The sequence below is a fragment of the Mastigoproctus giganteus genome, chromosome 13, assembly GCF_048544385.1.
Source record: "Mastigoproctus giganteus isolate SK-2022 chromosome 13, ASM4854438v1, whole genome shotgun sequence".
NCBI lineage: Eukaryota > Metazoa > Arthropoda > Arachnida > Uropygi > Thelyphonidae > Mastigoproctus > Mastigoproctus giganteus.
This window is the reverse complement of record NC_143587.1, coordinates 56,000,084-56,072,172: the sequence shown is the minus strand read 5'-3', so window position 1 is coordinate 56,072,172 and position 72,089 is coordinate 56,000,084. Positions and strand designations below refer to the sequence as shown.

Below are 72,089 nucleotides of genomic sequence, written 5' to 3'. Positions count from 1 at the left end.
AGGTAAACGACGCACACGTACCTGGCCGTCCGCATGGTGCAACAGGAAACGTGATTAATCGGACCAGACGACCTTCTTCCAATCACTCAAGGTCCAGTTTCGATGCTCGCGTGGCCATTGTAGGCGCTGTCGCCGGTGAACCGTGGGTAGCATGGACACTTGGAGCGGCTTGCGGCTACACAGCCCCATTTTCAGCAGGGTTCGATGTACTGTGTGTTGTGACAAATTACTCCCGTCACCAGCATTCCAATTACCGGCGAGTTGCGCCACAGTCGCCCTTCTGTTGCCACGTACCATCCGGGAGAGCGTTCGCTCACCTTGACCATCGATGAGCCGTGGTCGTCCAACTCCTCGCCGGCGGTTCGTGGGTTTTCCCTCCTCGGACCACTTTCGGTAGGTACTAACCACGGCTGACCGTGAGCATCCAACCAGCCGTGCCGTTTCGGATATGCTCTGACCCAGTCGTCTCTCCATTACAATTTGGCCTCTGTCAAACTCGCTTAAATCCACTGCCTTTCCCTGAAGAACAAGAGTAACACTGATTAACGGAGCTCAGTATCAGGTGTTTTTTATACCGTGTCCGGACCCCACGCACACGCCGTAGTTCACCTGCAGTTGCTTCGATTTGCATAACGACTCGCTGGTCATAATGTTTTAGCTCATCGGTGTATGTATTACCAAAACAGAGTAAAGAGCAATTTCTTATACACACACAGGGTTTAAGTGTAAAATCAATATTGTGATTATTCAATACCTGAAGGAAACGGAACAGAGGACTTCCAAGTGAGCGTTGAGTACGAGGGACCAGCAGTGAGAAATTTGTTTTATAACGAGAATTCAGGCGGAGTCTAGTAAAAGGTATTTGTTCAAGAAGAGGTAAAGAATCGATTATAGGATTTATGATATTGTAGACAAAAAGAGACCCATCACTCCATGTCCTCTGGAGTGATGAGGAATGATTCTGATGCGACAACAAAGAGTCCATAGTTTTGACGGTGAAAGGCAACGCGATTTCGAAAGCATAAGAATTTAATTTGAATTCTGTCAAGTCTGTGAGAAAAATATTCCTGTTGTCAGGACCAAATAATATCACAGTAATCAAAAATGGGAAGTATAAGCTGCTTGTAGAGCAGAATTATAACTTTGTCGCTCCTGAATATCGAGGAAGAGCGCTTAATTAATCCAAGACGCTTGGAAGTCTGAGATATTACATGATCAACGTGGGAAGAAGAATGAAGGTCAGATCGAAATAGGACACCTAAGTCCTTGAATGTATCAGTACTTACAATAAGAGAGTTTCCAATATAATAATCAGTAAAGACGGAGGGTCTAACTACACGATTCGAGCGAAAGCGACATAATTTACATTTTAATGGGTTTAGAAACAAGTTATTTTTATTGAGCCAGAGTGAGAGGGAATTAAGATAGGACTGGAATTCATTGTTGTCCGTTGAAGAACAAATTATTTCGCATTTCCAAATTTAGGACAAATCATTTTAATGAATTTTTCAACAGAATAGCTGCATTGTTAATTGAAAATAAAATCGATATTTTTATTAATAAAACTAGTATTAATAATGAATATCACAAACTGTAGTTTTAGCCCATTCATGTTTTGTATTAATTCTTTATATTTTAACTTTACTGAAGTTTATTTGTATTACTTTTAAATTTATATGTTATTATTATATTTCAAACTGGTTTTCAGTTGAGTAGACTGAAAAAAAAAAAAAAAAAAAAAAAAAAAAAAAAAAAAATATATATAATGTGAGGTAAAAGTTAGGCAAAAGTGATAAAAATAAATAAATATGACTATGTAGCTATCATTAGAGGCAGCAAATGCACATCCTCCACATGATGCCTAATTATATCTGATAATTAAAATAAATATGATATTTAAAATAAAAACATCAGCCAGTAGTACGGCAATAATGCAGAGCGAAACGAAACGCAAAATAATATAAAATAAACAAACAGGGAAGGGAAAGTAGCGGTAGTAGGACAAAAGGTAGTCGATAATCCCCTGTATAATTTAGTCAATTAAGTCATTAAACCCAATTAATAAAACATGATGTAAATTTAAAATAATGCCAATTATACATAATTTAGCGGAACCCCCTCGAAGGTACCATTTCCAAAAGACGTGAAATATCACCAAAAAAGGGTTAAAGAAACTACCAAAAAACTAAAATATCAAAATAATAGACTGACCATCATGCCCCATATCGACAGAGGACCACGAGGCCAATAATGGTCATGGAATCGCTGCATTTCAATCGTCATACAAATCATCGCAAAGGCGGAAATATCGAAGAACCAAACCACACCTCCATTCTCCGATAGATCAACCAATGCAAAGGATTTGCATGGCGGTGGTCCTTATGCAGCGAAAAAATAATCTATAGAACAGACAGCACTCTAGATCAGAGCCACACCACTGACATAATGCAAGCTTAACCAGCTTATATAATAGAAAGGAAAGAAATAGATGGCGGCACAGGCGCTGCTTATTTAGCATAACAACCCACTACTACCATTAATTTATATTATGTGAGGTAAAAGTTAGGCAAAAGTGATAAAAATAAATAAATATGACTATGTAGCTATCATTAGAGGCAGCAAATGCACATCCTCCACATGATGCCTAATTATATCTGATAATTAAAATAAATATGATATTTAAAATAAAAACATCAGCCAGTAGTACGGCAATAATGCAGAGCGAAACGAAACGTAAAATAATATAAAATAAACAAACAGGGAAGGGAAAGTAGCGGTAGTAGGACAAAAGGTAGTCGATAATCCCCTGTATAATTTAGTCAATTAAGTCATTAAACCCAATTAATAAAACATGATGTAAATTTAAAATAATGCCAATTATACATAATTTAGCGGAACCCCCTCGAAGGTACCATTTCCAAAAGACGTGAAATATCACCAAAAAAGGGGTTAAAGAAACTACCAAAAAACTAAAATATATTTTAAATATCATATTTATTTTAATTATCAGATATATATATATATATATATATATATATATATATAACTTTGTAAAGTTTGATATCATCTGCATAGAGTTACCATTCAACATTAACGGACTGAAAGAAGGTTGACAGATCATTAATGTAAACAATAAAGAAGAGCGGATCCAAGGGTGAGCCTTGAGGAACACCTTGCGAAACAGTAAACGGAGTTGATGAGGTACCATCGATTATTACGGATAGTTTACGATTTGTAAGCAGTGAATCAAGCAAATCCAGTAAAGGGGATCGTAGATCATACGATGAAAGCTTGAAGAGCAGAAGATCGATGTGGGCAGAGCGTGTGGGTGTAAGCTAGATAGATTCTTAGAAGGTATGGATGGGTGAAGTGTGATGTGTGTGCATGTTGTTTTTTTTTTTTTTTCATGAAACTATGAACCAAGCTATTGTATGTGAATTTGTCAGGTCGCCATTCAGGAGAAGCCAATCATTTAGGACTAAGTTCTAAGGCCCAAGAATAGACCCCCCCCCTTGGGGAAACCTCGAGTAATATGTGTGGATACGGATTGGTGTTTAGTTTGCATGAAGACAGAGAAATTACTAAAGTAGTCCTTTATGAGAAGGTATAATAACTGAAGGTAATTTGCAACTTCAAGACAACGAAGGACACTCCTCCACTGTAGTGTGTCGAAAGCACCTTTGAAGTCTATGAATAAAATTAAGAGTATATTTAAATATAGGTTCATCTACGAGCCTTTTCATTTGAAACAGTGCCTCTTCGCAGCCACTGTCTGGGGTAAAGCCGTATTGAATGGATGAAATTAGATTGGCCTCCGCAAGCAATGAGTTAATTCTGAGACTGATTAAACGTTCAAGTGGTGTTCCTAAATGTGAAAGCAAGGCAATTGACCTGCAAGATTTTGGGTTGTGTTGAGACTTTCCTGGTTTTAGTAATATTTTTAGCAAAAACTGACTTCCAGATAACAGGAGGAAAGGTACTAAATTCTAAGCATTTATTAAACAGGAAAAGCATGTGATTTGGTCGTAACTCATAGAAGCATTTAAGAAAAGTTCATTCCAGTAAAAGTCAGGAGTTGGTTGGTCTTAGAACTCTAGGGTTTCTTTTGAAATACGTCCGAAGGAATTTGACACCTATACTGCTCTACGCTTCGGTACTCTAGTCAGGAGCCTCCTCTACTCAACTGAAGACATTTCTTGGGGTCGAATATTGACTCCTGAGATGGCTAAACAGGAAAAGATGGGCTACCCTTTTACCATCTCTAGGAGCATGCTCTATGCAAACCTTGGCATGAAACCCTGGGAAACCATCATCGAAGAGAGGAACCTGCACACCTTGGCACAACTTCTATGCTGCCAAATGGATTCGCCTGATATCTCGGAAGTGAAGGCAAACCCACGAACCTCAGAACGAACCCGGTGCAGTAAACACCTTGTTCTCAATCTTCCCTGCAAAACGTGCAATACCTTAGATCAGTGTTCCCGGCGAATACGTTCAGAATGTATAATTCCCTGGGAGTTGGTCCAGATTTTAATTCTTATGTTGAGAAAGGCAACATTGAAATGGGGATGAAATATGATTCATTTAAATTTCTGATTTTAACTATGCAGAAGGGAGTTAAGAGTGTATCGTCCTGCGGGTAGAGTGTGTCTGATATTTTATTGACATTATTGTTCCAGTTTAAAGAGTCTTCATTATTTGTTATAACTGCATTAAGGATATATCCTGGATTTATTTTTTTTCTGCAAATCTTCCTTTTTGTCAAAATTTTCCTTCCTTGTTGATCTGGAAATGACTTTCTGAACTGTCTTTTGAATGAGAAGTGCTAATTACTCAGGACTATTGTAAGAAATAGCATTAATACCATTTGAAGGAAAATCCTGGATTATAAAATAAAATAAATAAATAAACTTTCTGTTTATACTCTGGGACGACTCTGGGTCACAGAATAAAAAAATTATTATTATATTAAGGTCACTCGTAATTTATTACATAAACCTGTATTTGTGTCTGTAATTTGCGTGTGTTATCGGGTCGATTTGCCTGTTTTTCTGGACGTAAAAACCCCAGTTTCTGGGAAAAGAAAACCTTGCTATCTACGCCTGAGACCGACTAACTCAGCCACGGAGTGAAAAAAGCCCATTAAAGTTCCTCGCGTCATCGACAGGATTCGAACCCGGGCCTTTTTCACTCGGTGTGGGGAGGACGGTGATGATACCACTGTGCTACGCGCGCAGACACGGTCACAGGTTAGAGAGAATACAAGAAACAGCCTCGTATTTAGTAGTCACTGGTTTGAACTCCGGTATACTCAGAGCACGTATACCTAAGTACTTCTCGTCTGACCACCGGGCTTCGGTAGCCTTTTTTTCAAAATTATTCCAACAAATGTTACGAAACGAATACCTCACAAGGTCCCTTGGTAGTTGCATCGAAACTTTAGCTGTTTCTAATCGGAGTCTGCGCGCGTAGCACAGTGGTATCGTCACCGTCCTCCGCACACCGGGTGGAAAATGCCCGGGTTCGAATCCTGTTGATGATGCAAGGAACTTTTGTTGGTTTTTTCACTCGGTGGCTGAGTTAGTCGGTCTGAGGCATAGACGGGCAAATCGACCAGAGAACACACGCAATTTACGGACACAATACACGTGGGTATATAATAGTTTGGTGACCCTGATATAATAGTTTGGTTTTGTTTCTAATCGTTAAAACAAGACCCTATGGTCAGATATAGTTAGGTTAGTGTTTACCTCCCAACTATGAATAAATTAGAGTAGGTTGTTAGTTGCCAGTGTAATGTCTATATTTGATTGACCTAAGGAGTTGGAAAAGATATAAAACTGGCCTGAAAGATTAATGACATTCAGTTGTTGAGCAAAAATGAGATTTAGTAGGTGTCTTCTTCTGTCTCTGAATTTGCTTTACCATAGAGAAGATTCAGAATTTGCATTCATTAGAATTAATAGAGGCTCTGTATTAATAGCGTGGAGTGCCGATTCTAAGTACTGAAGATGGGGAACAATTTCTGTAGATGGCGTGCAATACAGGGAAGTAATGTAAAATGAAAGAGTTCGTCTAGTAACATTAATGCACGTTGCAAATTGCGGAGAAAGACTGGAAACTCTGACTATGTCAAGGTTTTTATTGACGATAATTATTGGAGACAGGATTATCATGATTGGGTTGGATTATTCTTGAGGTGATGGTGTAATCCATGACTATACCACGGGAATGAAATGTCTCCTGTAAGCAAATTTGATCAAAAGGGGATACATCTACTAAATGACGAACCTTGTCAGTCATGTAAATGAGATGAAGGTCGAGTGACAAAACGCCAGCCATAACTTGCAGAGCAGCTGACGAAACGGTCCTGTATACACAAATAATGATAAGAAACATCGCCCTTTGAACGGATGCAAGTTTGGCTGAATTTTAGACTTTTTTGCCATATGGAACTACGCACCAGTCTCCTGCTTGGCTATAGGGACGAACATGGCATTGTAGTACGTAAGTAGGGTTTTACAGTTTAGTCCCCACTCAGTTTTAAAATTCCTGATAATTACAATCGTAATTTTTTTTTTTTTTTTTTTTTTAAATTTGTGAACGATTAACATATTCTAAAAAAAATTTTATCTTGTTATCAACAACCGACACCCAAATATTTAATATTTCATGCCAATGGAATCTGCAAATTAATCTTTGATGACAATGGAATCTGTAAATTGTTAATCTCGATTGATTTTAGGTGGTCTGTGGTGGTACAATTTTCAGAGGAAAATGGGACCACCGCCCGAGAAATACGGATTTTATTAGAGATAGACAATTGCTGTCGATCGGAAAGGACAAGATCAGCATGCCGTTTCAAATCATATTGTGAATTTTCCGAAATAACTATGGTAGGGGCATCTGCATAAGCTTTAATGTAAAGTCTTCTCAAAAGTACAAAGTAACTAACTGTTTAACACAATGTGCCATATTGAATTTGAATTTTCTGTTTATACTCTGGCACGACAACCAGGTCAGTAAGTTTTACAATAAATCGTCAATACAAATATTTATCGTATTTAGTAGTCACGGACTTGAACCCCGATCCACTCATGTGCTATGCACACTCGCTCCTGACCATCCGGCTAGTGTCCTCAGGATAGATCCTTGGGGACGCCCTCGCGTTACTTCTTTTGATGAGGCGCCTCCGTAACCAGGTGGGAAGGAGCAGCAGTGCGAAGCACACGCTTCTTGATTAGACCGGAGTTCGAGCCCGTCACCACCAAATACGGAGGATGCGGAAAAGTCAGGGAATGACCACCTCATATCCTGGAGCAATATGGCCTTAGTTGCTAATGCTCCTAAAAACCAAATAACAGACAAACAACAAACTTCTTTTGAAGTAGGCTGATGTTTTGAAATCAGCTGCACTCTTCTGTTGTTGAAGTAGTTTCTGAGTTTAATGTTTAAAAAGCTGTTCAAAGTAGTTTGCTTCCCTTAGTCGAGCAAAATCAGAAGCAGTGTCATCGAGGGATGTAACCGGTTAAGACTGTCGCCCACAGAGTCTTTTCGATTTCGGTGTCGTTGCAGATAATGGTATTATAAACTTTTGGAGAGTGTATTTTGTTACAGTATATATATAACGAACCCCATAGTTCTGTATAACGAACTCCACAGTTCCAAATTTCCTACAGAAAGAACAAATGACATCTATTGCTTTTGCATATCTTTTGTGATTCTGTAATTTTTTAAAGTTTAAATTTACATCAGGATATGGCCAATGCTTATGCCGTTGAAAATGTTTACGAGCTCTGTATACCTGGGTACGTAGATTTGTAAGCTCCCATGTCCACAGAGTACACACTTTGATCTTATTGCATTTTTCCTAGTCGAAATATTGCAAGCTCTAAGAAGAGAATTTTGCACATACAAAACCCAATCTACCGCAAGTAAAGTAATTCAACGGAGGTAGGTTTTCTTGCGAAAACACTTTCTGGATTAAAGAGCAAAATGTTTTGCCATTTAACATTCTTAGTAGATTATTTATTGAGATCACTGGAATTAGATGTGGATGTCGAAGAGCATATACGAGAGGGTTCAAAAAAAGATTTGTATTCACCCAGAAGTAGTTGTGATAGAAAGGTGAAATAAATTTTTCTTGTTTTGTACCTTAAAATCACTACAGCAACCACAAAATTTTGGTTTCGATCTGAAAATTCATTTTTTTTTCTTTGCGGCGCTGAATGAAGTGAAGTGTCACAATGGATAAAACAGAATACAGATCAGTGAATCGGTTCCTCTTTCTGCAAGGGAAACGCCCAAAATAATCCACGAAGAAATGGTCCTTGTTTATGGAGAAGACTGTCCAGGTTACCGTGTTTTTGCATATTGGTATAATTCAAATGTAAAGAACCTCAGTGCATGATGAAGAAATTCCAAAATGCCCAGCAACTGTTGTAACATAAGAGTGTTGCAAAAATTGAGGCATTAAAGGCATAAAGGCAAAGAACTAAATTAGTGTTTGGATTGGATTGGTAGTTCTAATTTGGATTGGACAAACCAGTCCAATCCAAATTAGCAAAGAACTGCAGAGCTTCAATCCAAATTAGTGTTGGGTCTGTAGAGAATATCATCCCTCAACAGTTTCATATGAGTAAAGTGTCTGCTAGATGGGTTCCCAGATTTCTGACCCTTACCAGAAGAAGGAAAGGGCACAATGTGAAATGTTGTCGATATGTCAGGTAAAGCAAGAGAAGTTTTTTTTTTTTTTTTTCCCACAGCTACTCACCATGGATGAAACTTGGATCCGTCACAATTATTCAACTTTAAAAGTATAAAATTAAACAAATGACAAAATAAATGACAAATGGAAGCGTGCAGAATCACTCCCTCCCACTAAAAAAAAAAGGCAAAGGTGCAACCAAGTGCTGGTAAGGTTTTTCTGTCAGTTTTTGGGATCAGCATGATGTAATACTAACATAAAAATTTGTATTACCTTCAGAAGGGTTGTTATTCCAACCTCCTCATAAAGCAACGTGTTGCTATAAAAGAGAAAAAGACGGGGAAAGCTGTCAAAAGATGTGCGCCTACTCCACATAATGCCCTTTTGCATTCCTTGCATGCTGCAGTGAGGTGTGCTCACGAATATGGGTTTGAAATATGGCCACAACCTGCTTATTCCCCCAACCTTGCACCCTCGGATTTCTTCCTCTTTCCGGCCCTGAAGTCCTTTCTTCGTGGGAAACACTTTGCTGCTGATGATGAGGTGATTTCTTCTGCCGAGTCTTAGTTTGAAGGACATTCAGAGGACTTCTACAAAACTGGCCTGCGGAAGTGTATTGAGAGGTGGAAAAATGTGTCATTTTACGTTGTGGTCATTGTGTTGAAAAAGTTAATACGTGGTGTTTGTTTCAACCTTCTATCACAACTACTTCTGGGTTAACAAAAATCACTTTTGACCCGTCCTCGTAGACAAGACCGTAAACGCTATTGCTAGATGATTATGGTAGTCCAGTTAGTGTAAATATTTCAATCCGTAATTTTATTTTATTCTATTTATTTAGTTATTTTATTTATTTTTTTTTTTTTTTGCAACAGTTCTTGGTGGATAAGGTAATATCAGTTCCCCCATTAAATTGCTGAAGACTGAAAGTGTATGGTAAGTCCTGTTTGTTATGAATAGTTAGATCGTGCGTAAAAATAAATTCTTGACAAAATCTACCACGTTGGTCAAGCGTGCCACAATGCCAAATATATGATTTCAAGTTCACATCTAAATAGTAATAATTTGTACGGAATCTAGTTAGTATCAAAAGTCCGACGCATAGTCCATATTGAAATGGTTATGCTCCCCCCCCCCCCGTTATCAGTTGTGTATTGTGGCGCATCTGTTTTGGTGGATAGCATATTGGATCTTCCTTCCCCCGCTCCTCATTGGTCAATAATATGTTACCACCCTGAATGGGCTCTCTGTCTGTTGGTACTTCTCTGGTTAGTCCACTGTTGAGACACAGCTGAACGGAAACACTGGACGAAGTCGGCCGTGTAGGAGATACTCCCCACCTGCGTTAATCTGGCTCCAAATCATCACCCCATTTGAACAAGGTTAGGCATTTTCGGCCGTTTTTGGCTTGAAACACTAGTTAATTGTGAATGCTATAGAATTCAGTAGTATTCGTTAGACATTGCATTGCCCTTAATAGAGTTGACTTGGAGCATTATAGCCTCAGATGTTAATACGCCATAAAATCCTGAAACAACCAACCAATCCTTAATAGAGACATTGCGCTACGTGGTGATGGTAGCAGCAAACCCCGCGTATTTTTTTTTTTTTTTTTTTATTAATAACAAGATACACAACAGGTAACCATTAACAGTGTATCTGAGAGCAGAACAATGAACAGAGTCGATAACAATAATAAGAAATCAAGGAAAATAAACATTGAAATTTTGTACATATATTAAAATCATATGTACAAAAGAGGTATGCATTATGTTAAGGTACCAGTAAATCAAATAATAAATAAATTAATTAGAGAATAGAAAAATAATAAGACAAATAATAAAATACAATAATTAGATGAGAGCTAGTCATTTTGTAGTTCAAGAGAAGAGGCAACTTGTGGATGGAGCTCATCAGTGATTGGGAATTATCAAAAAAGTCAGTGAGCGTCACTTGCTGATTCTGTTCAGTGGACTGAACTTCATAAAGTCAATGGTAGCAAAGTCAAGGCGAAACGGCATAAGATTACAGACTTGTCTACAAGGAGCATTGAAGTTGAGTTTACTAAGGACATCAGATGCTTCATAAGTTCCAGTGATTAATTTGGCTAGAAGGGTGTCTGCGAGAGTAGCATAGTGGTATCGTCACCGTCCTCCCCACACCGGGTGGAAAAGGCCCGGGTTCCAATCCCGTCTATGACGCGAGGAACTTTAGAGGGCTTTTTTCACTCCGTGGCTGAGTTGGTCGGTCTCAGGCGTAGATAGAAAGGTTTGTTCCCCAGAAACTTGGGGTTTTTTTCGTCCAGCAAATCGACCAGAGAACACGAGGAAATTTGCCGAGAACCCTAATATCTTTTTTTTTTTTTTTTTTGGCTAGAAGGGTAATGTCAGCAATAATTCTTCTAGTGCCGAGGCCTTAGATGAAAGTAATCACACACCTATTCATAGTACACTGAGTGATAAAATAGAGGGTTACGGAAGTAAGGTAACGGACAAAATTTTTTTTGACTGCTTCCTTTGTTAATTAAAGTCTTTGTGTGAGAATTCCAGATGGGTGAGCTGAATTCAAGGATTAGCAGAATAATAGTTTTATAAAGGATAACAGCATATATGTAGTTTTTGAACTTGTAGGTGTTCCGTTTGATAAATCCCAGTGTTTTGAATGCTTTGCTAGTGATTTCAAGGACACGAGCATTTAAGGACAATTTAGCGCTGCTGGAGAAAAGAATCCTCAAGTCGTTAACTTGGTCACACCTTTCGATGATCACAGAGATAATAGTGTACTCCGTATTTATTAGTTGTGGAGATTTGCAGGATGAGAAAGAGATTATTTTGCACTTCGAGGGGTTGGTAGACAAGCCATTCAGAGATAGCCACAGAGAGAATTTATTGCGGGTGCATTGAAGCTGTTGAGAATCAACAATCTCCTTTACTGCCGAGTAGATCTTAAGATCACTGCATAGAGAGTAGCTTGAACATTGAAGGTGCAGATGAAAGAAGGAAGATCATTTATGAAAACAATGAAAAGTAGAGGACCTGGGGAGGGAGCCTTGAGGTACCTCACTTAGTGGTATAAAATGGTCCGAGTTCAGTTGATTGATGATAACGCTCAAGGAACGATGCTTAATATAGCTCCGTAGCCATGAGAGCAAAGGGTCACGTATACCATACAGCTTAAGTTTTTCCAGAAGTTGTTCGTGCGGGACTTTGAATTCGAAGAGATGTTTGTGTACTGCTGTGTCGAGGAGTTTAGCCAGGCTGTTTTTTGCAAGGATATGGGTCAGTAATTAGTTACATCATTTTTATCACCTTTTTTGAAAATTGGAACTATATTGACCTGTTTAAAGTGCTTAGGATACTTCCCCAGCCTGAGAGACAGGTTGAACATCCGATGTATGGGGGGTTTTAAGGTAGTGACAGTCATTTTCCAAAATAAGCCAGAAATGTCATCTGGACCTCTAGTATAGTCGTTTTTCATGCTTTTTAATGCTGAATTTAAATCTTCATCTGTGATAGAAGTTGATGAGGATATCATCTTCAACAGGTGTGAAGTCAGGAAATGAGGCAGGTCTCAATGTATCATTGGTTTGAATTCTGGAAAAATGTTTGGAAAACTCTTGAGAAATACTGAATTCGTCCGATAAGAGAATTCTATATGCGTTATGGAGTTGTAACGTTCTACTGGTTATGTTCTTGTGCTTCACGAAATTCCAGAATGGTTTTATATCTCTGTGAGTAAGGAGACTGTCGTGAACTGACACTGTATACATATTGTAAGATTTTAATGTGAGCGTTTTCACTTCTTTGCGGAGTTGGCTGAATATTTCATAGTATCAACTGTCACCTGATTGCTTATATTTGTTCCTATAGAATTCTTTGGATTTAATTTTATGTATTAATTCGCTGTTATACCAGTGCGGGTAGGTAGAGCGTGCCGTCAGATGGGATTGAGGAACACTGTCGGATTTAACTGAGTGGACACAGTTGATCAGGTTATTTGTGAGCACATCGATGTCATCAACTGCATCAAAGAGCTGCTTGTCCATATTGCTGAGAGCTAGGTTGAGTAGAGGCCTGTCAGCCATTCTGAAATTGCTGAAATTGAATTGTGAAGAACGGAGGCTGCATTTGAAGTTATGAGAAGTCACAGTGATGTCAAAAGTAATTGGCGAATGATCCGAGTGGAATATAGGATTGTCTTTGCGAACCTCTATATGAGTAGAGGAGAATATTAGGTCAAGGTAGGCATTTTCTCTGGTTGGAAAATTGCAAACTTGTTCAAGACTATAACTGTGAAGTTTATCAAAGAGAGCCCTCGTCTGCAGTGATGGAGAAGAAGGTTCTAAATTGGCTAGTTGACAGTTAAAATCACCCAAAACCATTGCTTTGTCAGCAGATTGAATTAGTGGGAAGATAGCTTCCAGCGAGTTTTCTAAGTACTAAAGGTCACTAATAGTTAAGGGAGGTGGAAAATAAAGTAATACTAATAAAACTTTTATATTGCCAAGATGGAGAAGGCAGTATAGTGATTCAATATTTGAGAAATTTGATGCAATTTCACAGAGTATGTGGTCAGAATGTATAATGTCTGCTCCGCCCCCACGAGATCCTCTGTCTTTTTTATGGATTTTACTGGGTGTCTCAAATATATTGCTACAAACGTTTAGGGGAGGTAGGTAACATCTAAAGGAACTTTAGATGTTACCTACCTCCCCTAAGTTACCTAAGTGAATCGCTTAGGAACCCATAACCGGAAACGTCACGGAAAAGTAGTAGCAGAGGCACAAGAAGCAGAAATAACACAAAACAGTAATTAGTGGCAAACATTTATTTGACATAATATTAACAATGGAGTACGAGATGGATGCATTTCATGATGTTACAACAGATGCTCGAAGGTTCCACCATGAGACGCGATGCATGCGTGACCGACGCAGCATGGATTGGCAGTCACGGTCGAACACACCTGGAGTTTCTTTGACAGTAGCAGCAGCGCAGACGAGTCTCGCCACGAGATCCATTTCCGTCTCCACAGGCGATTCATACACGATAGATTTGAGGGCCCCCACAGAAAGAAATCAAGGCTCGATAAATCAGGTGAGCTTGGGGGCCACGCAACGGGTCCACCACGGCCAATCCATCGAAACCCAAAACGCCTGTTCAAATATTCACGAACACACCTTCGATAATGGGCAGGCGCCCCTTCATGTTGAAACCAAATGTTGCGTCTCACATTTGGTATGGGCCCACTAAGCAGTCACCGACCATACCTGCCCACACATTTATTGCGAATCGATGTTGTGCCGCTGGGGGCGCACACCGTGTGGGCTCTCTGCTAATCCACACACTAGGTGCATGTCTGCCAGCTCACAGTTCGTATATCGATGCATGCCCTTCGTGCGGCGACTACTGCTTGAATTTGTAAACTAGAAATTTTTCCTCTCGCGAACTGATGAACCGCGCCGTGTACCGACTTACGGTGACGTTTCCGGTTATGGGTTCCTATGCGATTCACATTCCTTTAGATGTTACCTACCTCTCCTAAACGTTTGTACCAATATTTTTGAGACACCCTGTATATTGCCCATTTATTATCTCCTGGTCAACAGTTTCTACAGAGATCCGGGTTTCAGTGAGAAAGTAAATGTCATAAATATGTGAGCCTTAGATTTCTCTAAAGGGGTATAAAGTCACGGTTAGGGGTGTTTCTATACCGAGTTATCTCAGTGTAATTGAATCTGATAATAATACTTTTCCACACATCACAACTACGCAAACATAGCATTACCGCATTTCTGGCCATTTATAGAGTTCACTAACTTTACAAAGTACCATGAAGAAGTTCACGTGCGTCCTAAATATGACACAACATATGTCCCATTCTGTTCCACAAAAGATTTGATAGAAGTGCACATTTTTCATTATATCTTAGATTTTATAAATGATATTTAACTTTTGGATACTACTGTAGTACTTTTGCACTTTGCATATGGTGTGAAAAGGAGAATATATAAGCAGGGTTACTACAGTTCCATGCTTGAACAAGTAGTATTTCGAAAATTTGTACACAGGCTGGTGATTTAATTGGAAGAATGGCAGCGCCATCATACAACCACTCAAGTTTCGTGGAACTATCCGTAGATGGTAGAAGAGGGTTGTCCAAAAATACGCTGACACAGTTGCAAGTGGCCTTAAATTAGATGCTGTAAGTGCGAACCGTTTTGTGAGCTGCATAATGGAAAATAAAGGTCGACTGAGCAATATTGTCATTCATTATTGTGTTCGACGTGCTATGAATACTGCAGATACTGCGAAAAAAATGTCAGAGATGTACGAAAACAAATTGTTTGAAGAAAACGTTCACGTAGCACAGGCGCGTTGAAGAAGGCTGAGGATCTGTAGCCACCGTGACTACTCTCAAATACCTATCAAGAAATGACTTCCGAGAATGCTACAAGTGAGTTTATCGTTAACGCAAGTATGTACACTTCGAAGGAGACATGGACATGTGTGGACATGTGTATATGTAAGGGCGGCACCTAGAACGTTTGTTCAACTCCGCCTCGTATCTCTGTGAAGAACAGTATCACTACAATTGGGCCAGATGTGTGTGACGTAGGTTTGTGTGTATTATGTGTGTGTTTTGTTGTTTTGTTCTGGCCGCTTGGCTACCCAGAAGCATCAGTCACTTGGACAAATGATTCTGGGTACACGTCCACACCACGGGAAGGTAGGCCAGTCCCAATAAAACACGTACCGTTCCTAAAGAGACTCTAACCCACCTGGTGTTGTCAGCAGGTGGGCCAGGAACCTCTGGGGGCCCATTTCAAGGAGAATATTTCGAAAAGGAGAGAGCACCAGCGGCTTTCAGCAACAAAGATTATTACCCCAAATATTCTTGGGCAATAGATATTTGCATCGCCATTCTGCATATAATGATCAACATGTGTACATGGTTTCTGTGCATCAACTGAATATCAAGTTCACCAGCGATTTACACTTTTTAAGTACCAACCTGTTTACTTGCTCAGGCCTCCTTAGCTGGCATCCTAGCGATGACGGCCAAGGAGGCCTGAGAACTTTACCGCCTTCATTAATAATTGAATATCCTCATTCTGAGCATGACGAGACTTAGTTTTCATTCATCAATACAGATGAGTGCTGATCGCATTCCCTATCAGGCTTTACTCATTAATTGATAATTGTTTTGTTTTGCTACTCAAACTTGCATGCTAGTTTATCAATGAATTATTAACGAATTTTCTATAGATTTATTTACATGCACTTCATATAAGTGAAACTCCTGTGAAATATTCCAGATTTTTCATTTTACTAAGGAAATAAACATTATGAAAGTAGCTGATTATTTTTTATTTTATTTATTTATTATTATTATTTTTTTTTTTTTTGAAGATCACGGTATTGTTTATTGAAGGTGTTTATAGGTGGCGCGTGTGTTGAATAGTTTACTGCTCATTCCCCTGCGAAGTCAACTACAGGCGCTAACAGATACAAGAGGAATGCGGGCCAGCTAAACAAATACGTGTTTCTAAGAATTGGCTACGCAGCCTTGTAATCAGGGAAGCTGTCAAAATAATCAGAAATGTGATGGGGACAACAGGGGGTGGACGCACGACTCTATCTCCCGGCGCCCGTCCTTGGGCAATAGATATTTGGATCGCCAAACACGCAAACAAAACTCACGAATTCTTTCAAACAAGGAGAAACCGAACGATGTTCTTCGATTATGCAGGTCAACAGTTTATCACAGCTTCCCGCACTATACAATAAAAGATTTATCGTACGTTTGTCAATACGGATCTTCCCTTTTTTGGCACAGGAGGTGCGCAGGAGCTGACTGCGTCCTAACTTTTGCAGAATATGGCCCAACTTTCACATAATCCCGTGGATTGCTTGCTTGAATTTTAGAGATGGCATGTTTGAGAGAGAGAAAGAGAAAGAGAGACTGAGACTACATTGCATGTATTTATAAAGGTTGGTTTGTCTGTTTTATATGCGTGCGTCTTCTCTTCGGAAGATAAATATTCAGTCCAATTCAGTGTACTACGAAGTAATATTCTATATCTCGATATTACCATTTTGAGGTCTAGTCGCTGTGTTCTGCCATATTTTCTGACAGGATACATAGAATGCATAGCGGCATCTACATTACTGAAAATTAATTTTGTTCGAAAACGCTACTGTAGCAGAACCCACAGGTGAATCATTTTGCAGTCGGTTTACCTCACTAGGCTAAGAATTTCACTATCATGTTATAAAGATACCACAATATTGGTTTTGGCAATTTTATAGTAAAATACGAGTCCTCGGTGTTTGCGTAGTTCCTACCTCTGAAAAGGTTACTGATTAACTGAGGCTGTATCATGATTATGATCAGTGAATATACACTCATTTAAGACAAATGATGTATTATATTCATGCTATTGTACAATATGTTCTCTTGACTTAATAGGACAAGATCTAGAAAGCTTTCACTTTGATTGCATTCAGAGAAACCAGAGATAAAATGTTTACGTACGCGGACCCCATATGCATGTTAATTACTTCATTTACGTTCCACTGCTGTTTATTTGGTGCTCTTTTTTATCATGTTATGGTGCTGTCCTATCGTTTATACAGCAACTAAGTCTATGAGGCGTCACTATATTATGTCAATAATCGAGTATATTCTTCTGTCAATTTGCTGGACGAAAAACCATGCGATCTGGCCTGGGACCAACTAAGCCACGTTGTGAAAAAAACTCATAAAAATTCCTCGCGTCATTGACGGGATTCGAACCCCGTTGTTTTCCTCCTGGTGTGGGAGGACGGTGACTATAACCACTGTGCTACCGCGAGGGCGCTCTATGCTCATCAAGGTGAACTACAATTAATATAATTTCATCTTTATTTTCAGGATGTGAATGGGGTATATGGAACTCACCATTTTCCTCATCTCGTTCTGTCTTTGTACAGCCGTGAGTTGATTCAGTACAGACAAGCCGAACATCAAAGCACGGCAGAATAGAATAAACGGTGCGTATGGATTCTTTTTCAGTTTATTTACTAGGGTTGTTAAACTAAAAGAAGTTCAACGCGTTGTTAGCAATTTTCTTATATTCTCTGTATCTTGTGAACTCCTGTGTGGACACTGTTAACACCTTATGTGGTCATCCGGGAGTACAAAAACAGAAAATTTATTTATTTCAGATAAAAGAAACGGACGCGCGTATGCTAAAATCAACCAATTTGGCACTGTACTTAATAACAAGATGCTCAAAACAATTCAGCATTCTGTGATACAATTTTTGGCTGCTTCAGTACAAGAACAAAAAAAAGCATGATGATGTGTGGTGAAAGCTGCTATTCAAAAAACTGCTGAGCTTGTTATGCTATCTTGCATTATTTTGAACTGGTAAGTTGTCCAGTTTGCAACGGAGCCATCCTTAAATCGATCCTAGATCTCTGCAGAAAAAGTTTAACCTTTACGGAAATAACATTGGCATCAGGCTCTTACAGGGGATATTCATGTGTATTCTGGATATTCATGTGTTGTTGCGGCGGATCCCAGGGTTCTCCCCATTAGCCGCCATTGTACATCTTATGTATCAGGCTCTTACAGCAAGAAAAGAAAAAAAAAAAAACTTTTTTTTTTTTTTTTTTTTTTTTTTTGACACTTTAAGGAGCCAGATGTCATGCCAACATTAACCTGGGCTCGCTGAACTTCGAACCATCTGCGCTTCAACATCAAACACAGGCGATATCTGACAGAGGGAATCAATCATCCTGCTTTATGATAACGCATCTCCACACATTACCAATCCGATTTAGGTCTTGTTTCAAAAGATGCGCTAGGAAGCATTGAAACACTCGGTGTACAGTTTAGCATTTGTTATTATGTGACGTTCATGTTTTTGGTATGTTGAAGAAAGCTTTAAAGGGACGTCATTTCAATTGGGATGTTTAAGTCAAACAGCTGTTGAAGAATGACTAATCCGTATGTATGTTCATTACTTCATTTACATACCATTGCTTTTCCGTTAACAGCCGAAAGAATTTTTTGAAGAAGAAATATATAGATTAGTGAAGAAATGGGACGTATGCTCAAGGCGACATTTTTTTTTTTTAATTTTTAAAAATATATTTTTTTTAAAAAGCCTTAAAAGCTATTTTAAGAACCATCGACATATATAGGCTATATGCAATATACTTAACAATACTTTTGTTAAGTATATTGCGTATATTCCCTATAAAAAGTAGGACACTCTTCTCTATGTAGTGCACAGCCCAAATGAGATGTATGTAAAACAGGAACAGGTTGAAAAGTCCATAATACTATAGATATCATAAACAAGCAGCGTGTGTTGCGTCAAAGCATTTAATGATTTTCAAAGAGGCTTAAGGGTCAAATACCATATCAGCAATTTGTCTTTGGTTGCGACTTGCGATCACTTTTGAAGCTCTCAGAGTCAGCTGTTGTCGATGTAAAGGAAAGATGGTAGAACAAGGGATGTTGTTAGGCGTGTGCCAACGTGCACACTTAACTCCTAGCAGATCCTAGCAGATAGGCCGGGGGGGGGGGAACCTGACGGAGAGGAATCGTCGATGTCTGAAGAAAGTAATAAGAGCAAACCATAGCAGCGTCTTTGGAAAGCATTGCGTTGGAATTCCAGATGTCTACAGAATAGTCCGCAAACGCGTCCATTGTCATTTTAGAGCTGCATGGCTTGTTTTCATGGCAGAGTTGCTTAACAGCTCTACATCACAAAACAAATATAAGACACCGTTTGCAGTGGAGCCTAGCTCATCCTTCTTATACCATGCATCGTTTAAAACAGATATTAGGGAGCAACAATCCGGGTCATCAGACCAGACATTCGACTGTGAATGTGGAGAGTGCCTGAGTAACTTTAATTTCTTCAGAGATCATGATTGATTCCTCTGTTCTTTTTACCTATCCGACAAATTTACATTTGCACTTTGGATGTACATCTTGGATGATTTATCTAAAGTGAAAAAGTATAAATTGCATTTCATCTGAATTTCATCCCTAGTGAACATCAAAAGCGAACAGCAAACGAAGTAGACCGGATTCCTGTTTTTAATGAATCAGGTGGATGATTCTTCTGCAGTGAAAATAGAGTGAGCCGTGTAAACATGTTTTCTGGGCATTTAGTGAACAGTAAACAGTCCTGAAGCACATTTTGTTTTCAAACTGTGGCTGCAGCTGTCATATATCTGTATAATAATCTATAATAACGGCATTTAATTGGATGAGCATATGCATGTATTTTTGGAAGCCCACAAAAATTGAGTGCCTGGAACAATAAATATCAGGATCTTCCACAGTAAATTCTGTTAACAGTTTTGTTGATCCACGGCCTCATCCACCAACGACAGTGTCGACTTTTTTTCTTTTTTTTTCTTCTTCTCCCCATTTAATAATTTAGTACTGTACATTGTTTTGCAAGGTCTACACGTATTAAATTGATTCAACACTCACTATTTCAGTGGCCAACATTTTGGAAACTGATGAAATGAAACTGCATTTTTAAAAATATTGAATCGTGTAATTGTATCAGCTTTAAACTCTGTTTCACTGTGGATGAATCATCCGGGATGTAAATCCAAAGTGGAAAAATGTAAATTTGCCTTAACATCGCCTTCTTCCATCTTTTCACTAAATCGGCTACAGGTGACTGCGAGGTTCAAACGTTTTGTTGTCGCAACCAATGGCAAATTTCTGGCATCGTATCCGACGCTTAGGCCTCTTGATATCATTGCCCACAGTGTATTTCAATAAGTAATTTAAAATACACTGTGGACAACGATTTTAATTATTTGGTTAGATCCTCCTACATATTTTTTTATATTGAATAATTATCACTGGCAACATATGCTAGTGCTGTGTTGTTTGTTCTTATAAACACTTAAGATTTTTAATATTCATGACCTCTGCGACTTTCAATTCTTAAATGGTTATGAGAACAAACAACACAGTACTAGCATGGACAGTTCATGAGGTTTAGTCAATGGAATACAAGAATTTTGCCAGCAGGGATAAAAAGGTAAGCCGACCGGGCTAGCCGGGTGGGTAAAGCGCCTGCCTGGCAACCCAAAGGTCGCGGGTTCGAATCCCGCCTCGGGCTTGGATCAAAGTACTGCAAAAAACCTTGGGAGGTGCACTATGGCCACAGAAGCCGATGCGCCAATAACTACCAAAAAAAAAAAAAAAAGTAATTAGTCATCTGTACAATGCATTGGTAAAAATCACATCTGCATTATTGCATGCAGATCGGGAAGCTTCATTTTAGGAAGAATGTAGATCTATTGGAACAGGTGCAGAGAAGAGCAACGAAATTGATGAGGGGAATAAAAGGATATGCTTACCAAGAAAGGCCAGTTTTCAAATAAATTGCAATGTTTAGAAACTAGGCACCTACAAGGAGATCTTATTGATGTGTTTAAGGCTCTGAATGGATTGAATAGAATAAACTTAATTGAGATAGAGTTAGGGTGAAACTTGGGCCATATTGCGCCTATATAATGTCTGTAAATTGCATGTGTTCTGTGACCAATTTGATAGACAAAAAAAAAAAAAAAAAAAAAAAAAACGGTAGAAAAATCCATGCTACTCTCTCTCCTGAGTTGTGAAAAATCAGCCACGTTGTGAAAAAGGCCCATAAAAATTCCATGTTTCACTGACGGGATTCGATTATACCAACTATGCGACCCACAAGGGCTTGATAGCATTCTTACTATATTTCAGACAACACACGTGAAGAGCATAAAATTCAAATTGAAGAAGGATGGTTGTAGGATTGATGTGCTGAAATTTGCTTTCAGCTAGTGGGTGCTGATTGTTTGAACAAACTTCCATCTGGTTTTGTGGAAGTGGATAGTCTGAATAAAATTAAGGAAAGACTAGGCAAATTAATACAGGGATTCGACAGGTGATATGGGAAGAAGGTGTTCGGATTTTTTTTTTTTTTTTTTTTTTGCCGATACTGTATAAGCTTATTTCCTTGCATTATTCACTTGCACAAATACTGCAGATACTAATACAAAAAAAAAACTACGCCTGTCCCTGATCTCTCTGATAGTCCAGTTCAAAAACGTTACTAGTTGCTGATGAATGAATTTATGCAGTGTATTTTAACAAGCACTGCTTATTCCGGATCTCTCCAATTTGCGTTGCAGGAGACTTTGGCACTTAGTCCACAACTTACCACATCAGTAAATATAGCACCTGTGCTTTTCATTCTTCAAAACAGAGAACTGATCTTAAATTGCGCGTAATTTACAGACATACGCAATACACTGACGCCTTAGAGCCTTAGTTGCTTTGACGAAAATCAAACATGGCATACATTTGAAAATCTATGAAAAACGAAGTGGAAAAATCTAAATGGTTATCTATGAACTTATGCTTTGAAATCTATACTACTTATTATAAAAAAATAATAAAATTCTGTTTATACTCGGGGACGACCACACCGTCAAGAGTAGTTCACAAGGTCGAAAGAATAGAAGAAACAGCACCGTATTTAGCAGTCATGGGCTTGACCCCGGTAAATCAAACAATTCCATTGTCTTCATATAGCCGATAATTCAGCAATGATGAATATTGAATAGATAAATCGAAAATGGCCAAATTCACGCTTATAATTAACATAGTACAAAAGTATAAGTTACCCATGAAAAAGTGCAATAGAATTGAATTCTGTCAAAATAATTGACAGAATTCAAGAAATTTGGCATGGAAATACAGTACGCCCATGAGCCAAAACATTATGGCCACCTACCTAATAGCGTGTTGGGCTGCCTTTCGCAATAGTCCATCTCCACCTTTGTTCTCTGTGATGGTGTAGAAACTCTAGGCCACTTCGCCACCCAGCCAACACCTGGGCAGCTACCGCCTGGTGCCCGTCCTGAAGCACGATGAAACCGGCATGGGTCTACTATCCTATATGTGCACAAAATCCCGCACCCACCGAAGGTAGTGCAATACCGGTGGGTGCCAGCAATCCCGCTCCCAGGTTGCCTAGAACTGGGAGCCAATAAAAAAAACTAGTGGCATAGTTGCCCATAGTAGTACCACTACTTATTTTTAGGTAAGCATGGCACTCAGTGCTTAAATTATGCCAATTTAACATTTCTCACTACTTAATTAAGTCAACGGTACACGACATTACACATCTCAAGATCCATACACTTTTAAATCTCTGGCCTTTACAGTGAACTGTATCAATCACAATGAAAACTACGCGGAGATGGAGGAAAACCTCTGTTGCCGTTTGACCCTAAACACACTTTACACTATATTTAATTAAGTTTACTCATAATGGTGCCGAGGCCAAACTCCGGCAAACACAACGGCAACCATCATAGCATCTTACGTTTTGTCTTCCCAAACTGAAGGATTCTTTACAAGTCCTAACCTCAGCGCTATGTACTTACACAAATCATAGCTGTAGTTTAATCGTAATTACACTGGTGTGCAAAATTTAAGGACCAGTCAGGTTTTCACCTGTAGTTTCTCATAGGAGTGGCCTGGATATGTAAAAAGCATACCAAAGGAACCTTGTGAGGTACAACGATGATGAAGGAAACAACACCGACACAACAACGAAAACAAAACGGTACAGAGGGACTTTATTCAAAAATGGCAACATAGCACTGGCTGCCATGATACAGTTACATCACTGCCAAAGAAGAGGTGGTCCTCAGTAGGAGATATAGCACCCCTAATGTCGATGCAGGCTTTGCATAGCCTGTCCATACTTAGAACAACGTTGTTGATAAGTTCTTGCGGTAACATCGTCCATTCCTCTGTCAGCGCCATCTTCAGCTGGTAAACATTTCTGGTGGGTGTGGACGTGCCGCTAGGCGTCTCCCCAGAGCTTCCCATATGTGTTCGATGGGATTTAGATCGCTGGAACGGGCAGGCCAATCCATACGAACAATGTCCCCACTTTCCAAAAGCATATCACAGCTGCAGTGCGATGGGGTGTGGCGTTATCATCCATAAACATGAACTCGGGGCCAATGGCACCTCGGAACAGACGCACATGGAGAAGGATTACCTCAGTACAGTAGCGTGCACCGGTTACAATATCGTCCTCCAGTATCTGGAGTTGTGTACATCCATCCAAGATAACGCCTCCCCAGACGAAAACACCTCGACCGACATATCTATTCCTTTCAATGATGTTTGCGGGGTGATACCGTGTGCCAACCTCTCGCCAGATTAGCTGACGTCCAGAATCGCTGCTGAGAGTGAATGTACTCTCATCAATAAAGAGTACCTTAAGTAAAGATTTTGTGGTTGTAACCTTTAGAAATAGTGTTGGTCCTTAAGTTTTGCACACCAATGTAGTACGTGCTTGCTTCAGTCTCCAAAGCGCATCAGATGTGTCCAACTGATAATATCCAAGACAGAAACAGCAGAAAGTTCATTTGTCTCCAGTTTTGCCCAAAACAGCAATGTTTATAGCATAGAGAGCCGTCGAACGCGTTTCGCCTGAAGTCCGCGTCCAAGAAGTCACTCACCTAGTTACAGCAGATCTAGAAATCACACCTGTTGTTTTATACTGTGGTTCTAGGTTAGGCGACATATCAAAATATGGCAACTATGTCCCAAAGCCAATTTGCATCTATTACTTTAGATTTTCAAGATCTATTAAGTGAATTGCCTAGTAGTTTGAGCTCTCGGCTCGATTCTCTTCTTGAAGGCCAAGAGGAGAAAATCTGTAATGCCTTAAAATTAGTTTTATTTTCCAGAAGTATGTTAGCCTCCATGAGATCTGGAACTGTGGTTTGTAGGTCCACTTTGGCCTGTGAGTATAATAGGCAATGGAAAAGTACATGATCCCACGTCTTCAATCATCCGCAAGTGCAGTAAGGATCAGGTTCCAGCCCTCTTTCAAAGAGCATAGAACGGAGGGAACCATGACCTGTAAGTAAATAAGATGTGGTCATAGAGGGTGTAAACTACCGGAAAACTTGAATATTTGTTACAAAATCAGCTTTAGGAACAAATTTCCTAGTAACCAATCTGTGCTCACTTTCATCCCAACGGATTTGCCACACCTTAATTAATACATGTTAATTCCAAATTCTGGTCTTTTCTATCTTTAAGTTGTTTGCTGGATCTGAGGAAATCCTCAATGAAGGAAGGCCCTTTGATAGGTGATAGTGGAGTCCCCAATGTGTGACCCACAGATCCAGGGGAAGGATGCCTGCCAGATCTGAGTAGTAGCCGGATTACTCATTGTGCAACAAGCTCGTGTGATTGTTAGCATGATGGATCTGTATATTGAAGCTAGCTTTTTCTGGATACTGATTATTGTTGTGCAGGTATACCAGATCCCAGCTGCATAAGCCACCACTGGAATGAAGACAGCTCTGTATAAGAGGGCAAGAGAACGGTTGTTCAGCTCCCAGTCCTTCCTGATAGCACGAGCGATCAGACCTGTATAATTTCTGACTTTGTTCTGTAGGTAGTTGAGATGAGGTCGGAAGGACAGTTTCAGGTCTAGAATGACTCCAAGTATCTTTAACTCGGTAACTAGCTTTATGGTACAAGTGGCGACTTTAATCTGTGGTGGTCTGGTTGGCGGTAGGTGGTCTTTGAGCAGGGTGGACTGAGTTTTGTTTGCAGGTATTCACAGTTGGTGGTGTTTGGCCCAGTCTTCTACATAGATCTTCCAGGGGCCTCAAAGGATGCACTGTGGAGCCCCCTGCAATGGTGAAGACGAGATCGTCAGCAAAGGCATGAGCGGAAACGGGGCCCTGGTCCATGTCAAGGAGCTCCTCTAATCTTCCATAAGGATCCCAGGGTGAAGCCCTGAGGGCAACCTCTATAGAGGGAGCGAATGACTTTGCAATATGGAGCAGAGACAATGATTTTCCTATTGGAAAGATAACCTTGAAGGGATTTATAAAGTTGAGTGGGATCTGTGCTTAACATAGATGGTTTAAGATATTTGGCCACCAGAGCATGTCGAAAGCCCCTGCGAAATCAACATCAATGACTAGGAAGTATTTTTTGGGAGCAGATTGCTGCAGCTATGAGGTGTTGTAGGACGTCCACAGTTGAATGGCCAGTTCGGAAGCCATATTGTCGGCTGGATAGGTCACATGAATATCTTGTTGAGCACGGGTCGTAAGGCAATTGGCGTGTAGGATACAGGGAGTTCTTAAGGTTTGGTTAAATTCTTTAATATTTGTCCTGTTTTTTCTAATTTCCAGTCAATTGGGAATTTGCCAGCCCACAGTGGTTGAATAGATTTACAATGGTTGAATAGATTGAGGAGGGGCTGTGCTTTAAGCTGGGAAGCCTGTTTTATTATTTTAGGATCAAGGAGATCGGATCCTGTCTTTGGTCAGTTGAGAGCTGATGTAATTCTTTTGTGGTAAAAGGTTCTTCAGTACTATTGGTGTGGTATGTCATTTTCTTGAATCATCTGTGTTGCTCTGTTTGAGGATCTTCTGCTGGTAGGAAAAGTGTGTCTAGGATATTATTTATTGACTGATGCCATGAGGTGGACATAACTCCTTCTGGGGTTACGGTAGAAGCAATCACCTCACCCCTGCATAGCTTGGTAGTATTGATACGATACACCATCCCTCAGGCTTCAGAATTGCCAGCTGTCGAAACTAGGTGCTCCCATAAAGTTTTCTTTCGTTGTCTGATGTGTTAGTATATGCATTTCTTGCTCGTCGATAGTCTTGTAAGGCTTCGACGTCTGCGCGGGTAGCACAGTGGCATCGTCACCGTTTTCCCCACACCGAGTGGAAAAGGCTTGTTATGTTTGTTTGTTATTTGGTTTTTAGGAGCATTAGCAACTAAGGCCATATTGCTCCGGGATATGTGGTGGTCATTCCCTGACCTTTCCGCATCCTCCGTATTTGGTGGTGACGGGCTCGAACCCCGGTCTAATCAAGAAGCATGTGCTACGCACTGCTGCTCCTTCTCACCTGGCTACGGAGGCGCCCCCACACCGAGTGGAAAAGGCCCGGGTTCGAATCCCGTCGATGACGCGAGGAATTTAATGGACTTTTTTCACTCCGTGGTTCAAGTTAGTCTCAGGCGTAGATAGCAAGGTTTCCTCACAGAAACTGGGGTTTTTCGTCCAGCAAACAGACAAATCGCCCATAGAACACACGCAATTAACAGACATAAGACACAGCACGGCAGATGAATTTAATTATTCGGGTGGCCTAAATATAATTGTAAGGCTTCGACGTCTGCGCGGTAGCACAGTAGTACCGGGTCCAAATTCCGTCGATGACACGAGGAACTTTAGTGGGCTTTTTTCATTGCGTGGACGAAAAAAGGACGCCTGTTTTGCTGGACGGAAAAAAAACCCAGTTTCTGGGTTTTTTTCGTCCAGAAAAACAAGTACATCGACCAGAGAACACACGCAATTTACAGACACGAATACGGGTTAATATAATCATTTACGGGTAACCCTAATATAATAATAATTTTGTAAGGCTTCGACCTCATGTATAGACTAGGTGGAGTGGGCACATTGGAATACCTTCCTCTTTGCATGAACTATGCATCGCTGACGTTGAACTTCTGTGCACCACCCCAGGGTCACGTGAATTTGTGATTATCTGGGTTAGTTTTCTCTGTGTGTCTGGAAATCTGTTATTTCCGGATCCTGGAGCGATGCTTGGAGGGAAGTGAGGTGGCGAGTTGGTTCCAGTTTTCCCCTTTGATGGCATAACGATTGGTGTCCCATCTGGTGATAGGTATGGTATCAGTGGAACGGGAAATGTTGAAGGTCGGAGGTGGTCCATGCGTTAACTCGCCATCCGGAGATTTTGCGTGAGATGGACCACGTTGCGATGGTAATACGTATCTATGGTTAACTCTCACAGGGTATTACGGAAGGTAGGAAGGTTATGGAGCTGATTCAATGCATTGAAAGGTGAATTTGAGAGCCCGAATGATCTTCTGTCCTGCTAAACTATGCTGGTGAACGAGAATTTACGTCAGCTCCCAAAATGATCGTTTTTTTTATTTTTTTTAAAGCTTTTTCTTTATTTGATCACTTACTCATCTATGTGTTTTTCAATGACAGATTAGAGGGAAGTTATTGCTGAATGTCACGGTTTTAATGAAATCAAATTGCAAGCAGTACTCCACCTTTATTCAGAATCAGTTTCACTTAAGAAAAAAAAAAAAAAAAAAAAAAGTTCAACTTCCAGCATCATAGATTATTACTCTACCAGGAATGAACAACAGTGGGATGAATTGTGAACCCTGCTATGAATTGGAAGTAATATGAAAGTGTTATAAGAAAAAGAAAATTGTTTGCTTTCTATATGTCCTTTTATTTATTCATAAGAATGATATGAGATCTAATATACCCGCTATCTATTCTCTGTATCTATCCCTCAACAAATGAAATCCTGGAATTATGAAATCATCTTGCCTACACTTTGTGTAATTCATGATAATAATTTCATCCATACCATGTTTTGCAGAATGTATTTATTTACATTTTTTAAATTTGTAATTATCAAGAAATTGCAGTTATGCAACTTCCTGATCGTTACTACTAATAATAGGGACCGTGTATGATCTATTCTAATATGAATTTATGTCGTACGGATGGTAAACATTCGTATAATATAAATTCTTCACTAATTGCATATTTTTGTTTGATTTAAATAAATTATTTCCGCTTATATTCTGTACGACCGCGGCCAATTTCTTTGTAAATCAATTTATTGCAGCCCATATACCAATGTAACAGTTGACAATGGGCCATGCACTTTTATTTTAATTATTTATTTATATATTTTAAATGACCAACCTCCCTTAAGAATAAAATTATCCTTAATTATAAGATTTTTCTTTTCGGTTACTTGACACTACTTCCTCTTTCATATGACATTTCTTAGGCTACGTCTTATGGTTCTCAGTTAAAATTCAAAAACCGTGTTTTTGAATTTTGACTGTTACTTAAATCAATGCTGGATTTAGATAATCTAGATCCGGACGCACATATTTCAAGAGGCCCTTTTGTAAAGGTTGCCATATACACAAGCTTGCAAAGTATTTTTATTATAAATGGGATATGAAATAACAGGGGGAAGAAATAAATAGATGTAAACGCAGTAAATGAAAAGAGCTTTACTTCTTACAATAATTGCGTTGGCCAGGCCCCCACGACCTTTGGGGCCTAGAAAAACTGCGCTACTACTCCTCAGTAATCCAGCTTGCTTTAAAATTAACATTTCAATGAAGTTGCACGTGATTGAAGTCACAAGGTGCCTGTATCTTGTCTGTAAACTGCATGTATTTTTAAGGTTGGTTTGCAGAAGGAAAGAAAAAAAAGAACGAAATCTTTCCATCTCTCCAGAGATCGGCTGATGCAGCCTTGAGTGTTGGTAATTCGTCACATAGCAAAGAAACTTTTAAAACATAAGTATGTAGTGCCTAAGCATGTTCACACAAGTATGTCTCACCACATTATACCAAATGATCCATATATATTGTGATGCTATCAGTCCGATGGTTATAAAAGATATTTAAAAATATTTATACCAGTTTTGGCCAGTGGTGAATATTTCTAAAATATTCACCACTGGCCAATAACCTCACCTGACAATATCCATTACTAGCTGCTATAAAAAGTTTGCTTAGCAGGCAGACATGCACTAGATTCTGAGTAAAACTTTATTCGAGGGAAAGTTTAAAAAAAAAAATTAAAAAAAAAAAAAAATATATATATATATATATATTATACAGAATAGTACAAAAATACGCTTCAATTTTATCCCGTTTAAAGTATATGTACACTTAAGTTACAAACATTTGCTACCAAGGTCTCCACATAGGCTCACCCTGCCCTGGAGATTTAGGCGATGCTTCGTCGGCCTGTTCTTCCCTTCTTCGATCAGGTTCAACAACCATCTCACTGTCCAGCTGTCTTTCAAGACTACCTTCGCTATCGTCGCTGTGATACACACTCTGCTCACAAGACACTGTGCTGCACTCCGACACCGGGGAGGCGGTTCCACTTTCGCGTTCTGGCTCGTGTCGGTTGCTGGTGGCAAGGTCAAGAGGCCCGGAAGAATAACACTGTGGTGAAGTGTCCATGTAGGACCCAGGTAGGATGAACGCCAGCTGACCGTTGGGCAGTCTGCTGGCGATAACCGGCACACCCGCTATAGAACTCCTGTTGAGAACGGGAGTCGTAAGTGGTGATGAGGTTAAGGCCACCGCTTCCGTAGCTGACTGAGGGTTGCCTTCGATTCCCGTTGGATTGTGCACAGTTTCTGCTTTAACAGTAGGTGAAGAATGTCCGCAATTAGACAGTGCCACGCTCTCCGCTGGCACACCGGAAGTAATGTTAGCGACACACTTGTCCGTGAAGGAAGACAGACTGCTGGCCAGGTGGTTCATCAGACATCCCCGCAACACGGGGTCCATGCCTTCCGTCTTCATCACGAACCGAGATACTTCCTTGATACACTCCGCATAGCCAGCTCGGAACTTGCCTTCGGCTGATGGATTGCAAGGGGAAGGGGGTGGTGTATCTGAAAAATAAAGAAGATACATGAGAATTTGGGAGGGAAAAAAAAAAAGCAACACAAAAACCCCAACTTAATCTTATCTGTCAGTTCTATCATATTAACTCTTCCGTTTTTTGAAATAGTAGTTCTAGCTTCCATTTCTACTTTTATAATCCTTTTGATGCATGCAGTTCTGTCTACAAATGAGAAATTTGCAATAAAATCACAACCTAACGCCATATCTCTTTGCAAAAATTCCATGTTATTAATATTCTTTTCTGGTTAAAATAACAAGCCTAATGGATACCAGTGGCAGCACCGGTTAGGCCTACATTATTCAATCACGAGATGAGAGAGTAATCTTTGATCATCGTTATCCAAGATTCTCGGTTCTGAACTATCCTCGTTCAGATACATATCATCGATCGTGGGCCTTCCAAAAAAAAAAAAAACTGAGGATATGCTGTTTATTTTAGAAAATATCAAAATTCCATTTTAACTGATATAAATTGAAAAGCTCGGACTATAATTATGAGAGCGTCTTAATATTACAGCAACGGAGAAAATTAACTGTAGGATCATTATTCCCTGCCAAAGGTTTTTTAAATCGCACGGTAAATCTAAAAAGCTCCATTCTATTGACTATTAACATTTTCTTAGGTAAACGGATATACAAATACCAGAGAAATCTAATTGCTTAAATATTACTTACTGTCTGTTTGTTGACGATGGAGGTTCTGCAGATGTTTCACTGTCATTTCCAAAATGTCTGCTTTTTCTAACTTTGAATGTCTGGCATTCTGCAAAATAAAAATGCTTATTTTGGACAAGCAAATTAAATACTAAGATTATTAATCAAATATATTAATTACTCAATTCAATTTTATCACTAGGAGGCATAAGAGAAGGTTATTAAAGCTATCCAACTATTCGCAAATGCACAATCAACGGCTGAAAGGGAGGGATGAGATGGTTTTTTTTTTTTTTTTTTTTAATCTGATTTTTTGCGCCGATATTTGTCTGTAAAGAACCCACGAAGACTGTGAGGAAGGTGGGGGAGAACCTGTTGGCGCCAGTAATGCCCTTAACACACCTATGCTGTCAATCTGGTTGAATGCTGTCAAGATGGATGGAAGCAGTCCCCACCCAAGACTGGCGTCGCTCGGAGCACAAGTAATCACTGCACAAAAACATTTGAACATCCGACAAAGTGGAGTAACAGTAATTGAAGAAACCCTCATCCCTCCGGATCTTCTCCGTCTATTACTTAAGAAAAGAAAACAAAATTAGGGCAATTTGCAGATATATTTGAGACTTTAGCATTGCAGATCGATGAACTCGGGTCACCTCATTAGGAATTGCCCAGCCAACCTTGAGTCACCCGTCTGAGATCGCTAGTTTATTTGTTTATGTTATGGCTGCCTGTCTGCCTGACTTGTGGGAGGGTCGTGTTTCATTTGCTTGTATTTAGTTCAGCGGATGGAATGACCTTAGTTTGTTCTACAATTCGCCACACACCTCATTCGGAGAACAACTCAGAACAACTCTAGTCGGTCATATGCTAACAAGCTGAAGACGTCATTGATGAGATAAAAAAAATCCATTTGTCAGAAGTGACACTAGGCCGTATTATAAAGAACATTTGTCAAAGAAAATAAATCTATACGAGATCACGGTTATTACGGTGTTATTAATAATATAATTTATTAGAATACACAAAGCATCTTACTATGAATTTAAAGGTTTTAAATATTGCTAATTATTAAAATTTATTAATAGTTTTCGATTATTTTAACACATTATTGTTTTAATTCGTCACCATCCAAATATCTCTAAAGGAAGAGTTCTTGTGAATGAGTTGGCTGTGGAATTGATTGTGTTTTTAATTTAAAAAAAAAAATTAATAGCCTCTTAGTAAATTTGAGAGTTTTTGACATTTATAATGCTCAGCCACCATGTAATGACAGCAGTTACATAGTATTGGGTTTTCAAATGATAGGATGGTGTAAAATGGGAGTAACGGATTTTTTACCTAGAAAAAAGCACAGAAATTTATAGAATCAAAGCCTATACAGGGCCGTCTTTGTTCATAGGACTTCGGTACTCTTCATACTGAGATTTCCACAACGCTTATTCCAGCACTAACTTATCTTGCAATATGAAGTTTGCTGATGTTATTGATTTTTCTAACAGAAAAAGCCGGGAGAAAAATAATTTCTTAAAAATATATGTTTAAAATTAGTTTTTATAATTTTATGGTCGAAATAAATCGTTTAATTCTATATCAATTATGTATTTTCGAGTCCCTGTTTTTTCGTACGTGTCTAATGTACGGTCCTAGGCACAGTGTCTAATGCAAGAGACATACTGCCTGTGTAAGAGACCAAGGTAGACATGATAAGAACAAATTGACGAACCTCTTCGTTGACCATAAATATATTAGGAAGAAAGCAACACTATATGTAATGAAGGCCGCCGTACATAGCAGAGTGGTCAAACGCGAAGATATTTCAGTACACGCATTTGAGTTGACCATGGTTCAAGCCCACACAATTGCTAAACACGGCGATGTGCTTGTATTATCTCTAACTCCTCTGACCTATGTAGCCATCCTGGAGTATAAATAGAAAAATTATTTATGTAGAACTGTATACTGGAAATAGAATACGAGAGTAATCTGTAGTATTTATTTTAATAAAATAATTGTGCTAAAAAGTAGGTTTTTCTTAATAAACCTCAATAAGCAGAGAATCAGAGATGAGGATCCTCATTCCATTTCAGCGGAAACAGTTTGTATTTCTGTTAAGTGAATTCAGCGAAAATTAGATAATATGTTCCAATACATATTTAGCCATGCATAATGCTATCCGGATCCGAGAAGGTTGGAGCACCACTTGCGTTACAGCTTAGAGAGTGTCATCTTTCTAAGGTGTAACTGCAAGAGATATCCGAATAAATTTAGTGTTCAGTAATTATTAAAATGAAAAAAGCAAAAGAAACCGGTATTTTATTATTTCACAATAAACTTCAAGGATACAAATATTTTTTTCCTAAACATTACCACAGACTTACTCATGTAGTTTATTCGAATCCACTAAACACGGTTAAATCTACTCTTTCTATCGTGTAAAATTAAAAATGAAATTTATAGACTATGTATATAAGCAGTAATCGGAAGCTTCCGTTATATGATGAAGTTCACAGACATGCCCATGGGGGGGGGGAAATTGAAGGAAGGCAAACCCCCTAAGAACATTTTCTAAGACCGCCGTAGCCCAGTTGTCAGGTGCGCGGGTGCATAAGTACACGTGCCTTGAGTGACCGGGGGTTCAAGCCCGTGACTACCGAATACGGTGCTGTTTCTTGTATTCTATCTATCTTGTGAACTCCTCTGACCGTTTGGTCGTCCCGGAGTATAAACAGAAAATTAATTTTATTTTATTATATAAGTGCATTCTCACATGTTGACGATTGTAAAAGCTACTAATGTGGAATGTACGAGCCCCAACCCTCTAAACAAAATTTCAGTCTACTGATGATGTGTTAAATGTCCGACGCTAGGCATATCTTAATTTTTAGAATTCAAAGGAATTTTTGCGTTTTTTGACTTGCTTAAAATGTTCTTCACAGCATCGGGCATATATGGAACTTATTAGGTGTTTACAACTTTGTTTTCTGAAATGTGACGACTATTTTGTGTTTACTAAATGAAATTCTCCCGGAAATTTCACAGTGCAATTTCACAGTGACTACCTTTTATTATACCACTGTAACTTTGTATTACCGTGCTCAAACTTGTAATATACAAATACAATTACAAGTGGTCAGGCGCGAGGGTGCATAAGTACAAATGCTTTGAGTGACCAAGGTTCAAGCTTGTGTGACTGCTAAATACGGTGCTGTTTCTTGTACTCTCTCTCTCTCTCTCTCTCTCTCATTTGAACTCCTCTGAGTGGACGTCTAGAGTATAAACAGACCTGAAGTAGGGTATATGCAGTATAATGTCTGATTTTTAGGGAAAATAGCGTATGCCCATACCTTTTGATTAATTACCTTTGACTTTTTTTTTAATTTTTATTTTTTTACGATCACAGCGCTTGAGCATAAACAGAAAGCTCATTTATTACTTTGGTTATTCTTGTTTGTTTTTAGGGGCATCAGTGATCATATTGCTCCGGTGTGTATTATGTGTATAATTGTAAGTTGTGCAGGCTACTCCACCGAAGATCAATTACAGCTCCGACTGAAAAGACCTTTAAAATTCCTCATATAATCGATGGGACTCAAACCAGACCTCGATTACCTTTATGTGTTTTGGTTTTAATGATTGCAAAATTCACGCAATTAAAGCTTACGCTGATAACCGTATTATATATGCAGAAGTGTGTATTATATATGCAGAAGTGTGTGTTCGCGGACCGCATATCATTGTGTCAGCTGAAAACTCTGGAATAACTTTTCCCCGTGAATGTCTGACATTCTGAAAAATACAAATGCTGGACAAGCAAATTAAATACTAAGATGATTAATCGAATATATAAGGCCGCCGTAGCCGAGTGGTCAAGCGCGCGGGTACATAAGTGCATGTGCCTTGATCGACCGGGTTTTAAGCCGTGATTACTAAATACGGTGCTGTTTCTTGTATTCTGTCTATCTTGTGAACCCCTCTGACCGTTTGGTCGTCCCGGAGTATAAACAGAAAATTTATTTATTATTTATATTAATTCCTCAATTAATATATTTCATGTTTTTCAGCACGCACAGCATGCAAATCGTCTCGTGAACATACATTTGTAGACATAATACAGAACGAAGCAATATGCAGTATCTAAGTCACTGACGCCTCTAAAAACCAATAGAAAGTATATATTTAATAGCCAAATATGGTGGTCAAGAACAGTCATTTTAAGTTATCTGTTATTTTAATCTCGCCGTTTACTTATCCATGGTTCATTTATTTATGCTGTCTTAACCCCTGTACAGTATATGCATTAGAACAGCGTTTCCCAAACTGGGGTTCGCGGACCCCTGGGGGGTCCCACCAGATGGCGTAGGAATTACGTTAATCACATGCGGATTTTTATGAAAGTTCATATAACACAACCACCATCTTTGATGCCGTGTGCCGACGTCTGAGGTGCGGCATTCGGAGAAGTGAGCTATCAGCATGTCCCTACCCACTTTCCCCCGCTAGCTACATTCACAAACAAGTGACTCACCTCAAGTTCGAGTCATCGGATGACCTAAGATCGAAGGACGGAAATACGAAGGTCAAATGGAATTTGGGTGTAGGAATCAGGTTTTTGACCTTAAGATCCTGTAAGGCTACCAACAGTCTCACGGTCTGAGAAACAACAGAGAAATCGTGGCGGAGTTCAACATAGTGTCACCAGCATTTTCTGTTTTGAGCGACAGACAATAAACAATGTCTGTGTGAGGGGGAGGGAAGGGTACAGAAAACATTCATTAAAAAAGTTCAGTTTCTTTTAAAAGCCCGAGAGGATTGAAGGGCAGTAGCATATCCAAGTCCCAATGATGTTAATTTTTAATCATTAATAATACAAACAGCTCCTCTCTCTCATAAAATATTAATCTTCATTCGACTTCCTTAAGTGATTACAGATTCTGTGAAATAAAAATACTATCAGTAACCTGCAGATTGAATTTCGGTGGAAGTTCTCTTATCTTATTGACTTCCGGAGTACCATTTATCTTGCGGGTAGTCTGGAATAAAGGGTTAATGATTACTAATTCAGAATGTCGTCCGAAATGTCCCTCTTCTCCCCCCCCCCCCCCCCCGACTTTTTAATGGTCACGGCATCCAACATTTACTAAGAACCTTCTATTTAACTGTGACTGCTTCCGGCAACTTTAAACGCGCAATTACCCTAACAACCTTACTTTAAAGACTAAACGTGACATCCTTTAGGGCACGTCGGTAACTTTTCTAGAAAAAATAAATTACGCATAAAACATAAAAAGTGTGCATAGTTTTTTTATATACGTTGTTGCTATCTTGAGTAGTATTGCATTCACGCTATATTGACGGCACGCGATTCTTCCCCTCCCCTTCCAGTCCCCTCATTTCTTTTCCGGAATAAACTCCATCGCACGCGCAAGGCATGTGCCCATGACGTGTTCAGCGTATGTGATGCTTTATAGGTGACCAGCAGTGCCCTCTACTGTGATTAAAGTCTGGGAATGAAAAACAGCTCTAGAAATCAAGGAAAATCAGTGCTGTCATTGTTTATGAACACGAAAACGAGTCTTTTGACAGATGGTTTTCAATGGATTTGATGGGTTGCACAAATGAAGATAATTAGGCCAATGCTGAGTGTTTTCGTTTTCCCTCTCTCATGCGATGGATAATTAGCTAATTTTTGGGGACCTGTTATTTATCCACAGAGTGCGTAGACTATAAAAAAAAAACTCCGTGGGTAATTAGTATAATGTCCCTCCTAAATTTTAATTAGTTTTTTTTTTTTTAAATGGCGCCTAACAAAATCACCGGAAGTCAGTAAAGCAATCAGCAGGTGCCGAATTTGGCTTCATATTTCCTAGTCAGTATTCCTTAAGGGACAGATATATCAGTTGTAGCTCAATCATTCATTTTGTTAAGGAAGAAATCAAATATGCAAAATAACTTAAATAAAATATTGCTGCATCTTTTCAAAAAAGTTTTCTGAACCAGTTCTGCTCTTTGTTAACCAAGAAATGTACGACCACCTTGGATGCCAGCAGCTCGTCCAAGTAACAGTAGACATTAGGGGAGCACGCTCTTGGTTTCTATTGTAACGAAGGCCACATACCGCCCCGACGATGGCCTTCAGATGCCACAATGCACAGATCCCTGTCAACGGTCTGCAAATTATAGAATAGCGAAGGAAAACAGGGGCTTTCTTTCCAAGAGGAAGACCAATAGGGGAGAGGGGAAAAGGTGCCTTCTGGAGGATTAAGTCAGCAGGACTTGAGGAGCGAAGCAATTATTTTGGGACTGGAAGAAATAGTGAGTAACCAAATTTACAAGATGACCCTGAGATTTTATTTTATGTGCTAAGGGATTTGAACATTTTTGAGGGGGACTTTCAGTAATAAAGTCTCTAAGCAGTAAATTATTAAAATACACACCTTTATTTACTACAAAAAGTAAACTTACGGATCAGATTTAAAGACGATTTTTTTTTCTTTTTTCTTTTTTATTTTGGCTGTTAGATTACCAGAAGACAATCACTGAAAAGCGCGATTCTTTTGAAATCAGGATTTTATTGTTTCAAATGCATTGCCCATTCAGAGAACTCCATTAGAAAAGAAAAGAGAGAAAAAAAAAAGACAAATTATTATTATTATTTTTTTTTTTCTGTTTATACTCCGGGACGATCAAAGGAGTTCACAAGATAGACAGAATACAAGAAACAGTACCGTATTCAGCAGTCACGAGCTTGAACCCCGGTTACTCAAGGCACGTGTATTTATGCACCGGGCGCCTGACCACTAGGCTACGGCGGCCTATGCATTTCTTCTTATTCAGAGAGGAACGGTAACATTCAGAGAGTAAGTTCCAAAGTTAACTTTACTAATATTTGAATTTATTTTTGAACATGCTCGCTTCGAAGTGTCATTCGAAACTACAGGGCGTCTCATAAGTCTCTAACTATAAGATTTGTTCACTGAATAAAGACGGGTGTGTATAAGCCATAGTCAGCAACAGGTTGAAAATGCTGTGTATTCAACATCCATCACTTAGCCCAGTACCCATTATCCATTCTGTGTGTGCAAGCTACTGGTAAAATTCCAGAAGACGCGCTGGTAGTGGATTAAGAATGCAGTGGTCCTTCGCGAAACGTTTCTGTTGCCGCAACAATGACAGTAGTGCTTGGAAGGTAGGCGCCTCCGTAGCCAGGTAGGCAGGAGCAGCAGTGCGTAGCACACGCTTCTTGATTAGACCGGGGTTCGAGCCCGTGACCACCAAATACGGAGGATGCGGAAAGGTGAGGGAATGACCACCGCATATCCCCGGAGCAATATGGCCTTAGTTGCTAATGCTCCTAAAAACCAAATATGAACAACAACAGTTCTTGTTTATCAAAGCTGGAATGTCACAATCCAGTCTTCATCGCACCTTGAAAAGAAACCTGTGACATCCTTGCAAACTGCAAATTATTCAGGTACTGAATAAAGGATGATCCTGATTGATGAATGGAATGGGCACTGTGCTTAGAGCAAGAAAATCCTGATTTCAGAACAATCGTGGTTTTCAGTGATGAGACTAATTTTTCCATGTCAGATAAGGTTAATCAGCAAACACACGTTACTGGTCCAAAAGTTACCCTAACTGAATTGTACTTTTTAGTAACCCTAACGTGCTGGTATGGTGTGGTATCCGGAAGGAATGGTGGCCCGTTCTTCCAAAACAGTGAATGACGAGAGAGAAAAAGGGAGAGAGGGGTATATCGCGATTTGTTACAGAACGATGCTTTTCGGAACATCTCAACAAGCACAGAGAATATCCAGAATGATCCCAGAAAGATGAGTACCTGCTCATATGATAGCCGTTTAGTCAGACAGTACCCTGACCTTATAACTTCTAAACTTTTACCTTGGGGCAATTTCAAAGCCTGCTGCGAATTAATGCAATGTCGACCGCTTTAAAAGACGAATTGATAGCGCATGCAGCGAGATCGAAATTCAAACAATTCATGCTATTCTCCTGTATTGGAACGTTTGCATGTTATGTTCGTGACCTGGGCACATATTGAACATACTTTGCAAAGTTCTATATGGTTCCCAACTTATGGGATATCCTGAACGATAAAATACCAGACTGCTTGATCGTAGTGAGCGTACCAGCGCTCAAGAATTGCTTATGCGGCGGTACTGGATTATAAACAGAAACTTTATTTATTTTTCATTTAAATATGCTCTTATAAATTAAATTTTATGAAGTTATGTCATAATTCTGTGAAATACGGATATCTATAAACGGGGACCGCAAAAGATGCCCATGTCGTGATGTAAAAGACAAAAGTCTAGGGATGCTGTGTTGTACTGTTATTAAGGGTTTTTTTTTTTCTCTCCCAACTATGCACAACTGTTGCGTTTATCATCCGTAAGAACAAAGTACATTCACTAGCCATCAGAGATAATAATTTACCACTGAGTCACAAGAGTTGACTACTTGGGAGCAAGCGGAATTATCTACTCTTACGGCCTACTAATTGGGGGAAGACGAAAGTCTTGCTTTCACTTGGAACTTGTTCTAAACATATGTTTCAAACTGTATTTCTCCCCTCCCGTTAAAAATCAAATCGATATATTTTGTAATAATTAGTTAGATAAATCACCCGTAAGAATCCTTCCAAGTGGAAGACCACCTACCTGAGTATCCTTCTTTACTGCATCTAAGATTAAAGACTTAAGTTCTGATAGACTTTGGTTAATCCTTGCACGGCGGCGCTTTTCCATTAGAGGTTTGGACGCCTGGAAGAAATAGATGACGGTAACTGAAATTATATTAAATCATACTTCAAATTTGACGTTAATCTAAAATTATCAAGCATTTGAAAGAAAATTAAAGAGAAAAAATGGGTGGTAGTGGCCAGTAGTAGCGAAATCGACTTTCGTTAACACAATTAGACCGGGGGTAGGGTTGTTTTCGGCTAATATTTCAACGTACGAACAACGGAAAGTTATTACCAAGGTTTCAAAATTATATTTAAAACCAAGATGAATTTAGAGGATCTAATAATAATGGTCACGCTCTCTTCCCCTGGAAATTTATAAGATTCTGATCGCCGTGGAAAGTCTAGATTTAAAGCGAAACAGAGAAAGAAAAATCTAGAAAATTGAAAATTCAAAGAATACATTTTCAAATACATACAATGAAAAATGGAATAGAATACATTTAATTCAGAATAAAATTGGTATAAGGTTTTAGGAAAACGTTTTGTTTTCTTTGAACTCTACGTAACTTTTATCCAGAATTTTCCAGACAAGTTCACAGTAAACCGCCATTTTATAAAGTTCCTAAACAAGAATCTCCTCTATGAAGTCAGCACATGGTGAATGGGGGCGGATCTAAAACTGAAACCAAGGCTTAATGTTGAAAACTAAATAGCCCAAATCCCAAATATATATTTTGGCCCCTCTCCTGTTAAGCTGGCAATAAGCAAGAAAACAACCTCAGGGGGAATCTCTTCTGATTAAAAAATAAATAAAAAATAATAGTAATAAATATTGCTAACTGTAATGAAGTTTGTTTTTTTTTCTATAAAATAATAAAAGATTCACTGCAGATATAGATATTGAATTCTTTGCGTGACAATACCTAATTAAGTTAAAGGATGATCAATAACATATTTTGGCTTATTAGCGTTACTTTTTTTTTTTTAACTTAAAGGGGAAAGGCCAGTGAACTTTATCTCGGTAATGCAAACGCGCGAAATTAGAATTACTATTGCAGCTCTACGAACATCTACTCACCCTCCTGTTTTCGTTAGTCCGTGATGTTAAACCTAGTGGCTTCTCTGTAGGCATCGTCATGGCTGGGTCACTACCTGGCCGTATACTCCACTGGCGACCTGCCTCTAGGGTTACAGAAGCGTTCTTGGCTCGCGACTTGAAGCGTCACCCTGCACTCTAGGAATTTATCACTAGAAATGAAAGCCTGCACGTGTCTCCCCAACCTTTAGTTCAGCCGCTGTTGTGAGCAGCGGTACCTGTTCTCTGAGCGTCCAATCGCAACTTAGTAAATTCAGAGTCGGAATACGGGCGTGACCTAGCGTTCGATGAGAAGAGTCATCCGATTGGCTGCGGCATTCAGGTTCCTTTGGTATCGCTAGTGATTGAGGAGACTCGCCTCATGGTCTTCCACGTGCCGCTCGCTGTGATTATTACCTCAGGAACGTAGGGCAGTGTGGGAAAACCCCGCCTACAGCCGCATTTTGCTGCGTTCCACTCGTATCCCCTCTCCTCCCCCCCTCCCAGTGGCAGCGAATTCATTGACTGTCGAGTAGACTGTAAGGTGTCTAAACAAGTGGTTCGCATACAGATGATTCCTACCATTTTAACAACATCCTGCAATCCACAGGTTCTTAAGCTTTTTTATTCGCCACCCCTTTTCATAAGACGAAATTATTAGTCACCCCAGATTCTTTTTCGCGACCCACAGTTTAAGAACCGCTGATGTATAATAATTTCAATAGATCTATAGTAAATATTTAATTTAATCAAGTTTATCAACGTTTGCTGCGACCCACAGTTTAAGAACCCCCTGCAATGTAACCCCCAATTCTCCTATCTACAGATATATTTTAACTCCCTCCTTTGTATTTCCTAGGGAAAAAAAGATTAATAATGATTTAGGTTTTACTTTTCGGTTCCAGCTACTAACAATTGCTACTGGAAGTTTGAATTTTTGATTCGAAAATTATGAATAATCTGACAAGACACCTTGATTATAAAGGACTGAAAATCTGACATACAAAAAACGGGACTCATGAGTCCCGTTTTTTGTATGTCAGAAAGAAATTTTGTATGTCAACAAAGAGAATACATATATAGGCTTGAAGATTTTAAAAACTAAACCCAATTATCTCCTCAGACTTTAAAATTATTTGGAGAGTCATGTTAACCTCCATTCTTTTGGTATTTTGCTCCCACTTTGCTTGAAAACCATTATACACGCTCTGAGTGACGGTGGTTCAAAGATCGCGTGACTACTAAACACGATAGTGTTCTTATTCTATCTTGTGAACTCCTCTGGCCTTACATCCCGCAGCCTAAACAGAAAATTTATTTTTATTTTATGTTCACTCAGAGTAACTCATGGTGCTTTCCAAAGTAATTTTTTCCCCACAGTTTATCTATTAAAAAATCGAGAAATCTCTATTTGAATTTTGTGAAAAGTGATCCTCCCTCAAATTTGCAGCGTCCTGTATATGATTTTACGTGACTACCAATGGGTTAAATTGAGACGTGAGCCGGAAGTATGTTATACTGTATATGTTATTTTGAGTCCACTTGATCGCTAAATGCAGTAATCTTTTCATATTCTCTATCTTGTGAACTCGTCTGATCATATGTGACCGTACAGGGCTATAAACAGAAAATATATTTTATTTATCTGTGACGTGATTTCGAAATCTTCTGGAACTAACCTTCCCCCATAGATCCCTCAAACCCTTCTTTAAGCTTCTTCCTATACAGTAATGTGTTGAAGTATGCTGCTTTTTACTGTTGACTCAATTTCCGCAGATATAATTCCTATACGTTGTTCACTCTAACTTAAATCCTGATATAAAAAAAGACGTCATCGAGTAAAGCTCTCATTGGTCAGTTGCTAAACAATACAGTGATATTTTTGCAGCTGACCAGTGAGAGCTTACTCGATGACGTATGTTTGTTTATCTTACGATTAAAGTTAAGCTATATACGCACTTGAGAATCCTATCTTACCACTACGTTAAACATGTTACATTATATCGATCAGGAGTGAAGCGTATCATTATGTCGGGCATTTGAAAGGATGGATTGCGCACTTGTGATCCATCAATTGTTCGTAAGTCGTCAGAATATGTTGTCCTGCATCTTCTGTACAGTTCAATAAAGTGAAAGCTATTTCATTGCTCCATTCCACTCCACATTTTAATTATTTAAGTGCAGTATAAAATATATTAAGAGAACTATCCATAATTTCTCTTCAAAGAGTAGTGTTCCACTAAAAACTGGCAGCAACAGTCGTCCACACTAGCGCATATGGTGTTTTTTAACATCCTTTTGATATTTCATTAAAAAATCGACAGGAATGCGGATTGATCGTGCCTCGAACCGAACAGGAGCGAATGAACAGTAACACCGTCTCCACTTGAGCATTTGATGTACATTTTATGTAAAAGTTACACCAGAATTCTGAAGTGTAAGCCCCACTTTAGAATGAACAAAGTATAACTGTGCTACTGATATTTTTGTCAAATTGTACTGTACAGCAACGTTTCTCAAACTGCAGTTCCCTGACTCCTGGGAGCCTTTAGAGATACACCATAGGAGTCCATCACTAAAGTCCGAAATTTCTTATATTTCAAAAGCTGGAAGAATTTAAAGCATAGAAACAATTTTTTTTTTTAAGCTTGGGGGTACATGGAAATTTTTCAAGCTGGGAGGGGAGACGATCCTTGTATAACTCACTAAAGTTTAAGAAGCACTGCTATACACTATTTAAAATCATATACTTCCAGTTCTCCGTTTTCTAGTTAGCATCCAGTGCCATCTATCGTACAATAATAAAATTACATATATTTATTTATTTAATGTATTGTCTCCTGATTATTCTTATTTACGCCATTTGCGAGTGAAATTTAGTGTCAACTGAATGTGAATGTGAATGGCCTTCGGGATAATGCGTAACATTTCTAATTTTTTATGGTCACTTTTTTAAACAATGACAGTGAAAACCATTTAAAATTTTCAACTTAACTTCTAAGAGCCAAATGAGTTTTCGGGTCCCGTTCACGACCTTGAACAAGCGAACTGTGTCTACATATTAAATGTAGATCATTTGAAAAGTACCGGATTGTGGAAGTGCAGATTCCGAGTTGTAGTACAGCTGTTCCATTTACGGTCTCATTTATCTAGCACAAGGAAAGTGCAGTGTTTGTTCCACACGCGCATTGCATTAACATAAAGCTTAACAATATTTATCCTGGTTCCAAATCGCATTTCAAAATGCTACTAAACACTCCACCGTTGCTATAATTAAATTTCTAGATAGTAGACGACACCTACCGAAAAATGTTTCCTAGAAGGCGAAGAGATGAAAGGTTGAGAGAAAGAAAAAAATTGCTACTAAATCTCATCCATCATTTATCAACAAAGGACCCCCTCTCAAACAACCAAAGCACTGAATTATTGTACAAGGAAACTCACTTGATCTCAGCAGTGTCGCCCTAGTTGCGCACCGTAGTTATTTTGAGCCATGATGCATTGGAATCATTTAACAATAGCCATTGTTAGCAGATGGCGCATGTAACAAGGGAAAAAACAGGTTGCAAGTGCGAAGCAGGTCTTTTGAACATTCAGTATGAGGTGGAAACATAACCATTACAAGGGTTGCTGTCTTCTTTATTTTATTTAGTCTTTAAAACATTTATTATTTATTCTTTAAAGGAATTGAAAGCTTTAAATGAAAAATTTATTTATAAAATTTTTGAAATATTTTTCATACTTATTCAGTAATTTTAATTTGAAATACTTTCAATTTAATCTTAGTAATTAAAGAGTCTTAAAAACTCCGAAGGTATTCCCTTAAGGTAGTATTTTTTCAACTTCTGGGAATACATTGTCACAAGAAGTTGACAAACACATACAAGTGACTCTTATTAAGGTATTTAAAAATGGAGAAATTTCCAAATTATGAAAACTTTTATACTTTTTAACTTTTTACTTTTTTTAAACTTTTATATAAAAGTGGTCGGTTAGGTTAATTAATGACTCATCTCTTAACAGTCTCTCCACTCTCTGTCTCATAGCCATTCTGTTTCTGCTGCATGCCTTTTTTGTAGATACTTCCATGGGCACTGTTCTTCTGAATTGGCTTATATGATTCCTTCTCTTTCTTTCTCTCTCTCTGCTCAAGCAGTCCGAACACGTGTCGCAACCAGTTAACATCCATTTACTGTCCAGCTTCAAACTCACAGAATTAACTTTCTTCTTCCTGGTTTATTCCTTCAACTTCCGTTCTCTGGAACAACCTCATACGTATTTCCTAAAAATTACAATCTACAGAAGTTCAAGTTTAATGTCAAGAAATATCTTCTTTCAACTTCACAACCTTCAACCCATGCACGGTACTAAGTACTATAGGTTCTAATACCCCTCGTGTTTGGCGTTCCCATAATAAAAAAAAAAAAAAAAAAAGCATCTCGACAGTCATGGAGGACCAGTGATTATTTTCTTTATTACTAATTTAAAAAAAAAAATTATTTTACAAGGTTTTACACGATATGAGAATTGTTTATTATTTAAATCAATTATTATAAAAGCCTCTCTCCTTTGCATTTTATAAATTTACTATCTTATAGATAATTTAATAATTATTATTTTTATAATTAAAGTTCTACACATAAAATATAAAAAGCTTAGAGCAGAAGTCAAAAAACTAACCAGAAGAACCAGACGAGATGGCTGGGATAAATTTGTTAAATCTTTAGAACGTGATATCACGGGCCCATAGAGAAGAGGTTTTAAAATTTTTAAGAAATTACAACTAGATACAAAGGATCAAATAAAAACCAACTCCATCTCCCAAGCAGAATGGAAGCAACACTATTCCAAACTATGGTATAACCCAGGCACTAGGGAATTGGAAGATGAATCTGTGATAACCAAAGATGAAGAAAATATAACAATGGAAGAAGTAGAGTTAATATTACAAAAATCAAAAAACCGAAAAAGCCCAGGCATAGGCAATTTGAATGTAGAACTATTTAAATATGGGGGGCACCTTACTAAAAAACGCACTACTAAAATTATTTAACATCATATGGCATAAGCAACAGATACCCAAAGATTGGGAAACAGGAATAGTAATCAATTTACACAAAAAAAGGCTCCAGAAATAAACCTAACAACTACAGAGGGATAACACTGCTGTCAACTGTTGCAAAGCTATACTCTAATATGCTAAAGAATAAACTTAATAAATACAGTGAACAATTCTTAGAAGAAGAACAATGTGGGTTCAGAAAAGGGAGAAGCACAATAGATGCCATTTTCTCACTACAATAAATTTTGGAGAAAAGAAGAGAATTCAATCAACCAACATTTCTGCTGTTTATTGATTATGAAAAAAGCATATGACAATGTAAACCGGGGAAAACTTTGGCAGATTCTACGTGAAGAAAATATCCCAACCCAACTCCAGAAAGCGATCCAAAGCCTATATAAAAACTCAAAAGTCTGTATAAAATATTCTTAGGGCCAACTATCAGACCCAATTAACACCAATAAAGGAGTCAAACAAGGATGTGGACTATCACCAAATTTATTTAATATCTACATCAATGAAATTCTTAAAGAATGGAAACAAACAATTAACAACGGAATACAGTTGAACAACGGGAATAAAATCACAACTATATTATATGCTGATGATCAAGTTATAATTGCAAAATCCGAAGATGAACTACAGATAGCAGCAAATGAACTTAATAAAATAGGTAAAGCGCACGAGATGAAAATCTCCACCTCAAAAACAAAATCAATGGGATTATGTGGAAAAAACATACAAAAAAGTCAAAATTGTTATTGATGATAAAATAATAGAACAAACATCTGACTTCACCTATCTGGGAAATTTAATATGAAATGAAGGGGAAAACATCCACACTAAACTACACAAATATAATAAAATGAATGGAACGATTAAACGGAAAACAAATGACAACTGAAACAAAATTACGACTGCACAACATCACTTCAAAATCAGCCCTCTTCTATAGCTGTGAGACTTGGGTCATAAATAAGAAAGATGCACACAAACTAGAAGCGGCACAAATTAGATTTTTAAGACCATTATTAGGCTTTACAAGACTAGACCACCAAAGAAATTTAGATATCCGCGAAAAATTAAAAGTAGATAACATAGTAAATGACATAAAACGGTATCAGGAAAAATGGATCAGCCACATAGAAAGAATGAACCCAGACCGGATCCCAAAATTAGCCTTTAACTACAGACCTACAGGCAAGAGAGATGTTGGTCGACCAAGACAACGATAGCGAGATCAAGACCACCTCCAAGAGCTACAACGGAACGGGTCTTAAAAGACCTAAGCCGGACCAACTTCATGATAATGATGATGGTCTTCAAAGACCTTAGGTCTTATAATGGTCTTAGGTCTTAAAAGACCTAAGCCGGACCATGTTCATGATGATGATGATGATAATTAAAGTTAATATTGTAATTAATTCAAAAATATTAATCAATTACTGTATTATATATTTAAAAGGCGTATTTCTTATATTTGGGCATAGGTATCAAAATTTCTAGTTACGCTTCTGTGTATATGGTGGGAGTGAAAGAAACGAAAAGGAAAAACAAAGTTTGAAACATTATTTGGACAATTATGTCCATAATAATACTATTTAATTAACAAATGAATGAGAGGAATTACCTCAATAATGAGCCTTGTTGCTCTGACATTTATTAATAATAATACTATGTAACAAAAAGTTTGTTTATATTTAACTGCTTCTTATATATATTTTGCGTGTTGAATTTAACGGTGTCATTTGTTTTTTCTGTAGTGTCAATATTTTGGCCGAAATTGAAGGTTTTATATTTCTGACATAAAATATTCATGTATTACATAAGTGCACACCAATACAGTACTGTGATAGACTATATGAGAGCCTATAATATTCGTAACATAGATTTATTATTATTATTTTATTATTTTTTTTTTTTCATTTTGCTACCGGTACCAAACAAAGGTGTAAGTTATCTCCAAACTCTTTCTGCAATGTTTGTGAATATTGTATAGGTGCTAGGCAGCTGAAGCATGATATCGTTGTTGTCACAAAGTTTTATACTACATCATTATCATCAGCCATTTTCAATCCACTGCAGGATGAAGGCCTCTCCAGCAACTTTCCAGTTCCTTCTGTTTTGTGTAATGGCCATCCATTTACTACCCACAAACTCATGAATTTCATCTGTCCATCTCCGTTGTTGTCTTCCATGTTTTCTCTTAGTTCCTCTTGGGTACCATTCTGTTATTTTCTTAGTCCATCTGTCATCATGTCTTCGAGCTATGTGTCCTGCCCTTAGTTTTGATAAGAATGTCCTTTACTTGAGTTTGCTGCCTAATCTCTTCTTATCTAACAGTCTGATTCCCAATATAATTCGTTCCATTCTTCGTTGTGTAGTTCTCAGCTTCTCTTCCATTCTTTTGGTGAGTGCCCAAATTTCACTTCCATAAGTCATGGTAGGGAGTATACATTGATTCATTATTTTACGTTTCAGACAAATTGGGATATTGCTCCTCAGTATGTGACTATATTTCTTGAATGCTATCCATCCAAAATTTATTCTTCTCTTGACTTCCAGCCATTTATCATTATTACAGCTAATGACTTGTCCCAGATAAGTATATGACTCCACCTTTTCAATTACTGCTCCTTCAATCATTATATCCCTTTCTGTGGCATACTTGTTCATCGTTACTTTTGTTTTAGTCATATTCATCTTTAGTCCAAAATCTTTACTAACTCTGCATTACTGATTAAGATTTTCCTCTAATTCTTTGGGATCGTAGCTTATGACCACAATGTCATCTGCAAATCGTAAATGGTTTTGGTCTTTATGAAGAAATTTGGTATTGGTCACAATCCAGAAGAATGGCGAGAGCTGTGTTGCTTCATGATATAAATATACATCCGTTGGAATTCCTATTGCGCACTCTTTCATATTAAAGACTACGGAAATGTGAAGCACTTGTCAGAGAAGATCAAGTATCAGCAGTATGCATATAGATTCCAAGATGCCAAGGTTCCTGCTGTGTTTGCAAAAGTGGTTTCACTAAGTTTCCTTGCTGTCTCTACCTCTGGGAAGTAGAGCAGCATTTCAGGAGAAGGAAATCGTCCGTCAAAATTGAGTTGTAGCTGGAACATACAATCTAAGTAAAAAAAATCTAGGGTTCTAGATTTTTTTTACTAAATCTAGTAAAAAAAATCTAGTAAAAAAAAAAATCCTCAGTTCCAAGAAATATTCTTTCTTCCACCACTCTATATCAAGCTGGGATCGGTCAAACAATTTGTTAAAGCACTGGATCCTCAAGGTCACACCTTCAAGCAAATACAATCCATGTTTCCAAAATGCAAAATTGAAAGGTGGCATATTTATTTTTCCACAGGTTAATCAGACGTTGGGTGAATGGTGTTTTTGGAAACATTTAAGGGGGAAAAAAATCTAGCTGACAAGTCGATTGAAAATTACGGAAAAAGTAGATGCAGAATATCAGTCAAGCTCCATTACTTGCAATCTCACTTCGATTTATTTTTTTCGCGTCAAATCTGGGCGACGTAGCAAAAAGTATGGGGAGAGGTTAATGGAGAAGAGATACCAAGAAAGATGGGATGAAGCTTTGATGTCCGACTGTACCAGGTTCTTTGTTCGCGGTGATCACACTGAACACACACAAAAAAAAGACAAGACAGTTTTAATGATTTGTTTTTTTTATTAACCCTAGAAGGGTTTCTACTTTTAATTTCTGAGCTTGTTTACTTGTAGCAAAGATTAATACTCTATTCTATAGAGAATTAAAACATTGTTAATAAATATGATATAGTATTATTGCTATATTTACTCTTCTTTCATTTCTGGGCAAATCACTGATGCGATGCAAAAACTAAGGTCATAATTGGAATCGGCTACCCAAATTCATAAAGAAATACCAAGAAATGAAGATAAACAGAACCTTTTTTGAAAATTTATTAAGTAGTGTAATCAGATTACAATCCTACACATCAAGAATAAGGATTGTCTATGCTCGCCGTTATTCATGGCTCATAGCGAAATATTCTTCATTTTCTCTTAAAATATTCTGAGCAGTGTCATCATGAACTGAATTTCAAAAGAACTCACAGAAAGTTTCCGTCATTGTTAGGCTTAGTTCTACTTTACCTTTAAGTACGTGCTAAAAACTGTTCCCTGAGGTCATCATGTCAAAGCTTTTCGGAAGTCAAGGGTATGGTAATGGAATTGCTTTCGAATGACCTGAAAGGGCATTACTCAAAATTCTCTGACTGTTCTGAGATAATGTGCTACATTACCATCTTGCTGCATTAGTGTTGTCTTCAAATCTCTTTCAAGTTCCGAAAAGGGAACGGTTTGGGGCATCTGAAGATAATTTACTGCGCCATTAAAAACATTACACTCTAATTTAATATTCTCTGTGATGTGCTGGGCCCCACTGTAGGGTTTGCTGTATTGATAATTAGTATGCAAAGGATCTTTTTTAAAAATAAAATGAAACACAATATTTTGTTTTGATAATTTGGTTTTCGAATAGTATTCGAAAATCTAATCGAAACGTTTTAAGTTTTGTACAGTAGAGTGGAAAATTTAATCTTCATCAGATTAGAATGCAGCAGAAGCTTCGAAATATCGCAGTGTGTACAAAGTGGGGAATTGCCCAGTAGAAGTAAAATACTTCCGGAAGCGACACGTTTGCTTTCTTGAGTTGTTCTCACTACTCTTTCCCCTTCCTCTTGTCTCCTTAGCCAACGCGACGTTTCTGGAGTCTGTGCGATCTCACTCACGCTCCAGTGACGCTAAAATATGAACCGACCGCGAGTACTTTCTCAGGTATTTGCCAAATATAGACCTCGGATGGCGTGTCCGAAGGATTATTTCTTTCTTTTGTGAGCAGCCAGTTTGCCCGTTGAATATACGACAATTTGATAAGCACACCACCTCTTTCGTCGCTCGTGCGCAAACAAGGAACGTTTTGTTCGCTGCCTTCCCTCGAACCGAGGTTCGGCGTTACCCTTTCACCTTACGTTTGTGACACATCGCAAATCTCAAGGAGGGACGATGAAGGAAAGGAGTCAGGTGAATGGTTTTCATGTTGCCCGAAGTCTGGGTCGATAATTGCGTTTTTGTGGAAGGGTATTAATAAAACATGAAGGAGAAAAACGAGCCCCTGCTATAATCCTGAAGATTTTGCTTACTGAAAGTGAAAGGGTTCGAAGAAAAAAAAATAATAATAAATAAAAGAAGCGTTACCATCGCCAAGTTCACAGTAGAATACTTTGTCCTAGAATTGTTAGCACAGGGAGAGGAAAGTCCTCGTGCTTCGTATAACAACAAACAGTGCCTCGGATTGGAGACCTGGTGTCCACTCCGTTGATAAAGTCAAGACCGACGGTGTCAGATATCATGAGAAGGTGAAAGGGTGGATGGAGAATAAACAAGATACACTTCCGGCTTCCTAAGTAGTGGCTATCGGGGACCTACTTTCTCCTTCTTGGGTCTTTATTAGCAGGTGGAGAGAACAAATAGAGGGTGAGTGTAGCTACTTCGGAATTGTGTACAAGTAGGCTTACTGTAGTAGTGGCGCCATACTTCGATGATGCTGAAAGTAGAAACAGGCTTGTTGAGACTTGCTCTCATCGGTGGTGATAAGAAATTGTATTAAGTTTTCGCTGAGAGAAAGATGAAAGAAAACCGGTCTTTCTCAGTGCTGTTCTTATTGGAAAGTTCACTGAACGCAGTTTTGGTCAGCCACAAGTAAACACATGAAGTGAAATCCTCGTTTACTCACTTCCTTGTTAATAAGTAATTTCTTTGCTTTTTTTACTATAATCACGTTAATTTAGTGACTCGTCAACTGGACAGCACACCTTGTCCTGTCCAGTTGACAGCAATTACGCCTATTCTTATAGGCGTAATTGCTGTCAGGGTTGGATTAAACTTTTAACCGATTTCAAGATTTAATAAAAATAAATTCATAGGGATTTTAAATTTTATTATATGAGATCCATGAAAGTACAAGGCCGGTTGCAACGCCGGCTCTACGATACATAAAAACCTCTGGTAAGGCAATAAATAAGTGACGTAACGTATATAAAAGTTTAGTTAACATGACATGTGGATAAACTATTTAATAAGCCAATACCTTTTGTAAGCCTCTTTAACTATGCAGTCCATGTGAGCAGAAAGGGAACAGTTCTTTTTTAAAATAATATCCAAGTCACGAATCTTCATTTTTCTTGTAATAGGTTGGGAATCAGTTGTGTATGTAAAGGAAGGAACTATTTTTGAGGTTCTTTCTAACTTACTATTTTGCACTTTTCTATATTTAGAAATCCGTTATTACAGTTAGTATCCAGAAATGAAATATATTTAATAGATTATAAGTTTATAATAATCATCTAGTTTTTTGCCAGATGCAAAAAAACCAAATGTCATATTAACATATCAGTCTGAGAACGAAGGTCAGGATTTTGAAAAGTAATGGGTCTTGTAGAAAACTCGAAAGAAAGGTTATAGCATGTGATTATACGTGAAATGATTCTGTAATAAGTGGCTAAATTATTTATTTATTTTATTTTATTTATTTATTTAGTTTTGCTGTTGTTTTTGAGGTGAGGGGGGGGGGGAAGAGCCATTTCTCGTTAGCATCTTATTATGATATTAGTTCAGCTTCATTCTATGCGTACTTCCAGGGCCGAGGCCTATGGACATGTGTACGGGCGGCACCTAGAACTTCCGTTCAAATCCGCCTCGTGTCCATGTTAATTGTACAGACTCTATAAAATAGGACAGCCGTGTATTAATGTCATGTTTGTGTAATCAGTGTGGGTTGTGTTGTTCTGTGGTGCTGGCCTCTTGGCTACTCAGAAGCAGCAATCACTAGGAAAGCTGCTTCTGAGTACTCGTCCACATCACGGGAAGGTGGACCAAGTCCAGTAGATGGAACACTCTTATGGTCTCAGATGAGACAAACAAAAAAAAAAAAGCCCATGTGCACAGGATATTACTTATACTAGTAAACGTACCTTACTTAATCCCACTTTCAAACGACTTTAATTGTATTACATGGTTGTTCGTTGCAACAATTACACGTTGCTTCGTGATCCCAATGAGTTTTCGTAGCTCTAAATGGCTGTACATTAGAGACTAGTTTGCATCGGGTGTATGGAGTCATCATAAGCGTCATCACGATAAGCAGTTCTGTTCATGATAACCTATTATCCACAAAGAAATGAATACAGAACAGCATTACACATAGTTATTTTTCCTCTTTTCTTTCATTGCTGTTCACGAAAATGATCATGTGCGGGCTTCATGGATATTCTTATTAACAAGTATAAATCTATACAGTACATGCAGGCGTGTAGTATCTTGTAGGAAGGCACCTGCAACTTCAGTTGAACTCTATCTTGGTACACTGTGATGAATACAGAACTCTAAAAGACCAGTAATGTGTGTAATGCTATGTTTATGCAGTGTACGTGTTTGTGTTGTTTAGTTGTTTATGGCTACTTGGTTACCAGGAAGGCGATCTCACCTGGAAAGTCTGCCCAGTGTCTACACCACGGAGAAGTGGGCCACAACTACGCTCGCGTACCAACCTCTACTATCACGCACTGGATGTCCAAAGCAAGTTTAGAACCATTTAAAAGAATCCCGTGACGGCAAGCCGGCACCAGCACACACATTCACAATCATTCCCTTTCACTCAGGAGACCGGACAGCAGAAAACGAAACTAGCATGGGGGAGGGGAGGAATACGATAAAGGATGGTCGAGTCTTTACTGGTGCTGCCCAAAGTAGTCCATAAAGGATAAAAAATCTTCCATTAAATAATTAATTAAGTAAAGTTATCCAAACCCAGCAAGGCAGGAACAAAATGCCAAGTTCAAAATGTAAATCTCCTAATCTGGAGTGGTACTAGAAGTCACCAGTTGATGATGGTATTGCTGTACAAAAGGATTGAGTTGCGGAGAAGGTTAATAAGGAAGAGCCAGAGAAATGCAACACCTGTTAAAAACCTTGGCGTGTTCTTGAAACCCCAACAAAAATTTTGTTCATGAGGTCATCAGTACGACAGACGAGGCAACAGGGTGTATTTACATTTATGATGTGTTTTCAATTTTCAATTTCATTGCTTGCATTAACATTGGGGTTGAGTCTAAGTACGATTAAAATCAACATAGTATAAACATAGATATACGTAAGAACATATCTCATAGCAACATACATAGTCAAGGAAACCTAAATGCTGAGCAATCTGTAGCACTGTGTTATGTGACCGCCAATAAAAGTTCAACCAAATGATGGGCTGTACCCGAAACCAGGGAGTGGGAAACCGGTGCTACCGCGTGCCCTTCAAGTGACTATGTGCACCTATGCATCATCTGCTGTCGTGCGCTAATAACTGTCCAAAGCAATTCTAAAGGAAGAAAAAAATATATAATAATAATTAGATATACTCGATAGAAATCCTGAAATTGTGACAAATTTCTCGCACGTCTTTTCAGTTTGGTGTCGGCACATTTCGCAAACGACATTAAAGGTTATTGGTTATATCACCGAATGCAACAGCGCAGACAAGGAAGAGCACGCTGCAACAGGAACCACATACCTGCAGATGACACGTTTCAAAAGCGAACTACGCATTGCTTGTGAAAGGTCCAATTAATTGCTGTCTTTCGGCAATGCGCGCGTGACATGCTTCAGCAACCTGTGCACGAATTGCTCGGTTTCTTTTTCTTTTTTTCCTTCTCCATTATGCACGTGCCGTCGCGTGCCGTCGTTAGTCGTGGAAAGGACATCAACCCGTTAATGATAAAAACTTACTCGACAATCAGGAGATTTTAAACCTTCGATAACTTTTATTCGTAGCCACAGGGAACGCCTTAAACAAAACTTGTTTCGATGGGTTTTTTATATTTTTTTGGAGGAAACAGATTAAACTGTGCAGTAGATTGTACGTACCTTGCAATACGCATCAGTTGTGTGATTTTTTAGTTTCGCACTACAGTACTCTGAGCATTTTAGTAAAATATTACTAAAGGATGACTCCACTTGGCAATTACGATTGCCGAATAGGACACACTCACTGTGGCCTTTCGGTGTTTTTTAAGAATTTATCCTGACAACAAAATCTTATAAGTAAATTATTTCAGTAAACATTCAACAACTATAACTAACTGACTTCCAAGTATTAAGAAATAAATCTCATAAGAATATAAACAGGAAACAGTCATTCATTCCATCATTATATTCAATCTGATATACATTCCAAGTTATCGACACATATACAGTGCAAAATTGTCGCAGTTATCCGAGGTAAACTGCATAAATCCTCGATTCCTACTTTCTGTGCCCTCGTGGGTAGCACAGGTAGTAGGATCGCGGTCCTCTCCACACCGGGAGGGAAAGACCCGAATTCGAATCCCGTCAATGACGGGAGGAATTCTTATGGGTGTTTTTCACAACGTGGCTGAGTTAGTCGGTCTCAGGCGAGAGTAGCATGGTTTTTTCTCCCGGAAACTCGGATTTTCGGTCCAGCAAACAGAAAATCGACCTCAGAACACTCGCAATTTACAGACTATATACCCGGAGCAACAAGGCCTTAGTCACCGATGCTCCTAAAAAACCCAACAAAAATTAACCTAAGAGGTAGGAATCGAGGCTTTACCCGAGCACACAAATCAAGCTTATGCTTCTACCAGTAGCCGTAGTGGTGATGACGTTGAAGAATTTTATGAAGATGTATTGCCCCTTTACAAGCAGGATGACTACCATTATAAAATTGTAATGGGAGATTTCAGTGCGAGAATTGGTAAGATCCAAAATGGGGAAAGATCTGTTGGCCCATATGGAACTGCAAAAAGAAATGATAGAGGCAGTCTACTAATTGAATTTGCGGAGGAACAAAATTTGTTCATCATGAACTCGTTCTTCAAGAAAAAGGCCCAACGAAAATGGACGTGGAAGAGCCTTCTGCATACTGAAATCCTTGGAAATACTAGTGAAATTGACTTTATACTGACAAACAATAAAATGATATTCACTGACTGCTCAGTCTTGATGCATTTTAATGTTGGAAGCGATCATCGGTTACTGAGAGCAAAGATCCAAATTTATTGCAAGAAATAACGAAAGAAATTGGTCAAGTCAATTAAAGTAAAGAAGATCAACACTAACCAACTATTGAAAAATCATCAAAACTTTGAACTAGAACTGTCCAATCTTTTTCATGTGCTACAAGACCTTCCAGACACATATACAGGGTTGTTAAAATTAAAGTATCCGTATGTATAGGGCTCTGGAGCGAGTTCTAAGGCTCGTACTGAAGAGAAATTTGGACAACAGGTGCACTAAAGAATGCGCTCGCCATTTATTGGGGGGGATAGTTACCAAATTTGTCACTTTGTGGCGCTGTGTCACTGTATGGTGCGTAACCATCTTAGTTACGATTATGCAAATAACGTAAGTTATTTGCATAATCGTAAGTTATTGCCACAGCGCCACTACTCAGCTCTACTGTACTGTATAAAAGCAAAGTAGTCTTTTAAAAATCATACAGTAGACGTTTGCCTGCACTACAGCAGCAATGCCAACAACGTTGCAGTAAAAGGCGCTATTAGTGAAGCTGTACTATCAGAACAACAACAATGCAGCTGCGGTTATCAGAGAATTCCGGCGTCAGAAGCGAATAAGGCCCACGTGGACTTTGGACTCATGACTGTTTGTGCTGTCCGCATTATGATTGCGAAATTTGAAGCGACAGGACATTTTGGTGTTCAACCAGGTAGAGGTCGAAAACGAGTGGACTCCTCTCGTGTTGAAGATATGACATAAGACAGGACATTTTGGTGTTCAACCAGGTAGAGGTCGAAAACGAGTGGACTCCTCTCGTGTTGAAGATATGACATAAGACAGGACATTTTGGTGTTCAACCAGGTAGAGGTCGAAAACGAGTGGACTCCTCTCGTGTTGAAGATATGGCTATGCCTGTCTTGGATTTATCAAGTCAGTCTCCATGTGGTAGCACAAGTGTGCCAACTGTTTCTCGTGAAGTGGACATGCCGTGTTCCAATGTAAAGCTAGTAATGCGTCAGGTGTTGCGGTACTATCCTTACGAGATGCACATGCTACAGCAAGCATGGTGATGCAGACATTCGTTTCACATACGCACTTCAGTTTCTGACGCGAATGACAGTGGATATCACTTGGCCATGGAACATCCTTTGGAGTGATGAGGCCCACTTCTGCTTAAATGGACAAGTGAATACGCACAACTGTCGCATTTGGCAACAGAAAACCTTCGAGTTATTCAAGAGGCCCCATTGCATTCTCCAAAAGTGACTGTGGTGTTGATTTATGGCCACATTCATGATTGGGCCATATTTTTTTGAACAGGTAACACCGACTGGACCCCGCACCTGTTCCGTCATTCGACAGCGATATCATGAAATGGTGGCAAATTTCGCAATACCAGACTGCAACAACGTGGGTGCCTTCAAGATACCATATTCATGCAAGATGGTGCGCCACTCCACATCCACCGTTGTGTCCAAAGATTGCTAAGGCAACACTTTACAGACGAACGAGTCATGAGCCGTTGTTTCCAGATATTTTAGCCACCCTGATCTCCGGACCTCACCCCATGCGACTTTTGGTTGTGGGGATTTTTGAAGAACCAGGTTTATCGGGAAAGATGTCCAACTCCGGCAGATCTGAAGGACAGCATTAGACGTCATGTGCTGGCTATTCCAGTTGACATGTTACGTTCTGCTGTAGAAAATGCTGTTCTTCGAATGGAAACTGTTGTTGACCAAAGTGGAGGACACATTGAACAATTGTTGCGCTGTTCAAGTGATCTGTATTGCCACAGGGCCATATAGCGACAAATTTTGTAACTATTTTTTTTTTCCAATAAAAGGCGAGCGCATTCTTTATTGTACCTGTTATCCAAATTTCTCTTCAGTACAAGCCTTAGAATTCGCTCCAGAGCCCTCTACATAGGGATACTTTAATTTTAACAACCCTGTATTTTAACCGATAATGATAAAGTCATTGAGACTATTGTAGATACTGCCTATGCTCTAGCACCCACTATAAAACAAGAAAAACTAACCAGAATATTAAAAGAAACAATTACCATGATGAAAAAGAGACGAGAAATGAAGCAAAGCAGTAATATCAAAAACAAGGTAGAATACACAGAAATGTACAAGACCATAAGAAAGCATGGTTACACACAAGAGCCAAAGGTTTGCTTTGAAGCTTGAGGATGGCACAACAACAAAACCCAGCAAAAAATACTTAAAACGAGTGGAAGAATTGTATTAAAATCTTTATAAGGATAAAGGACAACTGGATCCAACACCAGAAATTTTTGTGGAAAAAATAGATAATATAAAATCAATGCAAAATGGCAAAGCAAGCAGAACCCGATAAATGTTGAAAGGTGGAGGCCAGCTAGTATGTAAAGCTGTAGCCAAACTATTTTCAAAATGCCTTTTACTTAACAAAGCACCTGTAGCATGGAAAAATGCAGACGCCGTTCTACTGCACAAGAAAGGTGACAAGGCAGATTTAAAAAAAAAAAAAAAAAACTACCGACCAATAAGCCTATTGCCAGTTGTCTACAAGTTTTCACAAAGATACTTTCAAGAAGTATAGGCACAATACTTAATGCGGCACAACCCAAAGAGCAAGCAGGTTTCAGAAAGGGCTTAAGTACAATGGATCACATCCAAACAGTGCAGCAAGTTATAGAGCGGCAGCAATGAATAGAACCTTCCGTTATGTATAGCCTTCATGGACTATGAAAAAGAATTCGACTCAGTCACAAAACAAGCAATAATCAACGCCCTACTCAACCAAGGTGTAGGCAGAGTTTACATCAATATTCTCCAATCAATATATGAAAAGGCGACTGCACCAGTATGGGTCAACAATGATAAAGTTCAGATCAACAGAAAAAGCGTCCGAGAAGGAGACGCAATCTCCCCAAAACAATTTTCTGCCTGTTTATAAGAAGTTTTTTGCAAGCTAAATTAGGATAATAAACGACTTAAGATAAATGGCTATTACCTGAATCACTTACGATTTGCAGATAATATCATTCTCTTTGCCAGTTATCTGGAAGAATTGCAGCAAAACATTGAAGAACTGAGCATGATAGGAACACGTTCGGTTTAAGATGAATATCAAGAAAACACAGGTTATGTTCAACAAATTTACCAGACCAAAGAAAATCATGGCCGAAGGACAAGAACTAGAAGTTCTTGGACATTGAATACCAAAGCTTAACAAAGACTGAGGGTCACACAGAAAAGTACAGAGCGTCTCATTTTGAACTTAACAAAATGAGACCAAAAAACATGTGCATGGATCCACCAACAAACCAAGGTCTGTGACATCATTATAAAAACAAAGAGCTTAAAATGGAAATGGGCAGGTCACATATCAAGAGGAACTGAAGATAGATGGACCAAACGAATTTTGGAATGGATACAGCTTGATTTTACACTCCCAAGAAGACCAAATTTCTTCTTCTTCTTCAAAGATGAGGTGAATCGATGAAACTGTGACCTTTGCTGGTGTACAATGGCAACAGAAAGCACAAGACCACAGTTGCTGGAAACGTGTTGGGGAGGTCTTCTTCATCCTGCAGTGGACTGACAATGGCTGAAGATGATGATGAGTATTGTAATTAACTAATTTATTAAATATATTTGAGAAAGGATAATCGTATGTAATGTTAAGCAGATATCAAAGTTTTGAAAATATATGTTCATTGACCTTTTGAACTTATGGAAGAGTACGTTAATACGCAGGAGTTTGTTTATTCAAAATATTTTTAAATAAAAATTACAAAATGACAACATTTATTTTACTTTTTTTATTGATAGTCTGAAGACTTTTTTTCTTGTAAAGGATGTTTTATTCATTTATGATGTATAAAACATTAATAAAAATAAATAACAAAATAAAATAAAAATTAAACTAACCATTATAACATTGTTTTTGATTTTTACTTTGTTTCTTTATATTTTTTAAGATTGTAAATCTTATTACATTGATTATAAACTTAAAGAATATTGTTTTTAATTACTTTCTAGCAATATAAGTCACAAAACTAATATAATACTAGAAGGAAAATATTGTACAATTAGTGTACCCGAGGTTGCAAACAGTGTGCCACGAAACCTTAGCATTGCAAATAGTTGTACTGTCTGTGAAAAATTGGTTGATGACTCCTGGTGTTCTGAGACATTGTATTATGTGAGTAGGAAGTCAAATATGTAGTTTATTTTATGTTAGTATTTTATTTATTATTATGTTAATTAATTAATTAATTATCATCATTTTTTTTTGAATGGTGCGGAAAAAGCCTCGGGTTTCCTTACATCATATAGCTAATATTAATAAGACATAGTGTGTATCTGTAAGCGGTACCATTGATCCCCCCCAAAAAAAACTAACTAATACTATTCGTTCAAGAAAGTGTATTGATAAGCACTACTTGTGTAGGTAAAGTTTAAATAGGTCTATCATTAATAGAATTTTTATGAGCCAGCCATAACTGTTTATTATTTATAGATATCATAATTTAAATCTATACTTTTTCTTGTTATTTTTTGCAACCTATCATCGGGGTTGTTTCTGTTATTAATTTTTTTTAAAATTAGAATTTATTTTAGGTGAACTTTTATTTGTTCATCTGATCATATTCTGAATTGAACGATCGATTCAGAATAGGAACTTTTTCGAAATAATGAAAAACGTTCATATAAATATGTGTCCTCTGAATGGTGATAAAAAATAAACAATAATAAGTGACCATTTACCTAGCGTGAATAAACATTTTACTAGGTATGTGTCTGCTTATTGATATTCATTATTTTATTATTTTTTGCCATTGAAAATTCCATAGCCATCTTTTCAAAGTCATAGCCCGTAACCATTCAAATTGGGACACGTATTCATTTTATTTTTATTTTTTTTTATTATTATTATTTTAGCTTAATCGATCCTGAACATGCTATTCTAACCGTACTGTACAGTATGTTTTCTGTTCTGAAGACGTTACCGCTTCCTTTTGTACAGAAGAATAATCTAAGATTTTATCAAGGAGAATCTCTGGTCAGTACATAATTATTCACAATGAATAGCTTCAGTCAACTTTGTTCGTTTCACGTGACACATACGTCATATGCGTGGCTTTGAATGCTTTGTGCATCCTCACACGAACAAGTTTCTACTGCAGGCAGAAATCAGCTCCGAGACATACTAGGCCGTGCTTGTTACATTCTATGTGGCTTTGTGACTACGAATTTGTTTTCTCCAAGTCCGACACACCTCACAACAAATGACAAGCAACGAAGAGTGGGAGTTGTTATACCAAGGAAAGAAGAAGAATAAAAAAAGAAAGTTGACGGAGCCTGTCTTTTGTCGTGTAATGCTGCCTTGATGGCGAGAGTCTAAAAAGTTGGGTGGAATGAGATTAGCGTTAATCAAGTCGGCATTGATACAAAGAGCTCGGGGATGCCTGGAAAGGCTGAATGGCGTCCTTCAAAGCGCGTGGCCACGATCAGATGCGGTCGACGTGGAAGTAAAAATTTATCCTTGGGGTTACACTCTCCTTTACCCCGTGCTCACTAGCCAACCCTCCCCCCAACGTCCTTAAAGGCGCGCTTTTCCACCTGCCAAGCGAGATGGATAATTACGACTAGAAGGTAACGCTGCTATGAACTTAGACCCACGTGTATTTTGGCGCGTGCCTCGCCAGGAGGCATCCGAAACGGGGCGAGCAACTCGGATTTTACTTCCTTCGGGTATTGTAGTTAACGTTTTGAGGCCGAGTCTTGACGTGATCTTGATTAAGCATGCTTTTCCCTTCGCAGCTGGCGCCCGTGTGAGAGGGTGGTGCCCTCAACCAGTGAATTATGCTTGCAGGTCGATGCAAAATTTGTTTTTCGAACTTCGTGGAAACAAGGCACTAATTTTTGGCCTGTGCGGCTTCGGGATGTTTGACACCATAATATTATTGTAGAACCTCCTTCCCCCTCTAATCATCGCAGAGAGCGAGAGAGAAAAAAAGGTACCCTCCAACTCAGTGAAAAGCTGAGACAGGAACTTTATGTTTTCCGCTTTCCGAATAACTTTGAACAATATTTGAGTTCCAACGCGAAATGGCTGGCTGTAATTATCTTTTGCTTACCCAGAGGGAGAAATAAATGGGAGGGCTAGGCTGGAACATTAGTGGAGTGCGTTCTCCCAACTGCTATTCAACTATCAAACATACCCACTGTACTGTCATTGTTGGATAGGTAAAATAGTGAATTAACCAATTTGAGATTTGGAACACATTCATAATGGCGAATGTAGTATTTATTGATTTCTAGGTTTCCATGTTTTATTTTATCCGATTTCGCTGCTTTTTCATCCGTCCCCTTCCCCAAATACTGTATATATATATATATATATATATAAAACTCGAACGCTTATTATGGATGACAGTTGATCAAAAGCAGATGTAAAATGACCGAAAGAAACTAGGATTTTTAACAGTTCATATGTGTTTAAAATTTTCAGGATTATTTGGCAACAAGAGGTGAAGAGATTGTTTTTTTAGTAGTAGAGTAGCGTGGATAGAATAAACAGATGTGTACGTATGACAGAGTAAAATATCGATACAACGAATACCGTTTTAGCGAAACTTTCACTATAACAAAAATATTTCTAGATTCTGGCCGACTTGCCCTTTTAGTTCTTTATAAGTTTCGTTTTGAATAAAATAGTTTTAACAAAAAATTCTTCATTGCAACGAATTATTTTCCATGTTCATCCAGGCATAAAATATATTGGTGTACAACGGAATAAAAAGGAAAAAACGGTGAAAATAATGAAGAGCACGGTGTAGCCCATATTGTAGTGTTATGGAAGGCTCACTAGTTTGAAAAGATAAGAAAAGAAGGAGTAACATGGTCGTTCGTAATGAATTAATCAAATGGAAATACGTAACTCTATTTAAAACTACTTAATAATTGACGAAGTTTCATTTTTTTTGGAATCCTTATTGAACCCTGTTATCAGGCCTTAGGAGTGAGGTATTAATGAAACCAAAATTACGGTGAGTTAGTATTAAATGCAGAAAATGCACAGAAGTGCAATAAAGATCAGCAGAAATGAATTCAGCATTGTGAACTATCCTATGAGTCAATCATTTGCAAATACTGGAAGAGGAACCCAAATCGTGGTTGAAGAGGGAATACTTAGTAAATAATCATCTTCCCTCCAAGGGTTAAATTAGTTTATTTTATCACTCTTGGAGTTATTTTTTACAAAAAAAAAAAAATTGTAGATTAAGTGAAATAAGAGAAGTTATTAAAGGTAAATGTAATAAATAAATACATTAATAGTGCGTTTAAAAAAATAACTAAAAGTAAATATTTAAAGTTATTCTATGTATTTAATGAATTTATCAATTGAAAAATTTCATTTTTAAAAACATTAACCATAGATAAAATATTTTTATCTATGGTTAATTCACTGATTTTTTAATCAGTGAATACCTATCGACACATATAATTTTGGCAATTAAAAAAACTACCAAAATAATCATTGTTAATAGATGACCGCCCACTATCCTCTTTATTTTGTGGATCTCTGCAGTATTTCTTTTGTTTTCACCTTCTCTTGCCATAACTTAGCCTTTTATAATCCTCCTTAAATCTTATTTTTATTATTAATATATTTTTATAATTGCAGTGATATATATATATATATATATCACTGTAATTTTTTATATACCTGGCATACCTTAATTAATTTATTTATCATTCAATAAATATTCATGCAATAGCATCTGAACTACTACTCTCCACGCTACTACTAATACAAATTTTATAACGCATGTTTCATCGGCCATGTTTTGCTAGTCATTTGTTTTACTTATCTTTTACCTTCTTTCAATATTATTTGGAAGTTCGAAACGGTGTTGTCCCATATGAATAATTCTGATTATGTCCCCCTGAAGAAGTTAGCTGTGATAATCTATCCAATTAATTATTTTGGTATTCATGTTTATGATATTAATGGGGGGGTTATTAGATAATTTATTAACACACACACACAAACGCAGTATACTCGTATATATCCAGTCAAAACGTTATGACCACCTACCTAATAGTGAGTATGTTCTCCTATTGCCACCAGTGCCGTCGCAACATGACGAAGCATTGACTCTATAAGGCCTCTGAACGTTGCAGGAGGTATGCTGTACCATGTGGCCAGGAGTGCATCCGGTAGATCTGCGATAATCCATTGCACAGGATCAAACCGCGAGATCTGTCGATCCACGTACTTCCAGATATGATTTATGGGATTCATATCTAGCAAATTCGGTGGCTAAGGTAGCACGTGGAAGTCACTTTCCAACTACTCTCTAACAATACCAGGGTGTATTATCCTGTAGGAACACACTTATGCCACCCGGGAAGACAGTCATCATGAAGAGGTATATTTGATCAGCCACAACGGATGGGTAGCTTTTAGCACTCAGAGTGCTGTTGATAAAACTGCAAGAAAAAGGTACAAGTGAGATAGGTAGAAATATATTGCTATTTAAGAACATTATTACCAAAATACACTGCTCGACAAAATTAACAGAACACGTAGAAAACGTGGTTTAACTTTTGTAGCTTGAGATGAAGCGGGACAAAATTTGGTATAGTGGTGTACCATAGAATAACGATGAAATGAGGAGACAGCGAGAAACGTCGGACGGGTATAAGGGACATTTATAGAGGTTGTATAAGAATTATTAAACGGACACATTACAGAAGTCGATACAAGATGCTGGAAAATATGGTCACATGACATCAGTACGGCGTATGATTCCATCCAACGGCTACACAGTCCTGACAGTTCTGATCCTTGCTCGATATGAGGATGTCTATAACATTTTGTAGTAACAAATCCCATTCTTCCAACAGCGCAGACCTTAGCCCACCAAGTGACTGAGGAGTTGGCTGTCGGCGTGCAATGAGACGCCCGGGGGGGGGGGCATCACACATGTTCGATCGAATTTAAGTCTAGTGATCGTGCTGGCCAATGCAGTCGTTGGCTATCATCAGCTTCAAGGTATTTCTTCACCACTTGAGGTGTGCAGAGGCGTTGTCGTGCATGAAAAGAAAATTTGGGCCAACCGCACCCCTAAAAAGTCGCACATAGGGTCCTTGGATCTGTTCTCGCATGACGAGAGGTGCGGCCATTGATCATTATATCACCCCGCACGAGAACACCACCTCTACCATAAGTGTTCCTTTTTCTGATTTTGGAAGCATGGTGCCACATTCCTCGTTGTCTCCAGATGTCTACAGAGAACAGAAGTGTGGCCCGTTTGTCAGGGCTCCAAGTAACATGGTTATGGCACCAGTTTCGACAAGATCTGCGGTGGTTTGGGGTTAATGGGATACAAACTACTGGCTTCCTTTCGTAGAGTCCACTTGAATTGAGCCCTCTTAACACAGTCTAGTTGCAAATTTTTTCACCTGTGGCCGGAGCAACCTCAAGAGACAGTGATTGATAGGGCATCGTGGGATGCCGTCTTGCTTGTTAGAATCAGATAGCACTCTGTTCTGGTTGACGTAGCCCTTCTTGTAATAGTCCCAGTCTCTTGAAACTGCTTCCATATAGTGACAGTGTTCAGTGTCGAGCGGCACCGGGGGTTCCCTCAACTCTGATTAGGAACTCGGTGATGCATACAGTTCACTGTAAAGGCCTATATATGTAAGTGAAGGGTTTATGAAATGTAGTGTTGGGTTGTTCTTCTGGCCGTTTAGCCGCGAAGCCCCTTCTACGACCCCAAGTTGCTTGTCGCTCCCCACGTGGGGGGTAGGCCAGGCTGTAGAGGAGGGGCAATGATATTCTGGCAGGACCTGCTGCGTAGTCGCCTAAGCTTTCTAGGGCGAGTCCTAAAAAAAATAAAATAAAGTCGAGCACGGGGATATAGTGCAAGAAAAGAGAAAAGCTGGGAAAAGGCGTAGCAGCTGTAGAGAAAGCAGCCGCCCGAGTTCCGGGGAACAAGTTGCTCCATCAGGCGAAAGAAAGGGGAAGGGAACAAATCCCAGGATAGGGAAGAAAGTCACCCAGCAAGGGAGCCGGGTGGTAATCGCGTAGTAGTGGTCAAAGACCACTAGAATCCTACTCTGTCCAAAGACGGTCAACAAATCCTACTCCGATAAGATCGGGGTTAGCAGATATATTGGATATATTGAAAGTTTGATCGGCCTTTGAAGCATATGGTAGGAGCATTCAGCTGTCTAAAGTCTAGGAATCATCATGGTTCCCAGTATTAGTAGGCGGTAGGGTCTTCCGTCTTGAAAACAGATCTTGGGCAAATTTGGTGAACTCATGATAGTACTATACTTCTGTAATGAGCAAGTGTTCCTGTCGCTATGGTAAGTCTTAGATCCTAGTGTAAAAGATGTTACGAAGGTCCTTATAGAGTGGGCAGAGGTACAATAAATGGTTCCGGTCCTCGATCTGTCCACAAGAACAATTTACGCGTTATCTATTATGCCCATGGAAGTTAATTTTTGATTGATGGAACCATGCCCATTTATTAAATACATTGCGTAAAGACCTGGGGAGAACCAGGGTGGTGTTTTGGAGGAAACAAGTGACATGTCAGGAAGAAAGATTTTGATATTTTGACCCTTGTCAGTGTCTGTCAATATGGCTTGCCAGGTCTGTAGAAGTTTGGCTGCAATTATTTTCTTTTCAGACTTGCTGTCCTTGAGGATGTTGATGGTATACCCAAGGATGGAAGTTGGTAAACCTCTGGACAAGTAGTAATAGAGTCCTCGACGAATGATCTCTAGATCGTGCGGCAGGACAGCCGCAGAACTGACCGAACAGCAGGCTCTGGTCATAATTAGTAGGATACATCGCTAGATAGTTTCTAGCTTGCACTGGTTGGGGTTCAATGTAGCTCGGTGAAACAAAACTCCAGAGCCATATGTAATGATCAGTAGAAAGATGAATTTGTAGAGCAACTTAAGCGTGTTGCTGTTCAATCCCCAGTCTGACAGGCTAACCCTAACAATGAGGGCTGTAGAATTCCTGACCTTGGTATGGAGATGAGAAAAATGCGGAAAAAGGTGAGCTTGGAGTCCAAGACGATGCCCAGGTGTTTAAGTTCAGTGACCAATTTGATGGTAGTGCCTTAGATTTTAATCTGCGGAGGTCTTGTTGTCTGCAGGGATCCCTTAAGGAGGATGGACTGCATTTTCTGTGGGAAGATGCATAGCTTATGGAGTTCGGCCCAATCTTGCAAGATCCAAATGGTGTGATTTGCCATGGCTCCCAAAGATGCTCTTGAGTCTGCAGCAACCAATATGGTGAGGTCGTGGGCGAATGCCTGAGTGGTAACAGGGCCCAGGTCAGGAGCAAGGAGTTCATCTAAAACCATGTTCCAGAAGAAAGGGCCCAGAACAGCTTCCATAGTGCCTAAACGACACGTGACACATTAAGCCAACGTGCCACCTCCGTCTGCGACTACCCAGTTTCAAGTCGTCCAGAGGCTCGCCATCTCAAATAATCATCAGAACACCGATGATTATTTGCCATCCGAGTAATGGAGATGTGGCTATCCCACTGAGCAAGCCAAATAACGGGAATGAAGTGATGTGCCCTTGAGTATTAGCATGTTCAGGTCTCATTCATTTATTTTGCCAATTCTCTCAAGGGATTAATAAATGAATGAGGGTGGAATATTCTTACTGATACGTGAGAGAAGAAATAGATGGCACAAATATAAAATTTTAGGAAAGAACAGTAGTCATTATGAAGTTTATGTTCACGAATCGTGTTGGAATAAATTATTTACAAGGGCGGTTGAGGCAGAGAGTTTGGAAAAATTCAAGCAGACCTGGATCGACACTTTTTGACTTTGAGGATAATATGAAAGGTTTCCCCCCCACCCCACCCGGCATACGTAGAATTAGTGTTCGCTTCTTTGCATGACTGTGCCATCTTAATACTAATACTATACAATATAACGAAAAACAAAATATTTTTATTTTGTTATATTGTATATTCAAACCAGAATTGAATACAAATCAAGTGGAACACGAATAATACGATTTTTTAACAATAAACTTTAAAATCTGTTGAACTATAAATCCGATGAAGACGGTCCATTCCAATCGCCTTGTCCTTTTTAAGAAATCAGAAATTAAGTAAAGGTCCTGTGGTATTGCTGTTTCGTAACGTGGTTCTTCCTTTCGCTTAGAGCAGTGCTTTTCAATCTTTTTTTTAATAACGGCATCCCTAAGTAATTTATTTTATTTTACTGCACCCGTACTCAATTTTCTGCCTGTTAGATCCGATTCTCTGTGTGTGTGTGTGTGTGTGTGTGTGTGTATATATATATATATATATGTTATATGATAGTTATTACAATAATATAATTATAAAAATTACTTTTTATAATACAAATTATATATATACAGTATATAATTTTATTCTTTATATAGAGGTACTAAGTAAACATCAATTATAGATCACCACAAAATTATAAAGATACTGTAGACCTTTTTATAATGAAAAAACATTTAAATGAAAAAAAAAATAATAAGTTTAAGTAACTTAATCTCAAATTACGTGGCATCCCTGGAATGTTGTTGCGACACCCCTGTTGAAAACCACTGGCTTAGAGCGTAAAAATATTTTTCGAATTCCTAGTCGAATCAGAAGATTTAATAAGAGGATCGAGGCAACGTCTGGTGTCGCGTAAGTGACTTTTTCTTCTTCACTTTCCTCTTCCCCTACAAATTTTTCCTTTTGAATTGCCGTTGCTGTTTTTTGTTCCGTCGCCATAATAATATCCGGCCTCATCTTCTTCTAGCTACTCTCTTACACCTCGGCAAATTAATATTCTTTCTGCCCCTGTTGTGCAACATGTTTTCATTTTTGTCACTCTTCATCTTTTTTTGTAGGTTCAGTTGCTTAATTTTTATTTCTAAGTTAAGTCCATCAACATAAAAGCGAATGGGAATTGATATCAAAGCTGTTTTCAAGAAGGGTGGCGAATAAGCTGCACACACACTGAAAAGTTTGATGTTATACGCAGATTTTTATTTTATCTGTTTAGTGAAAAAGTGGTTGCAAAATAAATGAGCAACTAAACCTTCGCAAGCGCAATGGGATATAACTGTTTGAGTAAGGGAAGAGAAACAAAAGAGGAGTGATCACCCTCTACAGAAAGGATTTTCGTGCATTTAGAGAACAAAACATTAACACGCCTTCGTGGCTATTTCCTCAACAAAGCTCTGTAATCTAATTGCCCCCAAATCCTCTAAAGAAACGAGCTGTTTACGTCTTAAAGCCATTCTGAATATTGGATACGCTCTGTTGTTATGAATTAGGCCTTACTGTTGCATTCCACTTATTGAACTCTGTAGTTGTTTTAGGTTCATGGTTTCCATTGCTGTATCTAGCTATATCTTAACCTTTCTGTGCTGTGGTATTAGCACGTTCAGGTCTCATTCATCCTAGAAATTTGAGATTACCTCCAACAGCATAAAAAAAATAGGAAGAATTCGATTTTCCAACTAAATTACTATTTTATTTTAAAAAAATAAAATTAGCCCTATGTGTCAAATTGAGAATCGATCAAGAGCTTCGTGGAAAAAACTGCATAAACCTCCCCCCCCCCAAAAAAATAAATAAAATAAAAAATAATAAATAAATAAAAACGTAAAAAAACAAAAACAACCTTTATTTATTTTCTTTGTGTCTGATCTCTGTTTTAACCAGCTTCTTTTGGCTTCCCAACCTCCACGCCATCTGTGGCATTAGATTACTAATAGTTTCAATAGCTTTCTCCTAGTGTTTGAATTTAGGCTTCCTAAATTTGAACCAATCCATATTACTAGAGTAGTACATACTTCAACAGCTGTTTGTGAAAAAGACAGTAATCTTATCATCTTGATTTATATATTTTTTTTATTTGTCTGCTCTTCTGCGTCAATATATATTTCTTCTAACTTCCCAGCCTTAACTTGTCCATGATACTAGAGCTTATAGGCTTTATTAGTATAATTTTTTTTTCCATTTGTTTTATTTTAATCAGATTAAAATTTACAGATCTGTAAAACAAATTTACAGGTCTAGGACAGTGCCAAAGGAGGAAAGGATTATTACGGTAACAAATTTCATGACGGAAGATGAGTGTGGGACAAAGATTTTGGTCCATTTAGAGCTGCAGTCGAGTATGTAATTCTTCGAATATGCTGTTTTGTAGACTTTGTCTTCACATAGCAATTCACGTGTTACTAAAGAAATTGAGAGTATTGCAAGGGAACTCTTGCACGCAGTGGGACGACTGATGAACTCGGTTGGCGCCTTCTGTTTTCTTCTGGTGAGTTCCTTCCCTGCTACTGAAGTACTACAGGCTTCAACAACCATCCATAAAAAGAAATAAATAAATAAACCACAGTAACCTTCATTAACTTTCGGAGCTTTCCTGCTGTGTTTCCAACCAGTAACACAGCAGGAACACAGGAATACAGTAAATTTCCTGTTGATGATGTGGCAGGCTCGCATACATCAATTTGTCTGTACCAAATTTACGTGTACCCAAGGGGTTTCCTCGTTATCATTCGGTGTAACAGAGTAGCCACTCTATCCAGCGCACTATCCTCGGGGGTATTCCTATTAATACGCAATAGTTATTTTAAGTATTGTTAATTTTTATTGTATGTATACAAGAATATTTTCATAAAACCTGACAAAAAAGCGATGAGCATCATGGGGAGTTTTTATGACGTGGTGATCTCCATGATTTCTGCAATGTTCCTGACGACTATTACCAAGGCCAGCCCGAAACGTATTATTAATTGTCATAAAATCGCTGAAAGAGAGGACGAGGACCTGGTGGTAGGCACTTGAGACAGTTCTGTACACAAACATAGGTGTGCCTGTGGAAGTCAATAAGCTCGGCACGGAAGTGTGGGTCTACTTTTTCTTTTTTGTTATCTTTCCTTATATGCTTTACCTAGGTCAAACGCTGTCTGTTAATGCTGTTCTCATCGACACACCTGCCCGCCTACCTTCTTTAGATAAATATCAAGGGAAACGTTCTAAATGTGATGGCGTAGGTGTGCCCGCCTACCCAACTTTGTTGCTACTGAGATGGCCAAGGAACCAAGGCTGTCTGACAGTGCTAAATGCCTGCGTTGTAAGTCTATTGCCTGCAGTGTCCAATTATTTCACTAAATACTGTACTGTATATATAAAAATAGAGTAAACCTGAATAAACTTCAGCATGCATTTACTGTATGAAGTACACTCTGTTAGTTTATTTAGTTAACTTTCTTTTTTGCTTAATTGTTTCTCTGAGAAGTAATGAGTATGCTTTGCAGAACACATGTTTACGGTGCTTACTGGGACACTGTTGTCTCCACCCCAAATTTTACGAATTACACAAGAACAGAGAGATGAGATTCTCTCAGAACTGTGGGCCGACATACCTTCGGGTATTGCCGTATTGCGTAAGTGGATCAGTGAACTTTTGATTTTCCGGGAAAGTTGCAGCGTAATAGCCAAACAAATTTCTTCATATCTCCCTCTTCCCCTCTCCTCCTCCTTCCTCTCTCTCACACACAGACACACATACATAAATGGCCGGGACTAGGGGAATTTTTCACTTCCTTTGGCCTCTATTATTATACGAATTAACCATGACTGTCATTTATTTTTCTTATGGAAATAATACTCCCTGGTGGTTAAAGCTTTATACGGGTGTCTTATGCTGGATATTTAATTCATACAATTAGAAAATAACAGGTAAAAGAACAAACCCAGCAGAAGAAAGCCATTTAACAAAAAAAAATTAGTGCGTACTCCTTTATTGCGATTCTCAGAATAACACACACGATCCTGTTGGACACAAAGAGAGCTGGCGAGGATAAATTTCCGTCCATCTGACTGCAAAAGCCAACTGACAAAACTCGATCAATCTCGAAAATGAAACAAACTGTCTCCATCAGATATTAGAGACAAGTTTGTTTTTATTTGCGAGATTGACTAGGTAATCTTTTATAGGGTTTTTTTTTTTTTTGTTTCTCACCATGACAGCTAGTCTGGCTCGGGTGGGATTTGCACTATTACTTGATTGACTTGAGAAGATTCTATTGTTAAGTCTCCCCTAGAAATTCGAGTTTTCCATTCAGCAAACCAGTAAAACCGAACGTAGAACATACGCTGTTTACTGACAAAAAAAAAAAAAAAAAAAAACCTAATAAACCGA

General features: G+C 38.5%; 1 protein-coding gene across 1 annotated transcript; it reads right to left on the bottom strand.

Annotated features, from left to right (window-relative positions):
• Positions 1-29,514: 29,514 nt before the first annotated feature.
• On the bottom strand, positions 29,515-40,883 carry LOC150076074 (protein deadpan-like). The gene is made up of 4 exons (XM_090387585.1): positions 40,726-40,883; positions 39,622-39,723; positions 30,959-31,046; positions 29,515-30,270 (listed from the first exon to the last, which is right to left on the bottom strand). Exons 1-4 carry the CDS (start codon positions 40,783-40,785, stop codon positions 29,549-29,551), a joined length of 972 nt encoding a protein of 323 aa, XP_090243711.1. The 5' UTR covers positions 40,786-40,883; the 3' UTR covers positions 29,515-29,548.
• Positions 40,884-72,089: the final 31,206 nt, after the last annotated feature.

What these genes read in the sequence shown, in the direction of transcription:
- LOC150076074 (XM_090387585.1), bottom strand. Translation starts at nt 40,785, where the DNA reads ATGACGATGCCTACAGAGAAGCCACTAGGTTTAACATCACGGACTAAC. An exon ending in CAGTAAAGAAGGATACTCAG is followed by an intron (nt 31,047 to 39,621) that starts GTAGGTGGTCTT and finishes TTTATTTTGCAG; the next exon opens with AATGCCAGACATTCAAAGTT. An exon ending in CCATCGTCAACAAACAGACA is followed by an intron (nt 30,271 to 30,958) that starts GTAAGTAATATT and finishes TTTATTTTTCAG; the next exon opens with ATACACCACCCCCTTCCCCT.